The sequence below is a fragment of the Gallinula chloropus genome, assembly GCF_964237585.1.
Source record: "Gallinula chloropus genome assembly, chromosome: 16".
NCBI lineage: Eukaryota > Metazoa > Chordata > Aves > Gruiformes > Rallidae > Gallinula > Gallinula chloropus.
This window is the reverse complement of record NC_140101.1, coordinates 15149199-15219673: the sequence shown is the minus strand read 5'-3', so window position 1 is coordinate 15219673 and position 70475 is coordinate 15149199. Positions and strand designations below refer to the sequence as shown.

General features: G+C 47.9%; 2 protein-coding genes across 2 annotated transcripts in view; one reads left to right on the top strand and one right to left on the bottom strand.

Annotated features, from left to right (window-relative positions):
* The window catches only part of ACTR5 (actin related protein 5), a gene marked incomplete at its 5' end in the record, with an annotated part of 10202 nt that extends 1628 nt beyond the window's left edge, over positions 1–8574 (bottom strand). The window contains 8 exons of the mRNA XM_084271785.1: positions 400–532; positions 1423–1562; positions 1995–2117; positions 4595–4777; positions 5108–5325; positions 6167–6336; positions 7172–7401; positions 8191–8574. Coding sequence (XP_084127911.1) covers positions 400–532; positions 1423–1562; positions 1995–2117; positions 4595–4777; positions 5108–5325; positions 6167–6336; positions 7172–7401; positions 8191–8574 — 1581 coding nt within the window. The remainder of the gene's footprint in view (positions 1–399; positions 533–1422; positions 1563–1994; positions 2118–4594; positions 4778–5107; positions 5326–6166; positions 6337–7171; positions 7402–8190) is intronic.
* A 21900-nt stretch (positions 8575–30474) lies between these two features.
* Positions 30475–55885, top strand: ARHGAP40 (Rho GTPase activating protein 40; the record flags this gene model as incomplete). Its single annotated transcript, XM_084271614.1, is given in 17 exon segments — positions 30475–30572; positions 30574–30602; positions 30605–30743; positions 39880–40082; positions 44540–44760; positions 45209–45284; positions 45891–46042; positions 47141–47306; positions 47585–47676; positions 47801–47878; positions 48142–48301; positions 49015–49097; positions 50438–50644; positions 51307–51447; positions 53320–53480; positions 54425–54480; positions 55779–55885. Coding segments are annotated over 17 exon segments (2169 nt in total).
* Positions 55886–70475: the final 14590 nt, after the last annotated feature.

Genomic DNA, 70475 nt, shown 5'->3' with positions numbered 1-70475 from the left:
GAGTCTCTTTTGCTGCTGTCACAGTCATTACAGGTAACAAATTGAACATGTAGCTTAGGAATGAAGTGAATACTATTTTTCCCAGCACCTTCTAACAAAGGTCACTTGTTTCAAACAGTCCTGATCCTGTGAGATCAATCTGCAAATTTCCAACCAAACATCCTTGTGTGTGCATGGTCCAAGGCATCTACACTATTATCCCTAATGTCTTCAGAAAGAACACCTGTATCTTTGCTTAACCTTTGTCTTCTCAGGTCAAAAAAGCTCTTTGCAGTCTCTTGCATAAAACACTCCATTCCCATGCTCAAAGTACACCCACCCTGTATCCCTCCCAACTCGAATTACTGCTGAACACAGCTGAACAGGCTGTTCACACAAACACCATGTCAATACGTGTACCTGAAAAGATGACTGGAATGGCCTCATCTCAAGGAGTTCCTTCTGGACCCTGGCTTTCAGCCCAGGGTACATTGTATTTCCACCAGTGAGAAAAACATTCTGGACAAGAACAGCTTGTTGCTCCTTTGAGTACCTACAAGGGGTAGAAAACAACCTCAGTCTTTCTCAAGGTCACCTCTCCCTGTGAGGTGAACAGCTACAGGGTGATACCTTGTCTTCAGAATTCCCTGTGAGAAGCTTCCTGCCCTTTCCTAGCACGAAAGCCTCTGGAAATTCAGAAGGCTGGCAGAAGAGAATCCTTAAAGCACTGTCCACTGTACCCCAGAAAGCAACAACTCAGTGGAGCTGGAATGCTTACATTTCAGAAAATGCAATCTTTTATGTTCATACAGTTCAGGGGTGGCATTTTGCTAATGCTAAGTTGTCTGGAAACAGCTGTCCAGCCTATATGGTAACTTCAAATGTCACCCCTGATTTTGGCCTCACAGAGACTGCCAGCTCAGTGTTTTGTGGGAGGGATATTGACAGGGGGTTGTGGTTTTCCTCTACAACAAACTGGACCAAGGGTGTCCAAAGCGAGGTGTGAGCAAGACAATCCATTGGGGTGCAGGAAGAAGGTACTTTTGTAATGTTAATATATAAAAATAGAAAAACAGTGTTTATTTCAGCTTTTTCTCATCCTTTTTAAATTTCTATTTTTTGTGTATGTTTTAAAATATACATATAATAGTTATTAGTTCAGGAGTACCTGTGCACACATATTGAAGGTGTGTGCTCAAAAGTGTTTTACTGATGGGATAGTAGATCAAAAATGTCTGGAGACCACTGACTTAAGACAAAGAGTTACAATATGGTCTTCAGAACAGGAAGACACATCCACCCTGTAATGTTCAACCCCACCAAAAAGAAATATTCAAAGATATTTTATCAAATGACTGTTAAGTAACCAGCATTGCAAAAGCTGATACTTCAGAAACAAGCCAGTCTTGTTTTGTCAAGTGCCAAGTAGCTTTGTAAACTCACCTCTCCAGGACATACTGCACAGTTTCTGCTATACCAGCTTGGTCTTCTCCTATCAGGGAGGGCTGGAAAACAATCTCTGGAGCTCTGATTCTTTCAGTCCCAAGGAAAAGCTGGTGGTATTCAGCCAGGTTAAACACAGGCTTCAGAAAAGGGAGATTAAGTAGTAGGAAATTATGTTAAAGAACAGTAATATTCTAGAACATGCAAAGCTTCCAAACAATTCAGCACCCAAAAAACCCCAACCCAGACTATAATGCTCTCGCAGAGAAAAGGCTGTGCTGTCAAAGGTTCCAAATGGGAACCAGCTATGGATCACAAAGAAACTTAAGCAGGACATTTTTCTCCCCTAACAACAAGGCACTGCCTGCAGAGTGAGCCAAGAGGGTACAATCATGTTCTAAACCACCCGCTCAGATTGCAAGGGCTTCTCCTCTCAATGTCCTGTTCAGATTGTTTAAGCATCTCTTCCAAGAGCAGGCAAACAATGTTTGCATTTGAGCAATGTTAGCAGACTACCTGGACAACTGGGAGGCAGCAACCTCTGGCATGAGGTGTAGATATAGAAATCAAACCTGAACTGCAGCAACGGGCTTCTCAACTTCAGGCTGTTCCTCAGCAAACAACGGTTCAAACTCATTTATACTTTCCACATCCTCCAGTGACTGTTCACTGCCTAATGGATCCAAATCAGGGGTCTGGAAAAAGAGGTGGTAGATTAAGGTAGATCAGCTCAGGTTCTGGTGATGTATTTGGAAAATGCAAGCCTGATTGCCTCAAATCTCAACTCTCACATGCCTGAAACTCAGTGGGGTGTTCTCCAGCACTTAGGATAAAAATCAAAATGGTGACAACCCAGGAAACAGGAGTTCAGGCAGACATCCACTCACAGCACAAAAGTCAAACACTTTCTATAAATGTGTCCTGATGCCACCCCAGAAACTAAAGTTAACCGGCTGACTGCCAGGATGCCCATCAGCCATGTCCTAAATATAACAACCCACTGAAACTTTCTAAAGTAGCTTTTTAAAATGGTTAAAACTCTGTGCACTCCCAGCACATCCAACTACTCTGTAATTACCATTAAATTCCCTGCCTGGCTTGTGTGGGACTGGAAAACAAACATTTGCTAGCTGCAAAGCTGCCAATTTCTGACAGGGCCAACCACCTAGCATTTGTACCCAGGATGTACCAAAAGCCCTTATACTGTACACAGATGTGAAGGTGCTCCCAAAGCTCCTTCCTAATGAAAAGGATTGCTCAAAATCCTACAGTACTGCACAGCTGGGAGCAGGAGCAGCTTTGTTATGATCACCTTTATATTTTGGTTACACTGTTACCTTTGGGATTTTGTTGCTAAAGATTTAGGTTTTATTATTTTAAACTTGAAACATTTGTTTTGATGCCTACCTGGATGAGATAAAGCTAAAGCTCAGAAGGACCTAGCTCCCATCCCCTGGAAACTCAAGCAATTGCTCAAACTGAAGTTGAGGCAGTATTCATTGTTACAGCAAACAAACAGTAGGGAGCAGAAGTTATCTCCAACACTACTATGTCGTTAAATGTGTTTCTTTTTATATTGAAAAAAAACCCCACTCCACAACCCAAACACACCAGTCACATAAAGAAACACAGAATTCAGCTAAAGATTTGGCACAGACCCTAAAACAACCTAAGGAGCTTTCAGAATCCTTTACAGGACCAAAGAGGGATGGCCTATCTTCACAAAAGGGTTTGGAGATAACTGGATGTGCTCTCACAAAGCACAAACCAAACACACACATCTGAGATTACACCTGGTAAAGAGGAGCATGGGATCCAAGCTAGCCAGGTTGGAACCTAGGCACAAGCACTGAGCAGAACTGCAAGTAGCTGACAGTCATTCAATTACCTTTTCCTAGAATAATTTCTTTTGACAGAAGGCAGAAAGATCCTTTCCTCCAATGGTAAGCCCACCACCTACCTCAGTTTGGCTCACACAAGCTTTACTGACAGGGATGGGCAAAATACAGTGCCCAAAAGGTATCAGATCACTGGCTAGTTTTGGCTACATCTCAAGTCAGACACAGGAACTCCTATATCTGACATCACTCTGTGCTTTCCACCTTTTCCTGAGCTCTATCTTCTGTAACCACCTTTCAAGTGACAAGTAAACACACAAACAGCCTTAGACCATCTCTGAGAAGCAGCTGCTAGGTACTGGGCCTGCCTGTGCCTGGCAAAGCAGGCAAATAAGATTCTCATCTTCAAGAATGCCCTGACAATCAAGTGTAGCAATTAATCTCTCATTGCTAAGTAAACAAAAGAGAACATGCTGCTTAATCACACCCCCAAAAAAATATAAAATAGCAAAAAGAATGTAAAAACTCTTAGTTGTTGTACCATAAAGTTCTCTGCACCAGAAAGGTGAAAGGGAGGAACAGAAAGGAAAACAAACACTAGTTTTAACAAAGAGCTTGATAGGGTCTTCTGTATCTTTAATACAAGGCTACAGACATATAAAGGATGGTTGTTTTAGGATTATAACCACTTGAGGTTTAAGTACTTAAAACTCCACATCATTTATTGTCAGGCACTGAAAAAAATAATTAAAAAACACACCAGGCCTGCTCATTTCACCAAAACCAATGGAAAAACAGAGTTAGAGGTTGGTTTAAAGCATGAACAAAATCAGTATGGTAGCTGCTGCATTTACAATCCTCTAAGCAAGATAACCTTAAGGCCAGTAGCTGGCATATGCTGCCAGAAGGAAGTACAAAGGGAGAAGGGGTACCTTCTTTTATTCCACGTCTTGAAGATGTGCAAGAATTTTTGATGGAAACTTAGTGTTTTCCATATGACTGCAGGCCTCAAACACTGTCAGGAAGCCTAAAGATTACACTTAAAGCTGTATGGAATCAAGCTATATGATTTGTCCCAGAGCACAGTGCAGAAGAACACAATAAGGGTTACTGATTTCAGGCTTAGTCTATAAAATCAAGACTTCCAGCTTTCCTGTGCAGCTACAGGAATTGACAAAGAGAGAAGCAGTGGCCAAATCCACAGTGAATTGGAGTGTGCTAAAGAGAAAAGCTTAGTGTGTCAACAAAAATCTGAAGTGGCACACTTTCAAACATAGAAACTTAATTCTCTTGGAGATAAGAACAGGATTATTAACTTGGTGAAAACATTATACCTCTGGCTTGCTGTCCACAACATCTACTTCAATGCTGACTTCTGCCTGTAGCATTTTCTGCTTTGTTTGTTCAATGGACAGACTCAATTTGTTGATGTAAGACTGAAGTTCTTCTGCAGAGTCCATGTTCAGCTCCACCAAAGCTTTGTGGAATTGATCCATTTGGCCATCTTCTAAAAGTTCCTACAGACAGACCCGAGTGAGCTGTGATGAACAACACAGGGCAAGCAACTATCTGTCAACTGTGCACGTACAGACACTTTGCCTCCATTGCTAGACAGTAGGATGTGCACCTTCAGCTGCACTCAAAGTACTTCACAAGAGAAGTACTTGGAAGCACGCTCTGCACAAACAATCACCCTCTTCTATCTTGCGAAGAAACTTCAAAAGCTCTTATCAGAAAACACAGGGGACACTCATAGCTTCTCTACAGTGATGCACCACTCTGATAAAGCTCTGGGAGCAGCCTGCCCCCCTCCCAAAAGAGGGCACAGAAGACTCTGCCTCGGTTACCTGCACATACAGCAGCCTGTCCAACCTCTCCTGGTCAAGCTGCAGCTTCTCCTCTCGACGACGCGCGTTGAGCTCTTGAAGTCGACGCAGCTGCTGCTGCCGCCTCTCCTGCTTCTCCTCTGATGTCAGAGTGCTCCCCAGCAGCTTGTTAGAGAAAGGCAGCTGCATCTTGTGCACGTTGCTCTCATAGTACTCTGGGGACCGCCACTTCTGCAGCTCTGAATGTTTTGAAAGCAAAACAACTGTTTTGTCAGGCAGGGAAGGATGATTTGTGCAGTGCCAGCACCCCACGCTGCGTTCAGGCTTCGAAGAGAGAAGGCAAGAGCACAGCCTGGGTTTCTGCCCACCTCTTGGCAGCTGCCCCTGGATTTAGCCACCCTCTCAGAGCACTGCCTGCCAGTCACATACTCCATGCATGTGGTTCTCTGTGTTCTGATCTCCATCACACACCTAGTACTAAGAAGTGGGAAGCACACAGTCACATCTCCCCTCTTCCCCAGGAAAGGGAGAGCTTCACACATCACTAAGGACTCCATCCAATAAAACACTACTCTCCATCCAATAAAACATTACTCTTCAGACACTACTTAAGATGACCTTTCCCATGGAAATTTTACAATGTCTTTAATTCACAAAGAATCACAAGAAATGTCCTCTGCTATTTTGGAAACCTTTAAAAAGCAGAGGAGAGTCAGATGCAGAAATGATGCTAACCTGTTTGATGTTTCACTGGCAGTATCAAGTCACTAATGAACTCTTTAAATTATTTTCCTCTGAAATAATTCCAACTTTTATTCACAGAGAAATCTAAACTAATACAGGATATATTTTTTGAATATAATAAAGTGTTTCTACCTTAATGTCAGAAAGGCAGCTAGAAAGAAAACAGACAGCATTAGAATCACAGAATCATAGGGGTTGGAAGGGACCTCAAGAGCTCATCGGGTCCAACCCAGAATATTTCTGCCAGAATCCCAGCCAGTTTGAGAACAAGGGATATAGAGGACAAAACTAATTTTGGGTGAATACTATGTAACTGTAAATTGCAGCTGGTTTTACCTTCTATATAGTCCTCTGCAATGTAGCTGTGCTCATGCAGTATTTCCTCCATGCGACTAAGAGTGATGGCAGCAAAATGCCCTGGGTATTTCAGCTGAAGGAGGCGCTGGAGATACACAGCTGCCTGACACCCTCCAAGATTAATACGCTTGCAGTTTTTAGCATCCAACCTGGAAACACAGAGAGACACAACTGAGATCAGAGAAACCCATGAGTCCAGCATAGAACAAAGCTCCTGCTTTCCCCAGGTGTGCAGGTGAATATTCACAGGTAAGTATTTCAAGACTCAGTCATCAGAGAATCTAACACATTTAATCTTTCTCAGGCAACAAGCAAAATCACTGCTTTGGTTTTTGCAGATACTTTCTGAAAGGCTCTGTTCTGCTTTTTTAAAAACATAAATCTGTGGCTACAGCAAGGAAACGTTCTATTTCAAGAAGGTAAGCAATGGTTAGCAGAGCTAAAAGCAGTTCCTTTAACCTTTGGACCATTTCACAGTTGGCCCAGTGTAACCCTTGAGAATTTGAAGCATCCACCAGACATATATAATAAAGCCTTTTCTTGCAGGCAGGATTAAAGCCAACCAACCAAACAGAAACAGAGTAGAGAAACATAGCAACAAAACCAGAATGACAAAAGCCTCAAGAACTGCAGAAATTTCACAGGGCACTTTCTTTTGTACCAAAGCTGTTTTAAAACCTAATACATGTTTTTTAATGCCTGTTCTTACTTGAGGCAGATACCCCCTCCTGCTTTTCAAAGCACAGAACTATGCATGAACAGTAATACATACGTACAAGGACAGCACAGCTGCTTCACATCAAAATTCAACAGAACTTAGCAACATCCATAGAGCTCCTTTTAACTCATCAGTATAAATCAAGAACTTGATAAGAGCTCAGGCTGCAGGAGCAGGGAATGCTAGAGGAATAGGTGTATGCATCACTGAAAAGTCAATGACTGACAAAGAGAGGCTGCACCCTCCTCAAGACACCAAGAACTCACCTGCCTTCTAAGACTGGCAAAATGTGTGTACACTGATAACCTGAAGATATCACCAAGCCACTGCAGGGCCAATTCTGCTTTCTGTTGTGGTAAAAACTGTACAGGCTGTCTACCCCATAGGACACTTTGGGCACTTGGTAACATTCGAAGAGGAGCTCTGACATCATTTGTCTCGAATACAGAGGGTTGCACACGGGTTCTGTGAAAACGATTGGATGATCAACACAACCCTGTGAGAAGCAAGAGAAAAGTAATAGAGGCATGACTGGCAAATCCAGGGATACTTATCCTTGTTTCTGCTTTTGAACACCAGCAAGAACACTTCCAAAGCAACGATGAGAAAACACTTTAGGCACAGGCTATTAATCACATTAAATCACATGCAGTGCTTAAAGGGGTAAAAAAAGGCTTGGCCAGAGCAGGGCTTCTATTGTTAAATCAATCAATAAACACCTGAGGGTGGAGGAAAACGGAAAGCATGTATGATTTATTAAAAATCTAAGCAACTAAACTCGGCAGTGAAGCCCAAGTGAAAACTGGTGGAGTTTCAGCTCAGCTCTAGGTGAAGCTTCAAAGTGGTGTTGTCACACGGGCTGAAGGCTTCAGCTCCACCGGGTGTGTAAAACAAGCAGGCAACAGGCACTGGCAGTACGGGGCAGGATACAAAGCTGCTGGTGGTTCATGTCCTGCAAACCAGGCGCTGGTTCTCAGCCACAGCCTGTGCGGCCCAAGCCTCGAACGCTGCCCTTGCACCCTCCCGCTTTCACCGCACCACAAAACTGCGAGGAATTCAGAGCACAGCGGGGTTCAAACGACACCCCTGGGGAGCAGAGGGGGTGGCCAGGGCCACCCAGCAGGGCCTGCTCCCCCGGGCCGCGAGTGCCGGCGAGAGAGGGGCAACACAGCGGCTCCGGAGAGCCAGCGCGATGCTGGACACCCCCCACACCTCCCCTTTCCCCCCCCAGGCACAGCCCGGGCCCGGCCTGGCTCCACCGCTCCCTTCCCCCGCCCGGCGGTACCTGCGAGGAGACGCCCAGGCGCTGGAAGACGTGGTCGAGGAGCAGCTCCTGCAGCTCCAGCTGGACGGGCACGTTGCGGTCGAAAGGCGAGCGGAGCAGCCAGCGCAGCGGCTCGGGGCTCCCCAGGTCGTTGCCCACCTGAGTCTCGGCGCCGGCTCCCCCGCGGGCCCCGCGGCTACGCGCGGCCAGCGACCGGAACCGCAGCAGGGGCTCGGCAGGGACAGCCGGGTCAGCGGAGGCCCAGCCCGCCCGCGTCTGGAAGGACCCGTTGTCGATCACCAGCGGAACCGGCTGCGGCGTCCGCACGGCCGCGCTCGGCTCCAGCACCGGGTCGGGAGCCCAGCGCACATCGCGGAAGGCGAACACCCGCGCCGCGGCCGCCATTTTGCGCCGCCCCCGGCTCCCTCCGGCCGGGAACGCGGGCACCGACGCTCGTTCCGGGCGCCGGCTGGGTGTCCGCGGCCCTCGGCTGCGCGCAGGGGGCGCGGGTCTGCGCGCTCCGCCCGCCCCGCCCCGCCCCACCCCAGATCCCCTGGCGCGCAGGGACCTCCGCGGCCTCTGCCAAAGCCAGGGGACCTTGAAACTCGCCCCGGTGCCTGGTCCTGCCGCTGACGTCCCGCTGTAGTCTTGTTGTGCAGGACAACTCAAGTCTGAGCTATCTGCCCAGTGCCCATGGGCTGTCTCTGTCGAGATGGGGCCTCAAGGCAACCCAAGGCTGAGTGGCTTTACAACCTCCCACCAGTCGCCTGATGGCCGAGACATTGCTGCTTGATGGGCTAGGCATTGCAGAAACCTGCTTGTGGAGCTTTGAGCCAGCTGATCCTTACAGGGACCAACCCCTCTTGGTACAGGAGCTGCCCCTTGGGAGCACAAGTGAACAGGACAGGCAAACGGGGCCTGGCATGGCGGTTGGCTCAGCGGTGTGCTTGGGCACAGGGAGAGCGTGGTCTCTCTCATGGTTCAGAAGGTCAGTGGAGTTGATGAGCTTCTACCTACAGAACTGTTCCACTTGGGTTTCGGACATGTAATATATCCTTTTACGGGATCCCTTTTCTCCACACTTGACAGTAGTCGCCTCCAGAGGCTGAGGGTTTCCAGCCTTCTCCCCATTGCCTTGTCAATGCCTCCTTCCCTAGCTAGGGATCCCAACAGCTTGGCCTCCGTGCCGGCCCCGTGATCCCAGCATCGGAGCAACCAAGTGATGATGTGCTCACTTGGGTGGCGGCTGAAATCTTTTCGCACCTCTTGCAGCTCACTCAGGGTCAGGGATCAGGTGGTGACATCCTGACATCCTTGAGATGGCCCCGGTTCATCATCATCATCCCTCATTGTGCAAACTGATTTGTGTATTTCCTCTTTTGTATGGGAGCAACAGCTACTAGTGTGGGTTGGTTTTTGGATCATCAGCAGTGCCAGTTGTGGGGGTTGCAGCAGCTGCGGTCTCTGCCAGCCTCTTTTCCTTCCCTTCCCCTGGCAGTACTGCCTGCTCTCAAGCAGTGTTTGGTAAATAGTGGCCAGGGCCCAGCACAGTGCAGTAAGGTGTGCATCTCTGGGAAACCTGCAGCAATGTATTTTCAGATATGCAGTCACTTTATCAAGGTCCTGTAGCTGTTCAGGAGTGAAGTACCAAACCATTGGGTGTGAGAAAGTGCCTAGGTACTTGCCCATACTCCGCCACATACCCTGCCACTCGTGATTATCCAGCCTCTGGAAAAACTCTTCAGTGGTATTCTTAAACCTTGGCTTAATATATAACAAAACCTGAACCATCTGCAACAAACCTAATGACAGCACAATGCTAGTTTGAGTATCTCAGGGATATTGAAAAATTTCAAAAGCTGTTATAAGGGCTGTTGTATTTAGCCCAAAGGAAAAGAAAGCAGTTTAGTTATTCCCCTCTGTGCCCCCAACATACTAGCTGCCATTACTAATCCCTCTCTGTCCAAGGAATGGACAGGACAGCAAACCTCATACAAGTACTAGTTTAAGCTCATGGTCATGGATATTACTGGATCATAGACTGATACAATAAAGTACACTAAAGCGAAGTACGGGAGCCCCAGCCCTGAGATGGCAAAGAACCCTGCCAGGAGTGCCCACAGCATGCAGTGGTTTGAGTACCACAGTCATGTGAATAAATACCACAGCATTGTGAGCAGATACTGCTTAAAAAACAATGCTTATAACAGCTGTCCAGCCCAAAGAATCTGTTTTCTTGTTGAACCTTTTTTGTTTGGTCTAAAGGGGCTCAGGGCTTTCTTGTCCAGGGAACCATCCTAGCAGTTCCCTATGGACTTTAATAGGCTCAACCAGCATTCACATTCAAACATGCTAAACATCCAGCAGTGGCTCCCAAGCCCAAGGAGCCAGGACTCAAAGACATACCTGGCCTGAAAGCTCCCCATGGAGCCCACAAGGAGCCCCTCTCACCCTGGAGCTCAGGGCTTTCCCAGCACAGTGTATGTTTCTGATCCTATTCCATTTCTTGGTTCTACCTGAATTCACATTTAGACATGCTAAAGGTGGCTATAGGAAAGCTGGGGAAGAATGGTTCACGAGACCATGTAGCAATAGGATGAGGGGTGATGGTTTTTAACTGGAAAAGGGGATATTTAGGTTGGAAATTAGGGAAAATGTTTCACTATGATGGACTTGGAGGAGGCCCCATCCCTGGTGATACCCAGAGTCAGGCTTGATGGGGCTCTGAACAACCTGATCTAGTGAAGATGTCCCTGCTCACTGCAGAGGGTTGGACTACATGGCCTTTAAAGTTCCCTTACAACCCAACACATTCTGTTAGTCTATGACTTTTTCACCAGTCACCCGCTGCATATCTCTGCAGAGTAACTCTGTTTTACTCATTTCCCAGAAGTAACCTTGGCCACCCAGGTTCACGTGTCTGCAGCCTTGGTTACCTCCTCCGAACCTGCAGTCATAAACATTCAGTATGTTTATGTTATTTAACTGTCATTTTAACACAAGTCTTAAAACTTCCTAATCTGTATTTCTCCTGTGAACACCATTTCAAGGAATGACAATCAAATCAACAGCTTTCAGAGTTTTTATCCTGTGTTTAATCCTCCTTTCTCCCTCCCTGCACAGGACAAGGCTGTCCCTTTGCTGGCTGTGCTGAGGATAACAGCAGCTTTGAGCTTAACTCAGTGGTGCAGTGGGAGTGATTAAAAGGTAGGAAGCAAAGGGGAGCAGGCAGGCTCTTGGTGTAACCTGAAGCAAGCAATGCAGTACCCACTGGCTCCTTCAGTGAACGAGCTGGCCTTTCCTCTTCTTTTCCTCTGGTTCTCCTTGCCATTTGGAATGCTGTTGATTGTAATTGTCATCTGGTTACAGCTTCTCCTTAATGAAGGTAAGTTCTGCAGTAGATCAGATACAGTGCTCCTGCATCAAGGCTTTATCTGTTAGCTCCTCCTTTAAAGCGCTCTGCTAGCTATTTTTAGGCTAATGCCACTTGTCACAGAGGGAAACTAAATGGCTTTTAGGTCTGTTGGCAGTGCATGGAAAACCAAAATCAAATTATTATGCTTTTCTGTTAAAAATACTTGTAGGAGGCTGAGCTGCCATCAGCTGTTTCCCTTGCCCTCTCCCTTTTTCTTAGGGAATTTAGTTTAAGAAAGGTAAAGGACAAGTAATTTTTGTAAATTTATGTTAAAAAAATCCCTCAGAAAGCAAACCTAACCCTTCCACTTTGTACTTCCAAACTTAGGCTCTATAGGTCTCATACACTTTGTTTTGGGGTTGGTCCCAGGGCAATTCTTTTATAAACACTGAGGCTGGTATAAAATATTTGGAGGCAGCAGGGCATGCATTTTCATTTATCTCTGTATTTTGCATCTATTTCCTATCCACCAGTGACTCTTGCTTTTAACACGTCAGTAGCTAACAACATAAGCTTTGGTTTAGGCTGGCAATGGGCTTGTTGATGAACTCATGAAGACTAAGCCTTGCTAGCTTGCTCTAACCCCAGAGCACAAGCAATCCCAGCTGAGGAATTTATCCTAAACTCAAACATAGCAATTCCACCTTCGCAGAACAGCTATAGGAAGGAAAATGAGAACAAAATTATACTTCAGGGAGTTTTTACTTCTCCTTGGTGCCCTCTGCTGTTAGTAAATAACAGGGGACGCAGCCCTATAGGGGATCCCACAGGAGCAGCGGTATCCAGCCGATTCCTTCGCACCGACAGACAGCAGAGGAAAAGGAGATGTTCCCCACAGCACCCCTCTCTCCTTTCCCACCCTGCGTGTGTGCACGCTGCCTTTTCCCCTCCCAGCTCCCACAGCTGATGCTGGTAACGGCAGTGAAGCTCCCTGTCTCCACACAAACCCACTCTCAGAGGCTGTGAGAGGTTGGGCTGCCCAAGCAGCACGGGCATGGCCTACTACCAGTGCCTGAAGAGCAGGCTACCCCAATCCGCTCTGTGTAGGTAAAGAGTAGCTGTGCCATGTACTTACCTTTAGTTTGAATAGCAGCTTTTGGAGTGGGCAGAATAACTCTGGAATATCTCAATGCCTTGAATAAGCTTTTTCAGGTTACACTGTACTTACCCACGCAGCTTCTGGCTCTGAGGTGACTGCTGTTAGCACCAGGCCGCCAAGGCCTCACACAATCTCTCTGGATTCTGTTTTAACAAATACTACTAAACTTCCCTAGATTAGTACTCATAAAGTACTAAAGCAGTAAAGTATTTCTTAATCCTCCTATAATGAATAAAGGTGTTTATTTTAATATTTTCCTGACTAATTCAGCCATGCCCCCTTGTTTTAAGCTACTTCACAGCAGGCACAAACAGAAAGCAATGTATCTTTCCCCTCCTCCTTTAATACAGTTCCTGATTAAGAGCTAATTGGTTAAAATCAAGCACCTGTAGGGCCCCCTTATTGCCTCTGCAATAAATTTGGCTCAATTTACTTCAGCTGAAAAAGATTCAGAAGAATTTTGCCTAGTTCCTAAACAGAATAGGCAAGGCTCATTGTTTGTGAGACATTGGTGTTTTATGTAATTTTTCTGAATCTGTTTCTAGTACAGGTGCCCAGCATAGAAGAATTAATGAAACAATTCTCTGAGGAGCCTGATTCTGACTCTAAATTTGAGGATGAGCTGACAGAAGAAGAAAACCTGATTGATACATCTAGTACAGAAGTACAAGAGGAGGTGCAATCCAGGGGATCTCTGGAAGAGCTGAGGCCCAAACCTGCTTATCTGAGTTTGCAGCCAGTAAGTCAAAGGCAAAGTCTTACTGCAACCTCAGATAGCTGGTCTGAGAGCCAGAAGATAAGGCCTTCCAATGTTGAGAAGAGTAATTTCTGTAGCATTGTGATGGTGAGTGGCATGACCGGGCTGATTCTCTGCATATCTCCTGTTCTGTTGCTTCAGCTCTGATTTACTTGTTTTTCTTTCACCTCTGCCTGACTCCTAGGCAGAAGAAAGCTGCAAGTTGGGTTTCTCCTTAGTTAATGACTAATAAGAGATGATTTTTTTTTTGTCTTCCCTGTTTGGAACAACCCTTGTAGACAAGGTAAAGGTAACACAGAATTGAACAGAATATCTATCATACATGAGTACTCTATAAGAATGTTGTGTGTATACATATTTGAAGGCATGTACATGTATTTAAAGTGTCATTAAGAATTTAATGTGAAACAGCAAAAAGTGCTACCTATTCCTCTAAGGTAAGAGGTTTAGCTCAGCATTCTATAGAAACTCTCCTGGTATGTATAGCTGATATTATGCATTTTTAAAAGCTGCTTCAGGTTTCTTAACAGCTGAGCATGTGTCTAAAAATTAAGTGTGTTTCAGCAACCCTGTAAGAGCTGAAGCCAGGTGTCTCTTTGCCAATACAGTAGTCCCAATCCTCTTAAGCTTTACACAAATCCAAAAGATGTATTGGAAGCAGCGGAAAGGCTTAGTGCCATGTGTCTTCTTTCCCTTGACCACATGTTCATTTGCAGAAGAGTCTTGGGAGGGAAAGCTGCTCTGTGTCTGCACTGTCACTGCTCAGTCCTGTCTGTTCACTCACATTGCTGGGACTTTGCAGCAACTGAGGTATTCACCCACACTTCATTCCACCAGCTTTGCTGGAGCAGTGACCTTTACTGGGCTGGAACAGCTACGGACTGGTATCATCTTAAATTGCTGCATGGGTCTGACTAGCACACCCAGAAGCTGAGCCTTAGCCCAGCATCCCTAATACCTCAAGTCAAAATGGCTTTGACCTTGTTCACACCACCAAAGCAGTACCTGGTCAGTGTAGGAAGCTTTCATTGCTGCTCAAAGGCTACAGATGGTTAGGGTCATGCTTGATTCTCCTAAAGCTCTTAACATGTGAATACTGATGTTAACAGAGCGGTTTGAAGGATTGGGTTTTAGAGAACAGCACTCACATCACTTTTCCAGCTGAAAACCTCCCTGAAAACATCATTGCTGTGACAATTATCTTTCCTCCTTCTCTTCCCCAGCTGTTGTGCACCATGCTTTCTTCTCTCACCTGGAACTTTGTCTGCCAGTTGCTCCAGATGTCTAGTGTCCTGAGGATTCGACCGCTGCCATCCTCCCTGAGTACCTACATGGCTCAGCTGTCTGTGTGGCTGAGTGAAAAAGTTGGGAATGTTCTGGGCTCCCTGGGGCTGGGAAGCAGAGGGCTGTTGGCTTCAGCCTTGGGGAGGAGATACAAGCAAACTGGAACAGAGGACTGAAGCTCCTAGCTGCTTCAGGGAGAAAGTAAAGCACAACTACTAGCAGCAGTCCTGCTCAGCATCAGGGAGAGCTACTGCAGCCTGGCAGAGAGGTCAAACCATGAAAAGAAAATTTAATCAACACTAAATTGACACACACAGGTCACAACAGCCACTTTCTAAGTGAATAGTGTTGCCTGGCTAGCTGATAGACAGCAGCAGCCTCTTGTCCAATGCTTGGGTGTGTACCCTGCTCCCATCCCACCTTAGGGGGCGAGTTCCTTTCTGGCAAGGACCAAACCCTACTCCTCACTGGGGCTGCTCTCCATTTACCACTACTAATCCTCAAGGCAGTGGTGCTCAGTGACTGTTCTTACTGGAACTTAAATACAGTACAGCCCAGGGGCTATTGCCATACTGCAATCTGTGCTCTTCTGATCTCCAGCTTGGGAGCTCCCCAAAAAATGAAAGGAGGCTACTTCAAATTACCAGGAACTAATTAAGCCCTTAGCAGATACTGAGCGTGCATTCCCCTACAGCTGTCTGGGTTGTGCTGACAGGCAGGGTCACAGCCCAAAGAGGCACATGCTAACAATGGGAATTAACCAGTTGGTGGGATTTTTGTGGCTGAAGGGTCTCTCCAGGTGTTTTTATGGGCAGAAGGGCTGTATATTTGCTCCTGGTGTTGATGTACGCTCTCAACAGAGTGTTTTTTTTGAAGAGGACATAAATTAGGAAGTCTCATCCCAAAGAGCCCGTGAGGGTGTGTGTCGGTGTTTGCCTGGGCTCCTCGGGGGGAGAGGCTGTGTGTCCCCAGGGTCTCGCCTGGGCAGTGCTTCCCCTGGCCCGTGCTAATTAGGGAGCACGCTGTGTTGATTTGCCTTCCCCACACGTCCAAATACTTGCCCGCAGCAGCGTGCTCTGAAATAAAGCTTATTTATCCGCCCCTTCCTTTCTGTAGGGCCGTTGTAGGGGGGATACGCTGCCGTTTGCCGAGGAAATCTCCGCCTCGGCCCGGCGGGGGGTCGGACCGGGTCTCGGGTGCTTCCCCTGGGGGGGATGCCCCACGCCGTCCCCGCGGGGGCGGTGAGGGAGCGGTCACGGCCGCCGTTGTTACGGGGTCGCGGCCCTGTGTGGGATCCGCCCCGGCCCCGCCCCCCCCCTCCGCGCAGCCCCCTCCCCTCGCTCCCGCGGGTTGCCGCTTCCCGCCGCTGAGCTCCGCACCCGGCCCGGGGTGGCTCCTGCCCGGTGATCCCGGGGTCGGGTTTGGGCGCCGGGGCTGCTGGGGAGGGGCTCGGAGCAGCGGCGGGCGGGGCCGGCCGTACCGCGGGCGCGCAGCGAGACTCTTCGGCTGCCGGGTGCGGAGAGAAGAGCTCCCGGCTGCGCTTCTCCTCTCCTCCGACGGCCTGCAGCGCTGACCCGAGCAGGTAGGCTGCTGCCGGGGGTGGTGGGGGAGCGGCGGGGCCCCGGGGTTCCTCTTCCCGGAGGTGCTGTAACGTTCAGAGCCAAATTACTGCTGTTCCCGCAAAAGCGCGGCTTCCCCTGACCCCACCGGGGCGTGCGGCTATTGTTTCAGCCCCAGCCCCATCCCGGCACCCCAAAACTGCCCCCCTAAACCCAGGAGGTGAGCGCTTGTTGGGAGTATCAAGGGTTTTCTTTCTCCGTTCACTTTAAAGGAGGATGCAGTCCTGCAGCCGGAGCGCCCGGGGATGCCTCTGTGAGTGAGACTCGCTCCTTCAGGCTATTGAATATGTTGGATTCTGTTAATCTCGGCTCAATTATAAACCTTATTATCTTGAGGCGGTGGCCAGAACGCCACCACTCAAGTTAAAAACGTTCTAACCGAGGTGTAAAGTAAAGGTCTAGTAGAAAATCCCTGTTGCGTGTGCTTGGTGATGTTTAAAGCCTGGTGACACCTAAGTACAGGCTTGGGGTAGTTTTTAGGCTGTGTAAATACACCCGGAATAGCTTTAGTGTGGCAGGGCTGGCTGTCGCTTGTGGTGTCGCTGTAATAGCAGGGAGATGGGTGCCAGCGCCAAAACCTGCTTGAGAAGCCTCCTTTGAAGATGAGGGGTTGCTGTGGAGTTCCCCAATGCCAGGGGCTGTAGTGGTTCCCACTGGGTTTTCCGCTCCCTGAGCAATGGGAAACGCTAAATACCTGGATGTTGAGAAGAAGCCTTGTGTGTGTGTCTGGCTAAAGATGGAATGGAAGGGCCACGCTGGCTCTGCTGTGGGGCTGAGCTTCTTGCAGGCGGGTGACGATGTGCGAGCCTGACCTGGAGAACGCCTGCAGATGTGGGGTCTGGCTCTGAACCCTGTAGGTGTTGTGTTGTGTTCCACCTTTGTTAACATCTTTCTTACCTGATTCTGGCTGCAATACCTGCCCACTCACCACACCCCTATGCCTGTTTTTGCTGGGCTTTTGGGGCTCATGGTATGGATATAGCATGACCTCTCTGCTGCTCTGTAGCCTGCAAGCACCTGAATATCCTCAGTGCATTTGGGCTTTAATTTTCTTTTTGCTGGTGCCAAAGCTGTTTTCTGGGCATCAGCAGGAACATTTACAGCGCTTGTAGTCAAGCAGAGCAGGCTTGTATGTTGCTGTAGAGTTCCTTTCAGTGTGATTGTTTGCAGCTATCCAAAATAGATGCCTTTTTAAAGAATAAAGGTTTTCCTGTAGCTTTGGTTTTAATGCACCTATAAAGTCTCTTGTTCTCCTGGGACAAAGCACCATTTCTTGTATGCACCCAGCAGCCTCCATCCCAGGGTCCTTCTATATTGTAACAAGCATGTGGTTTGCTGCTGCTCAAGTTTGATACCAGAACCTGGACTGAACGCCCCAGGGCACAGCATTAGTGGGGAGGGGGTGGGGGGGGGGAGTGGGTGTCTTGTAGTTTCTTTTGACTGTATTTTCTTTTCTACTCCCTCCTGGGAGACAGGAGCCTGCACACCAAGCTATAATGTGGATTTTTTAGGGCCTTCAGCACATCACTGAATCTCTCTGCCCTTCCCACCCCCTCCCTGTTTTACTTATAAAGCGTTTACTTTCCAGGCGGGGTGGGGTTTGTTAAACCCCAAGGCCCCACTGGGAAGCATTGTATGTAGACAGACGTAGATAGCAGTTTCTTTCTCCCCTGAGCTCAAAACTCTGGAACAAGTTGATAAAAGACCTAAACTCTAGTGTAAACTCAAGTGACCTAATGCATTTTGATGCATTTAAGCGATCGACACATGTGAAAGCAGCATGGGTGAGGCCTTGCAGCACGCTGGGATCCCTGGTCTCTCTTGGTGATGACAGGGTGAGCTGTGGCTGTTTACATCCTTCTCCTGGAGGAGTCATGGGATGATTTCACTTGGCCGACATCTGGTTTTAGTAAAGAGGAACCAGGGTTCTTGGGTCCAGCTGCACGTAGTAAACTCACGCTGAGGATTTGGCTCGTGGTCCCAGGTGTCCCAAGAGGGTGCAGCCGCAGCCCCATAGCTCAGCTTCCATCAGGACGTGGGGTGTTGAGATGGTGTTTGTGATGCTGACAGGAAAAACCCACAAAAGTTGTTTTCCAGTTCAGAGCATCTTTGATTAGTTGGATGGAGAACTGTGTCATTTGGCAAAGGTTTGTAAGCTAAAATGGGCAAGGGGACAGCTTGTCTTAAGGAAATACATCACTGCTACAGGGGAGGGTTGAAATCGGGGCCTATGGAGATGCTCACACCTCAGTCCTTTAGAAGACCCAACTGGCCAGAGCCCTCAGCATCCTGATCTGGCAGCTGGTTTCTCTTTGGACCCTGGAGGCTGGATGAGGAGGTGACCTGAGGAGCTTCACATGAGACTGTGACAGCACGTGTAATCTGCTCCAGGGAACCGGTGCCTTCTCTGCCTGCATGGAGCAAAGGACCCCGCTCCTCTAGTCCTCCTTAGGAATCACTGTGGGACTTCCACCAGGTTCATCTGCTTTGGCTGGGTGGGGGGGAGCGGGAGGTTTCGGGCTGCATGTTCTTAGGGTTTTTATCCCTAAAAATTAGAGGCTACAGTACGTGACCAGAACACAGTATATTCTGGCTTTGTATGTCTTTCAGGCTCTTGGTTCAGCAAAATGTCTGCTTAATTGGGGATGTTACAGCCCATATGCTTCAATTCCAAGCAGTTTAAATGCTTTCAGTTGGAGACATAAAAATGTCTTAGCTGTGACATGGTGTTTGAGCCTTCCTGCTGCAGATGTGAAATCCATATGGCACCGAGTCTTAATTGAAACCTGCTGGAGTTATTCTCCTCCTGCAACATAGTATATGAAATATTCTTTATGCAGCTGGTTTGGAAGGATTCCCCTTAAACAGATATTCCCAATCAGTGAGTGCTATTCCTTTCTGCAGTGATGTTCCTTTCTAAGGATTTTGAGGTAGGTAAGGCACTTGGATTTTATATTCTGCCTATCAAATGTAGCCTGTATGATTTATTAATTACATTATGGCATGGGCTTTGGGTCAGAGTCATTCATGGCAGCACTGCTCACTGTGTAGGCAAATCCCTCCAGGTGTGTCCAGTAGTGAAAAGCTTCTCTGAAGTCAGAACCTGCTGCTTTGAAAGGCTTGGTCTCTAAAAGCTCTAAAAGGGTTTAGATTCTGATGCTTACAGGGCTTTCTGGTATTTGTTGGTGTTTGGTAAGGCCGTTAGGTCATTTTGCAGGGGAGCCTGTTGTGTGATTGAGAAGTCTGGAGAAAGAAATACAAAAGCTGATGTAGCCTAAAGTGTATTCCCCAAAGTAGATTACTCCAAGAGTCTGGAATGTGTTGGTGGGAGGCATCAGTTTTAGCAAGATGTTGCTCCATGAGTGCAGGAGTCCTTCCCCTCCTAAATAATTGTTTCCATCTGCATAGCCTGTTCCACCGGCCCCGGGGCCGCCAGTGTCTGAGCTGTCTGCAGAATTTGGGTCCCTTGTAGAAACTGAGCCCTTTCTCCCAAAATCCTCTGTGTTAGCTGAGTATGGAGGGAACTTTGCTGTTGTCACATAGAAAAACCAGCACAGTGAGCCCTGCTGTGGAACCTTTTAAAATAAGCAACGTTCTGGTCTTTCCTTCATGTCCTTTTAAGCTTTTAGAGGGAGAAGCTTTGGGACCCTTAAATCTTGTTAATGAATAACCACAAGCCTCTTGTTACTTCAAGAGTTGTCTGAGAGTTGATTAGTCTTCACACAATATGATATTTTTTCCCCATCTACGATAACTTGCAGTGTTTGGGACTAGAGTTAAGTCCTGTGGCTTACAGTGTGTGAGAGATGTCCACGTGAACATACACATTCTCATCATGTGGTGGAGCCTGAGTGTAGGAAATGATACCAACTGCACCATGTAGTTGAGGCCTCAGGGTTTCAGTGAACAGCCTGGCTGAGGCCCAAGCACACTTCTGGTGCCTGAATCCCTGTTTGTTGATTTTGTAGCACCAACATCCTCACCTCTCTGTCCTCTTTTGCCCTTTCATAGAAGGTTCCTTCTAAGATGGTGGACTTGGATAGCAGTGGAACTGCCACATGTCTGTATCTGGAGGGGACTGCCAGGAGGGTAGTGAGGGCAGTGGCAAGAGCCTGCTTGACCAGTGATAGGCTAATGGGTTGGCAGTAGCACAGCAGGCAGCCTGTGCATTGATGCAGCAGTGACAGCAGGCTCCTGAGCAAGAGCTGCCGTGTTATACTTCTTGGTTATCCTTGCCCAGGTCACGTAACGCAGCCTGGGAGCAGCATCACTTTGTGTAATGACACAAACACCTAGTACTCTTCACTCAACCCTGTGCCCTTCTCCCTGAAGGGTCTCATTTCGGTGTCAGTTGGGGTCCCTTAGGTGCTGGTTTCCTGGTGGAAGGGGAAAGACAGATGTCTTTTTCTGTAATCTTCAGTTTTTGGTGAACCTTCCCTGGGTTTAGCCTGTGGTGGACATGGAATGCACACACAGAAGGAAGGTCTGTGTGGTGGGGGCTCATTTGTAGCACTGCTAGTTCAGGGCAGGAAGAGGACTTCATGGGGATGCTCTGACGTGTGTGTGCGAGGTGATGGTTACCATTCAGGTACTGCCATCTTAAACCTCTGTCACTACTGCCACCAAATGAACTGTTGTGCTGGACCCTGAGCTCTGATTTCTCACTGTCTCTGTATGTTCTCAATCAGCACGCTGCTAGTGCTTGAACCTCTTCTTCTCCTGCTCGATCATACTTCTGACAACCCTAACCAAGTGATCTGGGCTGGAAATGGAGGTGATGACTCTTGTCTTGAGGGTGCTCTTTGAGTTCTAGAGGAAACCCAAGAGCCTGGAGCTCCTGCAGAATCCATAGCAGGTGGCCAATATATAATGGAACTGGAAGGATATCCTCTCTAGGCAGCAAATAAATACAGCTTTGCTGATGAAAGTTGTTTTTGTCGGTCAAGGTAAAGCTCAGACAATGTCAGCGTTTGAAAACAGCGGGGCTGACACAGTGGAAGGAAATCCTTGCATGTCTCACAGCGGAAGGTGGACATGAGGCTGCAGTATATACATCCCTGCAGCTGATCCGAGATACAGTTGTTTTGGTCAAATACTCCACAATCCTGGATTCGCTCCAGCTTGTGCAGAAGAAGGGTAAAAGTCGATAAAGGTAGCGGCTGTGTCTGGATGCGGGGTTTCCTCTGACAAACAGGAGAGGAAGGATACCTCCTGGGAGCAGTCCCCCTAACCACAGCCTGAATCCAAGAGTTTCAGAGTTCATTCACTCCGTGCTTCCTACACTCTCTTGGCCAGCATAAAGCAGGCGTGAAGCTGCCGGATGTTTGCAGACCAGGAAGAGTTTGGAGTGAGCATGGAGCTGCCAGGTCAGTTGGGAGAATTCAAGGCCTTATTAAATACCAGCACACATCCTGGAAAAAGCTTCTTGGAGAATGGCTTTTGGCAAAGTTTATTGTAGCTGGGACACTGTGTTAGTGGGAAGAAAACCAAACGGGGGTGGAAGAGTGGTAGATCTGTACATAGGGCCAAGGAGTTGCTTCTTTAAGGCTTTTCTGGGAACTCTGCTATTGAGGCCTGGGCAGTTTTGTAATGGATTTGCATTACCTCATATTCAGTGTCAACAACGCAGATGGCAAAGCAAAGGTGGTCTTGGTAAAGGTCAAGAAGTTGTGCCTTGATTGCTCACTAGGGATCTGAGGATGTCACTTAACCCTGTCCAGGGATGTTTTCGGACAGGAGTACTGAGTCAGTTGTCATGGATTGTTTGGAGCTCTCAGCTAGAGGTGAATGTACCCCATGCTCCCAACTTTTATTACATGAGCTAATTAGATAAAAATCAAACAACAGCTTAGTCCCCTTTCAGTGTGACTTGTTAATTCTCTAATTCATTACATCATTAATTCACTGACTCACATGCTTCTGAGGAAGCCAGTTTCCTAGCTGGTGGTGAGGGCACTCCTCTTTCCTCCTCAGTCTTGGTGCAGGTGTCCCAGTACCACAGTGGGAAGCTGGGAACCTGGGCAATGCCGATGTGGATGGGTCAGCTTGAAAGCTTTTAGGGTAAGGTGATGTTCTTGCACCTCCCATTGTGATGGTTTGGTTGTACTGTTCCTGTGGGTTGTTCTAGTTACTTCTGAAGAGTTTTGGTCTTAGAGGAAACTGCCCAAGAGTTGCTTTTGCACAGCTGTGAGGACAGAGGGTCTTATCTCCTCCTCTTCTTTGTACCTATTGCATGCGTAGCTCTTGCTGTAGCCTGGCCATGCTGCTCCCAGTGTAGGTCAGGCTGAGCTGTGTTGGTGTGAGCTGTGTGTTGGGCCAAAACCTGAGCAGAAGTTGAGTAAGCAGGCACAGTCAAGTGATCCCTGTGTTGGGAGGTGTCCATCGTCCACGTCTGCTTGCTTAGAGCAGTCTGGTTAAAGTGTGCAGTGCTGACTGTCAGTCTGGTTGGAAGAGTTCATCAGGATGACCAGAGCTGTGAGGTCACAGCTGCTGTAGTTCATCTGCTTCTGTATGTGTCTTTAGATTTGCTTGTGTGAAATCTCCATAGTTTTCAACTCACCTGTGAGTGTGAATTGAATTCCTGCTGCTTTAATTGGATTTGACAGTGCTTATTCAGTGGATGATGTATGTGGTGTTGTCTCTTTGCCTTGGTGGTAGCACCATGTTACTCTGAACTTGCCCAGCGTGTGTAAACTGAAGAATAAAAGTCTGTCTTGCAACACGGCAGTGACACCCCAGACTTGGTGTGTCTGATCTTCGCTTTGGCCCCGTGGTTACAGCCAGTGGGGGTTTACACAAAAGCAACTGGTGTAAAGGGATTTATAGGCCCTGCTCTGCTCCCTGACCAACCTTTGAGATGATCTTGCACCACCTACCCCATGTTCATAGAGTCATAGAATCCCAGACTGGTCTGGGTTGGAAGGGACCCCAAGGATCACAGAGCCCCAAACCCCCTGCCACAGTCAGGGACACCAACCTCCAGGCCTGGAGCTACACAAGGTTGCCCAGAGCCCCATCCAACCTGGCCTTGAACACCCCCAGGGATGGGTCCATCCCTTCCTTGTCCCCTCAATCCTAGATCATGCCTACAGTCTTCCAGTCCTGGTTTTCATGAAGACACATGTAATTTAACTTTTCCATGAATAATTTGGAAAAAACAAGCCCTCTCCTAATGAGTTAACAAACTCCTGGCTGCTGTGAGCTCCGTGAGAGCTGTCGGCTGCATTGTGCAATCGGGCTCAGCATCTCAAGCAGTTTTGCTCCAGCTGTTGCATCGTTTATAGATGAAACTAGTACAAACAAGCTCTGTGTGGTGACTTCAGAGCAGGGTGCCAGCACAGCAAAAATAGTGACAGCTGACTTTTCCTTTTTTTTTCTAAGCTTCTAAGCCTTTAAAGCAGCAGTCTGGTTCTGTCTCTGTACTGACTGTCTTCTGGAGGACAATGCCCATAAGTGTAAATTATGGGCCACTTGTAATCTCTCCACACAGGGAAGTTTGGGTTCCTCCTGATGGATCTGTGAGTGCTGAGGAGATGACAAAGTGGAACAGAAGCCTGTTAAGATAAATGATGGCACTTTGGAGTACAAGCACAACAGTTGCTTATGAGCAGGATAATTGGCACTTAATTCCTGACTGCTAAATGAGAACTTCTGCTACTGGGCTGTGTGGAATTGTCTTTTGGAAGTAAATGGTTGAGCAACAGGGATCTGTGAAAATGATACTCCCTTGGAAAGGAGGGTACTATTGTGTGTCCTTGCTCTGGGGCTGATGGATGAGCACAGCAGCATTTCATCCCCATGGAAATGCCCTGTGTCCACCTGTGTAGGGACAATGTGTGCAAGTATTTTCTCTGGATCATGGATTTGGAGAATTTAGGTAAGTGGATTTAGGTTTTGTTGTCATGATTCAACAAAACAAACTTCAGTAACACAGAGGGGGCTCCAGCCTAACCTCTGATGTGGTTTCAGTTAGTTTGACCCAGTATAAAAACTTCTGGAGAGATTTTTAAAACTATTAGATTCTAAAATAGGCCCTGGGACAGGCTGCCCAGGGGGTGTGGAGTCTCCTTCTCTGGAGATTCCAGCCCGATCTGGATGCCTCCCTGTGTGACCTAGGGAACCTGCTTTGGCAGGGGGTTGGACCTGATGAGCTCTGGAGGTCCCTTCCCACCCCAATGAACCTGTGAGTCTCTGACAATCTGTCAGGAAATCCCTACAGAAGATGCTGTGTTGAAAACTGTGTTTGTACTCGGTGGCCACTCTGGTTTCAAGATGTTTCACTGTTAATAAGTAGTGCAGTTGTGTAGCTGTGTTCGGGTCCCTCTACTCTTCTCCTCCTCTTGTCTTGTCATCCCTGCTAAAACTCAGTCTTATCTGAGGCCAGGTATCAGTACCTATTGTTCCACTGTCTCATAACCTTGGTAGCTCTGAACCATTTGCTTCTGCCCTGCTCGTGGGGCCGTGCCACGTGCGTGACTTCTGCTCTTTCGAGAGTGGATGCCTGGCATTCTTCAGGCAGCAACTCCTATGGGATGCCTGCAAACACACTGACTCATGGTGAGTTCAGCCCATGGAGCCCATCCCGCTGCTTGTGATTATGATGCAGGAAATAAACAAGATGTCAACCTAATCTATCATATCTTTGGGCTGGGAACTGGGGCAGCAGAGTAAGATAATCCATTCCTGACACTCTATTTGTAGCTCTGTTGCCCCATCCGCTTCCCAGAAGGGAACAGAAAGTTCAACAAATCAAAATGAAGTTTGGGAAACAGGCTGGGATGTGAACTGGGGAATTTATGCTCTTATATATTCCTTTTCTGTGAAAATTAAGGAGGTTCAAAGCACTCCATGAAGGTGGCGATGGGGGCAAGCTCAGTGCTGTGGCCCCAGGTAAGCTGGACTGGCAGGACTGGGCTGAGCTGGGATGGAGTGGTGGTTACTCATGGCATCTGGAGAGGGAGCTCTGCAGATCAGAACTCATCGGCCTGTCTCCTATCACACCTTGGAAATGATGTGCAGCACATTGTCAGCTGGCTGCAGTCATAATGGGTCCCTGTGTTTAAAGGAAGTGAACAAGCAGCTTGATGGGTGTTAATCTGATGCCTGTCACTTCTCTCTGCCCCAAGTGACCAGCAAGAAAGGTCCAGTGTTTGCAGGGCACGGTGCTCTGTGGACGTCAGGCATGTGTTTGAATAGGGAGGTAAACAAGGTCATCCCCAGAAATCTGCTAAGGCTTCCAATTTTATAAGGTCTAAGAATGCCCAGGGGGCAGAAACAGACTCAGTTTAAATTAGTAGGTCTTGGTTTTTCATCAGAATAAGGGTTTTGTGCATTAAGAATAGCTGCTGTGTCTTAGCGCTTCCTTCCATTGTTACAGCTCTTCCTTGAGCAGTGGAAATGTTTTGGGGGATTTAAATTACATTTTCAGTAGCAATTAGGCTTAAGCAACTTTGCAGTTGCTTATCTACTTATACATCTGTGTCTAAAGAGTGTATGGTACCACCACCACCTTTTACTCTCCCAGTAGTGAATGGGGTGGGTGGCTAGAGGCAGTCATATACCCAGCCACCAGCCCGTGTCTGATGGAGATCTCTGCTCAGAGCTGCTCTCCTGCTCTACTACAGCATCACACCCAGCCAGATGTGAGGGGTTCCTCCTTTGCCCTTGTTTTCTTTTTCTTCACTGTGAGATTAATAGGCATCTGTGTGCAGTCTCAGCTTAGGAAGCATCTGTTCTCACTGTTTGTCCACCGCCTGAAGGTCCTAATCCTCTGTTTGTTACAACTCCTGGGTGCAGTAAAGCAGATTATGTGCTCTGATATGCAGCTTGTTGGGTTTTATACAGTAAGCAAGGTCACACTGTTCATCATTGGGTCTGAGCCACCCGAAGTGTCGGTAGAGCACTGAGGGTCAAGGGGATGATGCTGGGCTCTTGGCGGGGGGGCCAAGGGGATGATGCTGGGCCCTGGGAGGGGGGTCAAGGGGATGATGCTGGGCTCTTGGGGAAGGCGATGCTTTACCTCTCCACTTTGCTGGGTTGATACCCCAGCTCCAGTGGGCATGCCTGAGTCTCTCCTAGTAGGATGACAAATTAGGTCTTGTCTCATGAGGTAGAGTCATGAGCAGAAGCACTTTGCAGGGTTCGAGTGCTGCTGTGGCGGCTGCTTGGCAGTTCTTGGGCTGAGATGCTGGTGTGATCTCAGGGCAGAGCCAGAGCAGATGCTGGTGTGATCTCAGGGCAGAGCCAGAGCAGATGCTGGTGTGATCTCAGGGCAGAGCCAGCCTGCGTTGTGGGGCGGCTGCCGGGAGCTGGTGCTTGTTACCCACACCTGATTGCAGCTTGGTGCTTTGCTCCAGGCCATGGCCGGGGTGCTGCCTCCCTGCCAGGCTGGGAACAAGCCGAGACTTGGATAATCTCACCGCCTGGGTGACTCCAGAAACTGTAATAATCTCTTAATCTTAATGGCTCCACGTGATGGATAGGTAACACAAATTGAGGATTTTCTTGATAGCTGATGGGGTGGAGGAGGGGATAAACTGTTTTCAGGCTTCTCTCATGTTATGGGCTCTGTAAAAATAAACCTGCTGGAGGAAAAGAGGATTGCCTGTTGGGGTTTCAGCTGCAGGTTTTCCCCCTCTACTATGCCTTGCAGCGTCTTTTGCTTGTGTTGGATTCTCAAGGTAACAAATTACTTTAGAGATACTTGAAAAATGTAATGCTGCCCTAAGATCGTGGGGAGGCAGTTTATGACCACTGTGCTCAATTCAGCCCGAGGATGCTGGTGCTAAGCTCTCTCAGGCAGCCTTCAGAGGCAGGTCTCCCAGGCCAGCGAGGTCCCTGTGATCTTTAGGTCTCCATCCTGCACGTGCTTTGCCCAGCTGAAGTTTCTGAACATCCAAACACATATTGGATGTTCTGGCCCCCCCCCTCCTCCTTTTTGGTCCTGAAAAAAAACAGTTTACTGAGCGAGCCAAGTCATGTCAGCTTGGCAGGGTGCACAGATACCTTCAGAAGTAACTCATGCACTAAAGCTGTGACGATAACAGCACAGGGTCCGTACCAGTGAGTCATTTGAACTAATTGGCTGCTGAGAGCATTGGTATGTCTCTTTGTCTCCATATTTGAGTAAGATTCAGCTCCTGTGATCCAGATGATCTCGTCCTAGTGAGCTTGGCTCATCTCTAATGACGCCAGGAAGATTGTCCTGGAGCGTGAAACATACTGGAGAGCTCGAAACTGGAGTTGGAGTATTTATCCTAATTCACTCTGTCCAAAAATGCGGGCTCAGCTGGCCCTGTGTCCCAGTCCTCCGCCTCTTTTATCACAAGCTAGGGAAGAAACCTGCTGATTATCCCTCTCAAAAGCCCTGTATCTGAAACCCTGTAGATAGTCTTGGTATGACCTCGATATCCACAGAGATCTTAAACTTGCAGCAATGCCTGTGTCCTGCTTAGAGGAGTAATCAAAGCTGAAGGTACTATAAAAAAATCTGGTTTTGTTCTGGATACTTTAAATTGGCCTCAGTTGTGCACCAAACCTGGGTGAATCACTGCTGCTGTGTGGAAACCTGCACCAGTGGAGCTTGTAGGAGCCACTGGCAGCCTGGTTGAAAGTCTGATGGTCAGAAAGGACGAGCAGCTGGCTGGTAACGAGGAGGAAGGTAGCAGAGGGCTGAAAGAAGTGTAGTTCCAGGCTGCTGTGCCCGGCTCCTTGCAGTACTGGCAGCTTCCATGTGCTCTGTGCACGGCAGAAGGAATGGCCTGAAACCCAGGCACTTCTCTCCAGGCAGGGCACTGGGTGTGAAGCTGTTCGAAAGGCTCGGTGCTCCCTGGGGAGGGGAACACTTGCCCAGGGCTGTACAAGCAGCATCACCTGCTGCAGAGATTTGTGCTGCCACCTCTCCTTGCTCTCCCCTTCCATGTTCCAAACCCTGGCCAGTTTGTGCAGTCGTGTAGGTCAGCACAGGCCTGTGTCTGGTGTAGCTTTGTAAGAAGCCTTGCCTGTACCTGAATAAAGCCATCAGAACTGGTTTGAGTTACATTTTGTGCATTGGTAAGCTCATTAGTATTGCATGCATGTTGAGGTTTTTTGTAATATGTTGCCTTCTGTCTAAGCACAGCATCACGGAGTGATCAGCGTTGGCAGGGCCCTCTGGAGATCACCCAGTCCCACCCCCCAGAGCAGGGTCCCCTTGAGCAGGCTGCACAGGACAGCACCCAGGATCACAGGGTTGGGATGTCTCCAGAGATGGAGACTCCCCGACCTCTCTGGGCAGCCTGGCCCAGGGCTCTGCCACCCTCCCAGCAAAGAAGCTCCTCCTCATGGTTAGATGGGAGTTTGTATATTCAAGTTTATGCCCATTGTCTGTCTCTGGGCACCACTGAAAAAAGACAGAAGCCTGACACCCACCCCTCAGGTGTTTATACGTATTGACACTGGTATATATTGTTTCAGCAGTGCTGGAAGAGCTGTGGCTCATGGGTGGGCTTTTGTCGTGTCTGGATTTCTCAAGCTGAGGTTCTTCCAGAATTCGGTTTATCCCGGTTCACAGCTGATGGGGGAGAAGCTGTCTGGATAACCTGGGTTTTAATTTGATCCCTTATGAGGACCACTTGTAGTGAATAAGCCAGCTAAGAAACGCCACCCAGCGTGCATGTGAAAGAGATCTGCACCGTGCCTATGGAGGGTCTGTGGGGAGCAGGGTGAAGCTCCAACGCCCACTATATACAGAAGCTTTCTGCAGGCACCTTCAGCTCCCTGGAGAAGGACCCACCTTCATCATGGTGGTTCCTTCTCACTGGAAAGCTGTCCTCAGTGTCTGAAATTTGGGGGAGGAATAAAAATTTGCAAGAACTTGGGGTAAGTAGGAAAGGGTAAAATGTGTACGTGAAAAATCCCATGAATATCTTTGCATGCTGAGTGTGGGGGGCTGTCCCAAACCAAATCACCCTCCCTCTGTCTCCCCAGGGGCTGAAGCAGTGCTGAGGCAGAGCCAAAGGCTGTGGCCTGGGGATGTGCTATCCTGGACAACTGATGTCCTTTGGCCTAGCGCAGAGGGTGTTAATTGGGGATCCCTCTTGGATGCAGGCAAGGCTCTGCCTGGCTTGGGACAGTGTCTGGGCTAATCCTGCCTGATGAGGGGTGCAAAACGGGATCGTGGTGGGAGGTCCAGCAGCTTTTCTTCTGCAAGGAACCATCTGTGTGCTTGCAAGGTGGGGTGAAGGTGGCTGGACTAAAGCAGAGCCTGGAAAAGCAGCTGTATTCCTGGGTACAGAGCAAAACTGAGACACCTCGTGCTTTTATGAGGGCTCATCTCTGAAACAGCTGCTGCTGCGCTTAAAGCTGCTGCAGGCAAAGCAGGCTGAGCCATAGACCCGCCTTACTGGGAATATTGGAAACAAGGAGTGGGGTGGTTACCTGTGCTGGAGAAGTTTTGCATGTCTTCATCAGGAAAACTTTAAAGAAGTGGCTTGTTTGCCCCTATAACTTCAGGATTATGAATAGTAAGTGTTGGAGGAAAGGGAAGTTACTGAAGCGCTGTGAGAGGAGAGAACAGCAAGGGAAAACAGCACCTGTGAGGATGGAGATGGAAATTTGGTTGCTTTAACCCTTTGATTGCTCGTGGGTTGCTGGTAGATGAGATTTTTAAGAAGGATCTGGAGCTTGCAAAATACTCTCAGTGGGTGTTATGGTTTGTGCTGCTCTTTCCACACCGATGCCTGACACATGGCTGGGATTCACTCACTGCTCAGCTATGGCAGGAAATGCTGAATTTGCTTTTTTAACAGCTGCTCAGGTTTTTTTTGCTGCCCCCACCCCATGTCCCCAGGCAGATGCTTGGTGCTGGTGTTCTTGAAGCTCTCTGACTTCAGAGCAGTGCGACTTCTCTGAGGAGCAAATACACCGTGTGACTCCTCCTTCCCAGTGCTGCTCGTGGGAGTTACTTTTCCAGGCTCAAGTTAATGTTTAGCTCCAGCCTGGGCTTGGAAATAACTCCCTGCTGCTTTCTGGTTACTCCGAGGGCTGGACGCTGGCTGTGGGCTGTGTCCTTCAGCCCGCATCCCAGGCGTGGGTGGCTCGGCCTCGGGCACTGCTGCCTTGAAGGTTGGATTTACTGTGACTTGTGCTGTGGATGCAGAGAGGGAGGAGAGGATGCTCCCGGACACCCAGTCAGCGCCCCGTGCATGACAAGGATCAGCTCTTCCTTATCAGCCACGAGACTTGGCAGCTGCTCCGCAGCAGAGGGACTTGGATGGACTGACTGACGCTCTTCTTCCGTATGAACATGGACAAGCGTGGCACTTGTGGCTCTGCAGCCATCAAGGCCGGGACCCCCAAGCCCTGGGGGGGGCTGGTGCCTGCCCGGGCAGCCAGCTGTGCCCGGCTCAGCAGCCCCAGCAGGTACGGAGCGCGGTCGCGGGGTACGGATGGACGGGGTGATGACTGCCCTTCCTCGGAAGGCAGGGTGTAGGCATAGGCGATACCTGGGGCAGCATAGCAGGAAACAAGGTACACTTCCAGGGCTGAGAGGGCTGTAATACTCTCTTTACAACTCTGCTTTGACTTCCTTGACCATGAAACTAAACCTATTGAAGCTCCCCCCCTGCTTCTCTGTGTGGTTTGGTTTTTTTGGTGGGGGTATTTTTGTATTAACCCTACAGTTGGAGTGAGTGTGGAGAGCTGTGGGAGTGGGACCCGGGGGACACATGGGTAGCTCGGGGGGGTGGCTAAAATTTAGAGTGTGTGTTTCCTTGTGATTCAGGGGTAATGCTGCCCTGGCAGCTCGGGCATGAGGGCTCTTCAGTGATTTATAGAACCGCAGGAGGGTGAGAGCTGGATATTTATAAATATTGCACAGAACACTGGCCCCAAACTGAAAGTTACACTCCCTTGCTTGGCAAACACCATACTGTTTGCGTGCTTAGACACTAACTGACTTAAAACTTCATCTAACATGTTTACACCAGTGCCAAGTTCCAGAGCATCTCCCTACTGCAAGAACTGAAACCGGTTTGCTTTGTGTCAGTATACTGGCAGGGATTTTCATTTTATTCCTAGCTTGTGCTTTCATGCTTCTGACTGTCATTTTTCCCAGCCTGCTTTGACCTTGTGTGTAGAAGTAAGGAAGGGAATCTTTAAAAGTTCCAGGGCAAAATTTGAGGTGTAAAAGCCAATAATAGGGGAAATGACACAGGAATAACATGGTAAATTACTTTAAAATTACCCATGTGTAAGAGAACTCACAGCTTGGGTATGGCAGGGTTGGTTTGATAAAAATCAAAATATTCAGTAGCAACTTACGGGCTTTGCCAAACAAGTTAGTCAAGTTCCAGTGTTTGTACCGGTGCCAGAACACCGCTGTGCTCAGGTCTGAAGAGGTGCTGCAGCAGGAACCCCAAATTTGCTCGCTAACTTTGACCAAAACACTTGAAGCAAGTGGCAATTCGCCTCTGTTCCTTGGGGACTCGCTGGCAGGAGAAACGTGACCGGTATGTGTAAGGGTAACCAAGCCTCTCTGCTCAGACTGACCTGAAACACGCCTATTATCATATATATATATGCCAAGCATCCTGGGTTTCTAACAAATTGACATTAACTTTTGGTGCAGTAACTCTGGCATGCTCATCAGTTCCCAGTGAGACACACACTGGTTTAGCTGGTGGCAGTGGATGTGCCTCCCAAGAGCCACTGAGAAATGGCAACTGTAAAACCCGCTCTCCCTGCCCCGTGCTCCTCATAACGCTGGTTGTACACAAAGTGTTTGTGGACAGGGTCAGTGGCAGCACTCCAGATACTGGCTATAGAATAACTACAAGTTTCAGTCGAGGGGGAGGCTTGTCATGGCAAAGCCCATTCTGTAGTAACTCACTCTTAGCTGTAGTAACTCACTCTTAGCTGTAGTAACTCACTCTTAGCTGTAGTAACTCACTCTTAGCTGTAGTAACTCACTCTTAGCTGTGTGTGACTCTCTGTTTTGGTATAAAGCCTTTGCCTTAATGAACAGTCACACAAATAAATTCGCAGCCTGTTTATAAAGGGTTCAAACACACTGGCAGCCTTTCCCCTGACAGCCCTACGGTCCTTCATCACTTCAGAGCAGTGCTGGAAATAAGGTAAAGATGTCTCATCTGACATAATGGTAGTGTGTTTTGAGGATGCATTTAGTAACTGGAAGGTATTGACTCATTCTGGCCTTGGCAAAATCCCTGGCAGTGTGTTCAGCAGTGTGTGACAGCAAGTCACAAAAGGGCAGTGAGCCCGTGCCAGCGCTTCCTGGGAATCTCGTGCACAGGCTGAGCCTCAGGGCAGCTGAGGGGAGCCCAGGGCAGCCTCCGTGCTGAGGACATGGGTACGAACAAGTACATGGGAGCTCCTGTCTGTACTGGTTGGTGGGTTTTGGCATCCCCGTGAGAATGGGTGGGTGGGTTTTTGCATCCCCAGGAGAAAGGGTCGGTGGGTTTTGGCATCCCCATGCAAGCTGATTGGTGGGTTTTGGCATCCTGGTGGTGTGCTGATAGGTGGAACTTGAGTGACAGACCATGGATCTTTGTGGCTGCTGGACAGACAAAGCTGCTTGTGTGTTTAGATGAACGTGGGCTCAGTGTGAAGATGCCACCTTTTAATTAACGATTCTCTCATGATCATCCAGTAGATCAGGCTTTCCAATTCACAGTCACATTAAAGATCTCAGGGTTCCTAATGCTTTATTTGGGACAGGTCCCCCCCCCTCACAGCCGGATTTCCATGTGGATGAGAGGCCTTTCCTGTTTGGCTTACCGTGCTGGCGCAGGGAAAGTGAACAACGGGCTCATCTGCAGTGACCTTACAGCGGTAAGGCCATCCCGGCCTACGTCTGCTGAGGCCAAAACAAGCTCCAGCGTGATGGCACAGACACCCAGCTAACAGACTAAACTAAGCTTGGCTTTGAATATTTTTGATTTGGTTGGATCTGCATGGGCTTATCAATCCTTTGTTTGCTCTGAGTTTCGCTCTGAGACAGCTCCAGGCAGAGCTGTAATTACAGGCAACGTCGGCTACTCCTTAGCTCGCTTGTTTAGGCCCTTACTAGACAGAGTGGAGACAAGTCTGCTCCCGATCAAGGCCTGAGACACAGGTGTCAAGATGGACCTTCTTTGCCCTTAAATACTTTGATAGAAGAGCTTGTTGTTACCTAAGTTAGACCTGTGATTTATTTACCTCCCAGTGCTGTATGGAGGTAACCTCTGGAATTTGGGTCCATCACTGGAAGTGATGGAGGTGCTGAGCTAAATCAGCATGTTACACACAAGCATCAGGATATAAGTCTTTATAAGGACATCTCCTGTGAAGCCAGGCTGAGAGAGTTGGGCTTGTTCAGCCTGGAGAAGAGAAGGCTCTGGGGGACCTTACATCGTCCTTCCAGTCCCTGAGGGTGCCTATAGGAAAGCTGGGGAAGAACTGTTCCTGAGGGCACGGAGCAACAGGACAAGGCGTGATGGTTTTAAACTAGAAAAGGGGAGATTTAGGTTAGGTATTAGGAAGCAGTTCGTGACTCTGAGGGTGGTGAGACACTGGCCCAGGGTGCCCAGAGAGGTGGTGGAGGCCCCATCCCTGGAGACATTCAAGGTCAGGCTTGATGGGGCTGTGAGTAACCTGATCTAGTGAAGATGTCCCTGCTCACTGCAGGGGGATTGGACTAGATGGGCTTATACTTTCCTTCCAACCCAACACATTCTATGGTTTTAAGTCTTTCATGCATGTAGCACTGGGCAAACCATCTCTGCCTTGTCTTTCTGGTGTCACTAGGGATGCCAGGACAGGAGCAGGGGGAGTGCCTTGTGGTGAGGGAAAGCTGGGTCTGGTATGAAACGCTCCACACATGCAGAGTGTCCTCTTTATCGCTTGCAGAACAGGCTTCATCAAAACAACCTGAAATGACGCTGCTCCCCGAGCTGCTTGCATAATGGAAGATCTTGATGAACTGATTGCTGTGTTACTGAAAACAAGCTGTAATCTTATTAGCAAACTGTAGTAGTGACATCTGAGCTATTCTCGCTGGTGCTATAGAGACAGACCTCCAAGTGTGTCATCCCACGGGTGCAAAGTCCTTGATCCAGTGCCTTACTGCGAACGTAAGCTGTGGTTAGCAGCAGCGCTGCATGGGATACCTTGGGCTAGAGGCATTGTGGCTTCTTGCAGGGGATGTGCTTAGTGAAACGCCTGGGTACATGAGCACATCCCCTGTGGCTGTGCGTATGCAGAGGCCGACGTCAGCAGTGGCAGCCAGCTCCTAAGGTTGCTTTAATCTGGTTGCTTTGGGTTAGTTAAACCCGAGAAAGTAAAGCATGGTGAGAGTATGTCAGGTAAGTCACTGTTCATCGTTGCTGCAGCACTTGGGTAATTGGCCTTTCTTTACTTTTACAGTGTGGCCCAAGGAACTTGAGCCAACTATGTGTTTTTCACTTGCTAGTAAGAGCAGCCCTCATTATTGTTCTTTTGCTGCTTGCTGCAGAGAGAAGGAGAAAGCTGATGGTCTGTGGTGGTTGTGCTTTTTGTACAAAATCTGGGGGATTGTAGGAGTAGCAAATTGAGGCTGTAAAGATTTGCAATAAAGCTTGCTTTTGATTTAGTGGCTACAAGGCATCTCCTGGATCAGTTTGCTGCCTGTGCTGGGAACAGAGTTCTGTGCAATTCTGCCTGACTGAATAAAATAGCTAATTATGGATATTTCATCTGGAAATCCAGTAAGTAATTGACTCCTTTCATACACGGTGTTGTGCTTATATGAACATTGATATCCTTGGAAAGACTGAGGCTTAAACTTCCAACAGCTTAAGTGAAGTTATCTTTTATATCAATACAGCTATAGATCTGTGACTTGCTCCTTTAGCATTTCCTCTGACCTTTCAAACACCCTGTGTGTTGCTTCTGAATACCTGTACCCTGCTATGTGATTTCAAACAAGAGAACCTGTCATGCTACAAACTGATGTGGGCTGATCTCCAGGTGATTCTTTCTCCTTGGAATTACCTTGGCAGTTCTTCACTTGGGGTTAAGCTGTTTGCTCAGGGTGGGAGCTGGGAAGGAAAATGAAGAGGAGTTTTATTCTGCATGGACTTTGTTTCTTTGAACGTGGTGCTTCTGGGTGCTTTTTGGAACCAAATGGGTTCCTTGAACCATTGAGTTTGACCTTGAACCAGATGGAAAGCTGGTAAGATGTCTGCCTGTTGCGGTGCTAACTTGGCACTTTGTGTCTTTGTCTGTCAAAATATTGTGAGCAGTCGAGAGAATGATTTTTCTTCTATTTCTTCTTTTCAGAGCATGCTAGTGCTCTGAGTTGCTTGGGTGTTGAGACTTGGAGTGCTGCTCCGAACCTGCTCTTGAGGTTAATTCAAACTCCTTCCATCTGTTTCTCTGTTTCATGTGTGCCTTTGTGGATGATATTTGGAAATGCCTTGAAAAACTGGGCGCTTGTGTGAAAAAGGACTGCCTTGTATAGCTTAATTCTTCTGTTCTCCTTGCCTTTTTCTCATCTTAGTTTTTCTGGAAACATTATTAAAGGAATTCCAGTTTCCTGGCTTACTCTTGTCACCTCCTGTTCTGCTTGAAATGCTCGAGAAGAAAGTTCTTTGTTTATTCATGTGCTAGAGAGGTATTTCGGTGAGGGAGGCCTGTTGAGCAAGCAGTGAGTAGTCTAGGCAGCTACAGATCCTTTGAGAATGATTCAAGCTGGGAATGAGCAAATGCATAGCAACAGGGTTTGTTTTATTTTGATACTCAAAAGGACCAAGACCTGCATGAGTGCTTGCGAATCATTTGCTGTGTGTTGACAGTATCTAGGAATGGATCAAAAACTACTCATGGATTTCATACTCCAGCCCAGGGCCGGTGAGCCACTGACATTGGAGCTGTACAGGCATGGGAGCCTCGCTCAGGCTGCCAGTGCTGCATGCAGAGAGGGTTTATGGAAGAAATAATAGGAAAATGGACCATAAAGGGCCACACTAGCCTCATAAGTCTGCTGTTAATGTTGTTGAGCTTGGGTTAGACTGAAAGTGTTAGGGGACTCTGCTGAATGAAGCTTGAGTCCTGTTAAAAAGCTCTGCTCTTATACAAGAGGCAAACAGTTGTGTTGGGGTGGTCGGTGTTTTGACAGAGTCATTCCTTTCTGGATGCCCTTAACGAGATCCTTCTGCCAGTTTGCTTTTTATTGAGTTAATTTTTAAAACTTTATAATCGTAAACCTTTCCTTATGTTGACAGTGCAACTGGGCAAACTGGATTATTCCACCTACTTTGTCCAGTTGCAACTGAGTGATTAATGTTTTAAGCCAACAATCTACACTTCCAATCTGAACTGTTGCTATTTTTAGACCTCACAGGTTGCCCTCCGTTGGCTTGGGCAATGCAGTGAGGGAGAACAGTCTCTTAGGAGTACTGGATCTAAAATTAACCTTCTACCTGGGTAGTTGGATTTGTAAAACACTGTGCAAGAAAAATAGTATTTAGATGAGAAAATAAAACATGTTCTAAATCCAAAAGCCTGACCTTGCTTTGGTATTGTCCCATGAGAAAGGAGCTTCAGACTTGTAGAGCTGGACTTTGGATCCCTCTGTGTAGCGCTGCTGTGGGACACCATCATCCTGTGCCTTGGTGATAACAGGGTCTGGTGCATCTGTCTCTGTGAGGTTCTTGAAGAAAAAGGTTAGGATGGCTTTTGGGCTGCTTGTGGGAGTAGTTCAAATGTGGTTCTCCTAGCACAGGCATATAGTGTGGCTGGTGGTGGAGCTTTTTGGTGCACGCTGGGGAAGGAAGCAGTATAACCAAGTGGGAGAGGGGTGCAGTGGTTTGCTGTTGTCTGGCAGAACCAAATCTGTGCCCCAGCACTGTGGTGTCATGATATGGACAGGGTATGAAACCTGGACTGAAAGGATGTTGTGGTCCTTCTGAGGTGTGCATCAGGAATATGTCCTGATCCTTTAGGAAATTACTGTTCTACTTGGTCATAGCATTTTGTGGGCTAACAATTCCATTCAAGATCTGGTACTAGGTAGGTCGTGCAGGACATCTTAGTCAAGAGTCACCTCTTTGAAAGAGCTGGAGACTCTGTTCATATTGGCTTAAATTTTTGTGGGGTTTTTTCCAGGCTGGCCTATGGTAGGTGTGGTGAAGGTGTTGTACCCACCTGAGACACACCACCTTGCTGCAGAGCTTGTGTGCTGGCAGCTAGCTGCTGCTTGGGTCTGGGGTGGGTTCTGCTGGATCCAAAAACCTGGATATAAGCCCTGTTTTGGTTTGAATTCACGGGGATTTCTGAAATGTGGCCCACCATGAAGGAAAGGTACGTTTCAGAGCTGCTTCAATCTGTGTAACCTGGATCCCACTGAGCATCGTGCAGTAACTCAGGGCAGGAAGCGTAGCTGTGTGCCTGCTGAGCACCTTTCATGGAGCCATGAGGAGAGCTTGGAAGCAGTAAGCAGGCTCCTCAGCCTGTGCAGTGTTGTGCTTGGGGATACTGCTCTTTACTGCAAGCTTGGCTGCCAGCGTTTCTGGCATGGGTATGGCCAAAACCAAGCGCCTTGAGATAATCTAAAATCCTCCTTCTAGTTTCATGTTGCAAGTGATAATTTCTGTTGAGTGGTGTGTAATAGACTTCTTGTGAGCCATCACAGCCAGGTATTAAGCAGTCATCTGCTTAATCAAGGTGGCTTTGTTTAATCCTCTTATGAGAAGGCTGTCAGCAAGTGTGAGAACAGAGAGGAGTACTAGAGATGAAGAGTTAACGTGAGGGATGCCATCTACATTTTTAATTTAGTTTTAAATAAAGTTTTCACTTAATTTTTAAGTCTTAGTGGCTAAAGATGTAAGTAAAAACTTGAAAGGGGAAATCTTGATTTGGGGTGGTAGCTGTAGTAGAACTGAGAGTGAACTATGAAAAGTGAAAAGTATCATTAAAAAAACCTTAGATTGACTATTTAAGTGTTTTTCCAGGCTATAAAGTGGCATCTCAGCTGGAGGTCTGTTATTTGGATATCCAGGACTGGGGGTGGTGGGGTGGGGGTACTAAAAAAGCAGACCACCTATTCCCTGGTCAGGGGTGGGCTGGGTGGTGGAATAGCTCCTTTCAGTCTTTCACTTTTGTGTTCCAGTAAAACAAGCAAACCTCTCCTTATGCTCGTTCTCAGTGCTGTTGCTGGCTCCAGATATTCCTGGAATGATGGTGATTGCTTTAGTTCTGGCCTTTGGAAGAGAAGGGCTGTCTGTGCATGTTAGAAAAAGGCACGAGCATAATATGCCTGCAGATTTGTAACTGTAAGTGCAAAATATCCCACAACATAGGCCTCCTGGCTGGTTGATCTTCAAATTTCATCTTTTACGACTTGAAATGCTTCCTATAACAGAACCAAGTTGATGCCAGAACTGCTAATAATGGCTTTCCGGAGTGAAAAGAACTAAAACTTTCCAGATATTTTGCCATCTATAACTTTAAGTCCTTCCAGAGTTGGGAGGTTAAATTGCTTTTGATGGGTGTTTTGTTGTCATGGTTTTCAAGGCAAAGGAATTGATTGGGGGATGGGGTTGGGATGGGGTTGGATTTTTTTGTGTGTGTGCTTTGACTAGAAAGCAATTCCAATCTGTGTCTGGCACTGGTGGCTGTGGACAGGTGTTCTTCAGACCAAAGTCAGCATGGTGTTCGGTCTCTGTAATTTTGTATTCATAAGTTGGAACCATTGAGGTGTTTTCACAGGTAGGTTCCACTTATCCCTTCATTTTAGGCTTTGAAAAAGATCCACTGCAGGGTTTGAATGGCTTGCAGCTCTTTGAAATGAATTGAAATCCGTTTTAGGAGAGGCTTTATTTAATGAACTGAGGAGAACCTCCCATCTCTCTGCAGCAGGTTTGAAAGCTGGATGAGGCCAGCCAGTTTATTGGCCTCCTGTGAATTAATCAACAGGGTGGTAAGAAAATTCTGTATGTTTGGGATTCCCAGGACGCTTGTGGAGTTTCACAGCTGAGAAGTCTGGTCTGGGCAGGAAAAAAAGGGCCTCACACATCCCAGTTGTTTATTGCACGAGCCAAAGAGCGGGAAGCGGAGCTCAGGAGGTTTTTGCATACAGAGGACAGGCCTCCTGGGTTCAGTCTCCAGTGGCTGGGAGATGTCAAGCTCAGAGTGTGTGCAGGATGCTCCCAACACATGCTCACCATGTTTGAAATGACTTGGTTGTCTGTGAACGTAGAGGGCATCTGTGTGCGTTTGCTGGGAGTCTTGGAAGCAAATGTGGGAGCGGTTGGGGGTGTCTCCAAGGTCGCTGGAAGGACAGCACTGGAAAAGCTGGGCTGATACTGGGTCCTCTTGTGTGTTTGGACGGCAGTTTTTCCCGTATTCCATGGGATTTAATCCCAACCTTGTCTGTTATTGCTAAACACTAAAGGAAGTCCAGCACTTACCTCTGTTTGGCTTTGATTGTAGTCATTAATCAATGAAGTCCGCTGCATTGTGAGTGCCTGTCTGAATGCCCACAGCTTAATCTCTCTCTCCTTATCTCTTCCTTTCTCAGTACCAGAAATTGCCCTTGCAAAATGAGCCAGCTTCCTCCGAAGAATCCCTTGGCATCCCCAGTGTCAGAGGGCCCAAATTCCAGGGTAGAGTCTGTGGACAACTTGTCAATGGACAGTTTTTGGCTGGAAGTAGAGAACATTAAACAGAGCGCTGAAGCTGAGCAAGAGGAATGCAGCATTGCAGATGTCAAAACACAAGAGGGTAGGTTGCCAAAAAATGTTGGGAGTGAGGGGAGGAAAATAAACAACTTAGAAAATTTGCTTATGCACCTGAATGATTTAGAAACATGATTGAATATGGCTGGAATTCAGCAGTCAAACCTTCATTTTTTAAATTTTTTTTGAATAATTGTGGTTTTGGGGAGTGCTGGATAATGCCCCACAGAAGGGGAGCGGTGGCCTGGCCAGGTTTTGGTCTCTGACACCAAGTTGAATCCAAAGGCCAGCATCCCTGGCTCAGTCAGGAGTACGTTCAAGGCTCATGATTTTTCCAGAAAGCCCCAGATGAGTGTGGGGCTCTTGCTCCCCACAGGTGGCTGCACACTAAGTGTGTTGTAGTGGATGGTGTTTGGGAAGGTTTTGTTGTGTACGTGGTCCTGAGGCTTCACCATGGAGACTTTTGAGAGCTTACATGGGAGGCTTTCCCCTCTGATCTGCTGCTCAAAAAAATCATAGCAAAGATCCAGAATGACTTGAGTCCATCCAAACAAGGTGTTTCTTATATGCTTCCTTTATTTCCCCCTCTTTATTTTGAAGACCACTTCATGCATAAGGAGCGTTTCTAGTGGGCTTGGGCATAACTGGAACCTGGACTGATTGCCTTTTGACATAGTAGATACAACTTCCTGGGGTGCTGGAGGGATGGGAAACCTCGGTAAGCACCCAGAGATCCTGCAGATCAGGGTCACACATTTTCCAGGTTCATCTTGAAGAATGGGATTTAGTTGGCTGTACATCCTCTTGAGAGGTTGGGTTTGCAGCCTCCAACTGATCTTGAACAGGATCTGGGTATGCAGTGGGGAAATGCTGGAGAGAAAGTCCCGGTGTGCTGCCGTGCTGGGGAAGGGTAAAGAGCTATCCTGGGTGCACAGAGGAGCCCTGGAGAGTGGGGTGGGGAGATCATCATCTGAGCCTGCCATAGTAGGCAAGACACGGTAAACGTTCAGGTCTGCTGTTAGCATCACTGCATAAAGGATGTAAGTCTGCTTTTTAGAACTGGAGGAGATGCAAAAGTGACTCAGGTAATGAGTGTGCCAGGAAGGAGACGCTGGGAAAGAGGCTGTGCCATGAGATGAAAGGCTGTCTGGGGTATCCCAAACACTGATACGCTAGAGGCAATTCGATTGCTGTGTGTAAGCAGGGACACAAGAAAAGGTGTCTTTTAATGCTGTATATTAATTAGCATTAATATAAGCAGGCAAGAGCTCACTGCTTAATTGGCCACTGAAACCAGACAGACTTGAAATAACGCTCCGAGTAGCGAAGCCTCCCCAGCAGGCTGGGGAAGGAGGTGCAGCACGCTCACATCCCAGTGCCTTCTGCAAAGGAGCTCAGCCAAAGAAGTGTTGGGCTGGAAGCATGAGGAGCAAGGGGAAACCTCAGATGACGTGGGTGTAGGAAGCTTGGCTGATGCCTTTGGGCTTTGGTGCCAGTGAGGTTGGAGCATTGCAGGGTGGCAGTGCTGCACGGGGGATTCGGGGCTCCCCAGAGCCCAAGGCACCACAGTGCTTTGCATAAAGCCCGAGACAGCGTGCTCAACCTGACAGATAGCTGATGGTAATCACAGTCCAGGTTGGGGTTAATCGCAGCGGATGGTAATAGCGTGTGGAGGCTGCGTGTCGATAAGGCGGTGCAAAAGCGCTGACCCAGTTGGAGAGCACTGGTCTCCTGTGCCAGCCCCATGTAAGGGCTGCTGTAATGGGAAGTGGCCTGTGACCTGGTGTTGGTGGGAGGCCAGCGTGTAGCTGTGCAGAACTGGGTCAGCAGAAAGGCACTAGTGATGATAGTCGTGGCCTTGCTAACACTTGACGGGGGCAGAAAGCAGTGTGAGCAGCAGTGTCCTTTCCTTGCTATCTGCTGTTCCAGTTCTCTCCAAGGTCTGACTGTACAAAAGACTGATAACATATGCACTCCGTGCAGTTTAGATGCCACTAAAATACCTCCTGGCATCCTTACAGCATGTAATCGTGTCTGAGAAGTGTCTGCAAAGAGTGGTGGTTCTCCACCTTCAAAACCTCTATAGGAATATGTAGTTTATATATTAAACTTAATGTGCTTAATGTTTAGTCTGAAATGGTAGGCCACTTAGCTGTCCTTAAAGCATTTAGTTTCAAAAAAAGCTAATTAAGAGTGCTCTTCTGGCTAACTCATGGTTCAAGTGAGTTTTTGGAGCTTTCTTTAGTTTTGCAAGTTTAATCCTCATTGTGCCCCCCCGAAATGCTGCGTGCCTGGAACATGCAAGACACACTTCAGGAGCTCTCTGGGCTTAATCCTGCAGCTCGGCTTCGGTGCATCTCTGAGTGCTGACCTGGCTCTCTCTGTTTTCCCCCTTTTCCCCATAAATAACTTATTTTGCTTGTTTCCTTTTGCGTTACTGGCAAACATAGCTGGGCCAAAAATACTAAATAGAGGAATGAAAACCTGGTGCTTTGGCAGGAGATGGGGCAGTAGGCTCACGCGGATGTCCGACTCAGGGCCTGCCACTCGGTATTGTGTATTAGATTAGTTTCCTGTTATGACTAGAACTGGGTATTTTCAAAATTTGCAAGCAATACACTTAATTTCCTTTAGTTCCCAAAGACAAAATAAGCCAGAAGTCTCTTGCATGCTGTGCTGCTGTGAAACAGTGGGTGTGGGACAGACGTGTGCAGTGAGGAATTGTGAACGGGACCATGAGTAACCAAGCAAGTAGTACTGGGAGAATGTGATTACCTGTTAGCTTCTGTACAGTCAGATGTGGGAACCACCAAAATTTATGGCCCTATAGGAGAGCTAGCCCCTCTCCTCAAGGGAAATGTTCAACTTTGGACCCAGCTCGATTTACCGTGGTGTGATGCTGAAAAAGGTTTTGCTCCATTACAGCAGTTGAGAACGCAAAGAGCTCGCTGATGGCTGGGAAGGGGTTTAATGGAGTCACAAGATGTTTTTCCAAGTTGCATGAACACAGACGTTTCCCCAGAGAACTGAAACTGTTGAGTCTCTCAAGAAGAGCTGCCTGGCTGTTTTATTACTGATGTGGTAGTAGTAAAACTTTGAGCAGCTCTGACAACCAAGGCGATAGCAGCCTGCATGGGAAAGGAAGAGTGGGATTCAGGGTCAGATCAGATGTTAGGGAGAAGTTCTTCACTGAATGAGTTGTCAGGGCCTGGAACAGGCTGCCCAGGGAGGGGATTGTGTCATCGCCCCTGGATGTGTTTAAAAAAGGGGTAGATCAGGTACTTAGGGATATGGTTTAGCACAGGACAGGAATGTTTGGACTCGATCTTAAAGGTCTTTTCCAACTGCATGATTCTGTGAACGAACTGTTCTGTGTCAGTTCAGTTGTGATTTTCCTTTTTCCCAGTACAACCTTTGGCAGAGCTGTGCTGGAGCTGCCTGCAGTGAATGGTACATAGAACTGGACAGATAAAGGCTTTGTGGTGTTCACTGTATTAAATTTGAAGCCACCTGCAAAAATTGCTTCTTTTATCCTTGGATTTCGAGGAGCTGCCTTGCTCAGGGCACTTTCTCATTCACACAAAGGGTGCGTCCCATACAGGAAAAATGGTCTCCTGTGTTTGAAGTGCAGCTTCAGATGTGTGGGAGAATGAAGTGGAATTGAGCTTTATTGAGTAGTGCTGCTGTACTGTCTCCAGGCTTCTCACACTCCCTTCAGGACCTGGAGTGGTCTTTAATTTTAGTGATGTTTGGTATTGGCACAGCAATGCAGTGACTCCACAGAGTCAGGATAACGTTTGGGCTTTTACTGAATGGCTGTAGGGATACAGATCCACTTCAGAAGGTGAAGAATAGGGATGGTACATACAAATAATCCTGCAAGTGTGTTAAAATGTGCTTGAATCTACCAGGCCAGTAGCTGAGTGTGCAAGGGAAAAAGAAAGATGTTGATACATAAGCATGCATAAAGATAAATAAAAATTAAAATAAATGGGCAAATACCAGAGTACAGAAGCCAGATGTGTGGTGTTGAATGCTCTGGCTTCCCACAGACCTGCTGTCCCTTCTCAGAGGTGCTGGAGGATGGGGTGTGCTGCGGAGGGAGGCAGTGCCAGGCATCCCGAGCTGGCTGCGCAGCTGCCCGCTGCCAGACCTCCCCTGGGCACAGGCTGCCTGTGCCAAGGTGGATTTCAGCCAGTGTGTCTGACTTCCCTCCCATGTCCTGTGAAACCCCATGCTGGGTCTGGTTCCCGTTGTGTCAAAGACCATGCCGAGTCCTGCTCGTGCCCACTTTCTGCCCAGCAGGGAGCCTGGGTTCCTGGCAGTACCCATGCCTCTGTAGTTTCTTCCTAGGGTGAGAAGGGTGTTTGTTTGCAGTCGTAGCTGCCTAAAGCGTTGTCTCCTCCAATTTCACCCCAACACCCAGCGGGGTACTTGGGAATAGTGTTCCAAGCACTGATGTCTTCCTTTCTCTTCTCACTCCTCTCATCCCTTGCCTTGCAGAGGGAGAAGCTGAAGCTGAGTGGCTCCAGGACGCAGGTCTGTCTGACCTCCTTGGGGACCGTGCCTCAGAAAACGACAACATCGTGCTGCTCTCCACCCTGACCAAGACCCAGGCTGCCGCCGTGCAGCGGCGCTTGGACACCTACTCCCGCTCTCGGAGGAGGAAGAACAAGCATCCTGTGCGGGACGTGCGAGACATTTTTGGGGTGGTCAGCTCTGAGGTACGTTGATTCAGTGGGGTCTCCTTCTACCTTGGCTGTCTGGGTCTAGGGCTGCTTTCATTTCCAGATAGATGACTTCATCTTTTGAGCTGAAGGGAAGCTGAGATTGCAGAAATTTTGCGTCCAGGTTGCAGCATTAAGAAGCTGCTGTGAAACCTGCAGATCCATAAGACTGCTGGAAGACTTCTGTGCAGTGCCTACAGCTCTGCAGCCTCATGGAGCACTGATGTCCTTTGGAGCCCTCTTGTGTTTCCTTTGTTGCAGTGATACATTATTAAATCATTAGTAACAAAAACCCCCCAGGCTTTCTAAGTTCAGTTCTGATGAGCTGATCCTGTGTGGGTTTGGGCTCTGTGGGGTTTTAGTTGCTATTTCCCTGGATAAACCAAGGTTGCCTTATAATACCTTCTGTTCTGTGTAGGTAAACACGTTTTGGTTTCTTTTTCAGGAGACAGCAACAGAGAAAAAAGACTCTGGCCCAGATCAGTTGTGGCACAATCTACGGACCTCAAACGTACAAAGAAGTAAGAAGGAATCTTTAAGAAGTAGAGTAGGATTGGAAGGGGAGTAGGTTCTGAAGTAAGGCTGGAACTGAAAGGGGACTTACACTAATTTGGGCTCTGAGGTGTTTGCCTCATTTGTGGTGGGTTGAGGGTGTTTTGTTTGTTTGCTTTTGGTTGTGGTGGTGGGTTTTTTTGATACATGATTCTCCATAATTGTGGGTTTAGTAAATTTTTTCCAGGCTGTAGTGTTGTTAGGAGCTGCTACTCAAGCTGATAACTGGAAGTCTGCAAGGAAGCAGTTGGAAAATGCAGAGTTCATCCTGTGAAAGCTTATAAATGCCATGTGTGGTTGTGTAAAGAGAAGTCAGCCGTTGGTGTGTTGTTTAATTTAAGGCCATGCTTGTGACTTCCCAGTGATGTGGGGATTGTAGCTGTGATGTTGCAGCTCTAAGCTACTGATCCATCTCAGGGCTGTGCTATGGCAATACTCCTTTCCAAATATTAACATCATTTTCATTAAAAAGTGCCAGTCCCCAAATCTGCTTCAAACACCCCCTTTAACACACTTGTTTTCTAAGCTTCATCCTTTTGGCTTGCTGAAATTCAAGACCTTTTTCCCCGCTGCAGCAGAACCCCAGGATTACTCCTGCACAGTTCGAAACCCTGGGAAAGAGGAGGTGTTCAACATGGATATTGCCTACTCAGAGCAAGCAGCTGTCCTGCTCAAGGGATCCTTCCGCTCTGAACCTAGGAGGTTAAAGGATGGAAACGCCCTAACTGTAAGTACAGCAGGAATTTTCCCTGTTGGAATGTATTGGCTCCTTTCTTGTGTAGAGGGGTGCAGGACATTGGGTTCAGCTGTATGATCAGTCTTTGGAAATGCCCTCTGTGGGTAGTGGTGGAGCAGTAGAATTCCATCAGGTGAGTATATGGCAGTGTGGGGCAGGATAACTTGTCTAGTGGGGAACCAAAAGAAGCAGTGCTTGTGTGAAACTACCTGGCTTGGTTGTAATCTGTGTCATTTCCACTGAAAAAGAGAGAAGAATTACTGGACTTTCTTGTAACACTAACAGTTCTCTTCCTCACAAATGTACTGGACTGCATTCCAAGTTTTAGTAGGTTAGGGTGTGTATCGGGCTGCCTTTAATTTAGATAATTTGGGATCTCAAATACAGTTAAAGAGCAATGCTGAAAAGGCAAAATATTTACTCAGCTGTGTGTTGAGTAGAAGGAAGTGCTCACCTTGCAGTGAGAAGTATCTGTGGTGTTATTTGCCTATGGCTCTATAGCTGCCTCATTTACCTGGTGAAAAGCATGAACACCTTCACCATCATGTGCTGTGTCTGACTGAAAGGTCATTTTAAAGGCAGAATGAACTGGGGCCTGGAGAAAAGAAGCCTGAGAGGGGATCTGATCAATGGTTATCAATAGCTGAAGGGTGGGATGCAGGGGGCCATGGGCAGCCTCTTCTCAGTGTCTGTGGGGACAGGACAAGGGACGATGGCCTCAAGTTGGAGCACAGGGAGTTCCCCACCAATCTGGGGAAGAACTTCTTCCTGGTGAGGGTGAGGGAGCCCTGGGACAGGCTGCCCAGGGGGTGTGGAGTCTCCTTCTCTGGAGAGATTCCAGCCCCATCTGGACACCGACCTGTGTGACCTGTCCTAGGGACCCTGCTTTGGCAGGGGGTTTGGATCTTTTGAGGTCACTTCCATCCCCTATGAATCTGTGAATCTCTGTGAAGAATAGTTTGGGGCATTTGCCTGGTGAGAACAGTTAGATGTCTGGTTGTGGCAAGGAATGGAAAAATGCTGCAGAACTCGCTACCAGTGGGCTGGGTAATGACACTGAACCTTGTGTATGTCTGTGTTTTCCCTCAGAAATTTAAGATCCCCAAGGGCAGACTTGGGGTGACTAGGATTGGAGATCTGTCTGCTCAGGACATGAAGAAGATCCCCACACTGGCCCTTATTGAGCTCACGGCGCTTTGTGATGTCCTGGGCTTTGAGCTGAAGAGAAACAAGGCGGCCAAGCTGAAAACAACAGGTTGGCTTATTTCACCTTGATTTTATTGGGGTTTTGGGTGTTTAAATTGATTTTATTGTGTATATGTATTGATTTAGGTTTGAACAGAGAGGGTCTTTTTCCTGGATCATAACATCAAGACCCCATGGTGCATTTACAACCTGTCAAGGGCCCTTTTCCTGCCACTGTTCCTCTCATTTCCCAGTACCTGCAATCTGTGCTCTCTTAATCTGCAGTGGTGGATGTATTCCTGACACCTGTGTTAGTGGAGATACAGACTTCTGTTGTTTCTGTTGTAGAGAAAAGGCTGTTTGGAGTGCCACTCAACACCCTGCTGGAAAACGATCAAAAGCTGCTCCCCAACACCAAGGTCCCTCTGTTGCTCCAGGCAGTAAGTTTTTCTGGTTTCATTTGTCCTCTGATCCTCAGAGTCAGGAAACCTGTGATAATGAAGGGCTGACTTCTCCTCTTCTCTGCCTAAGACCTTTCTTTTTTTTTTCCCCCCTTTTTAATAGCTGTTGTCCTGCTTGGAAAAGAGAGGACTTGACACAGAGGGCATTTTGAGAGTTTCTGGATCCCAGACCAGAATCAAGGTATGAGATCTTCAGCAGTGTTTGCAAGTACAGGTGGTGATCAGGGATCATTTTGCTGAAGCAAGTACCTAAATAACTGGAATTGTCTCCTCTCCCTTCCCAGTACAACTAGAAGCATCCATAGCTGGGAAGTCTGGGATTGTCTGCTGCAGGGGTGTCTCCTCTCTTTCGCCTTGATGGGTTGCCCTCCTAGTGCTCAGCTATGGAACTTCCCTTGTATTTGCATATTACAGCACGTGATGCATTCCATCTTTCTTCTGTAGAGCCTGGAGCAGAAGCTGGAAAGGGATTTCTATACTGGGCTCTTCCGCTGGGATGAAGTGCACCAGAACGACGTGTCTGGGCTGCTGAAGCGATTCATAAGAGAGCTGCCGGCCCCGCTGCTGACAGCAGAGTACCTCCCTGCCTTTGCTGCTGTACAAAGTGAGTCCCTGCTTTGGCTCTCTTGTTTGTGCTTCTCTTGCCAAGCTCTGCTGGCCTCAGGGTCTCCTGTCAGGGTTCTGGGAGCCCGTGGGTTGGATGGGGATGCAGAGCGCGGTACGAACTGCAGCCCGGCTCTGTGTGCTGGGTGCTGGGTGTGCTGTCATGTGTCAGCCCGAGTTACAGTCCCTGGTGCTTGGTTGCATACAGCTTTGTGTAGGAACACTCTCCTGGGTTCTTAAATTCTGTTGTGATGTTTGAGGTTGTAAGGTGGCTGCTGTGAATTGGGGCAACTTGGTCCATGATGCCATGCAGGGTGAGCTGTGGCAGCTGGCTGGGATGCCAGTCTTGGCTTGTCTTCAGGTCATGCAGTGTTCTGCAGGTGCTGGATCTTGAGATTTGTGCCTCAGTAGATGGCTTGAATTCTGTAAGCTGTTCAAGTGCACGCCTTTTTTTAATGCAAGAAATGAGGAATAACGGGGTCTTCTGATGCCCTTCAGAGGCATCAGACCTGCTGGTACACTGTGTACTCTGAAACAAGTCAGCCAGTCTTCTAAAACACAGGTAGTTTGTTTTGTGAGCTTGATTTACTTCTGTAGAATGAGGTCTCAAATCCTCAATGACAAACACTGGCTCATTCCTTTGGGAGTTCCCACGCTCGGAAAGAACTGTCGGGAGCCTGAACCCATTGTCCTGTTGGTGCTCTCCCTCTCCAGATATTCCAGACCTGAAGCAAAGATTGCAAGCTCTAAATCTCCTCATCCTGATTCTGCCAGAGCCCAACAGAAACACTTTGAAGGTAACTACCTGTTCCAGATTTAATGGGAAAAGCATTACCACATTGCAGGGTTTATTCAAGGAACACTATCAGCTCTTGTTAATGACTCATATCATGGCATTTGGTTTTGTTTTGTTGACTTGGGAATGGAAATCCATGATGGAAGGAGCAGGCAAAGCTCAAGGCTGTCTGTGAACATAAGCTGTAAGCACAGCCTGCCTTTTGGGAGCAAACCTAAGGGCAAGAGGAATCCCTGTGCTCTTGGAGCATCCAGTTTAGAAATGTGCTCTTCCCTCTGCGGTGTGTTAAAGCACATCACTGGGGAATGAAAGATGTTGTAGGTCTTACGTGGTCTGTGGGTGTGCTGAGATACAGGGAAAGGGATTCAATCCTTTGATTCACCAGAAGGACAGTTTAAACTGAAACCCAAACCAAACATTTAAAATCACAGAATTGTAGGGGTGGGAAGGGACCTCCAGAGCCCATCAGGTCCAACCCCCTGCCAAAGCAGGGTCCCTAGGACAGGTCACACAGGTCGGTGTCCAGACGGGGCTGGAATCTCCAGAGAAGGAGACTCCACACCCCCTGGGCAGCCTGTCCCAGGGCTCCCTCACCAGGAAGAAGGTCTTCCCCAGATTGGTGTGGAACTCCCCGTGCTCCAACTTGAGCCCATTGCCCCTTGTCCTGTCCCCACAGACACCGAGAAGAGGCTGCCCATGTCCTCCTGTGTCCCACCCTTCAGATACTGATAACTATTGATCAGATTCCCTCTCAGGCTTCCTCTCTCCAGGCTGAACAGCCCCAGCTCCCTCAGCCTTTGAAAAGCACTAAGGGTGTAACTTCCTGTCCGTTTCCAATCAGAAGGCATTTCAAACCTTCCACCTGCTGTTGCAGGATCGGCTTTGCAGGCACTGCACAGCCTCTGCGTTTGGGCTGCAGAAGAGCTGCAGTGGTGGTTGTTGCTGCTGTGGAGGTGTGAGGCAGATCATCCAAAAGGGTTTATTTTTCCAGATCTGGGAATAGATTTGAGTGGATACTGGGGAGACAGGGGGGGAAGAGCATGTCATCTTCGGATTCTGTAACTTTTACAACTGGACTTTGTAAATTTTCACCTCCAAGGACTAAGAGCTCATCTACTTCCCACATGAATGCTGGATGGATTATGTCTCTGCTTGGTATGGTTATTTGTTGCTATCCCAGTGTTAGAAATTGCTCACTCAGCTTCCTGACTGGTTTTGCTCGTGGATGTTAAGGAAATTTAAAAAAAGGCAGCTAATTAAATGATCTCACCAGCAATTGCCACAGTGATTTCTTGAGGACTCTGAGTAACAGGAGCCTTAAGTATCTTCCCCTCTCTTCAGGCTCTACTTGAGTTTCTCAGCAAAGTGGTTGCCAGGGAGAACAACAACAAAATGAACCTCTGGAACGTGTCCACGGTCATGGCCCCAAACCTCTTCATGCACAAGGGGCTGCCCAGCAAGATCCCCGAGGGGAAGGAGAAGCAGCTGGCGGAGGGGGCGGCGGATGTCGTGCGGCTGATGATCCATTACCAGGATTTGCTCTGGACAGTAAGTTGTGAAGGGATAGTCTTGGGAATTTTGCAGTTAAAAGGCAAAAGATCCTCTGGCTGAGTTCCACAACTCCTGTTTCCAAGGTATATGGATATTTTGTCTGTTCAAGGGGCTTCCTAAAGTGATGTTGAGGTTCTTAAATGACATCCAGGGCCACAATGATGATTAGAGGGCTGGAGCACCTCCCCTATGAAGAGAGGGTGAGGGAGCTGAGCTTGTTCAGCCTGGAGAAGAGAAGGCTGTGTGGGGACCTCATTGCAGCCTTCCAGTCCCTAAAGGGAGCAGAGGAACAGGAGGGGAATCAGCTTGTTAAAGGGCAGAGACTGGCAGGACAAGGGGGATGGAGTGAAGCTGAAGGAGGGAAGGGTGAGATGAGATGTTAGAGGAAAGTTTTTTTACAGAGAGGGCAGTGAGGGGCTGGAAGGGACTACCCAGAGAGGGGGTGGGTGCCCCATCCCTGGGGGTGTTCAAGGCCAGGTTGGATGGGGCCCTGGGCAACCTTGTGTAGCTCCAGGCCTGGAGGTTGGTGTCCCTGCCTGTGGCAGGGGGTTGGAACCCTGTGATCCTTGCGGTCCCTTCCAACCCAGACCAGTCTGTGATTCCATGATCCTAATCTCTGTTTGATTTAATTCCTCTCTTCTTCCTCCTTCCCTTCCCAGGTCTCTTCTTTTCTGGTAGCTCAAGTGAGGAAGCTGAACGAGAGCAACAGCAAAAGGTACCAGTTTTGTGACAAGCGGATTAAAAACTTGTTGCGGAAGATTCATGCTGATAAAGACAAAGTGGAGAAGAACCAGGCAGAGGTGAGCTGGGGCTTGGAAAAACTGGGACCTTTTACAACAGCATCAAACACTTACTCCTTGTGAGTGCTTCTTGAGAACTTGGAGAACTGTGAGAAGTGATGCTCTTTACAGAGCAAGAGGGAGAAGAATCTGCAGAACCATGAGAAGCAGCTTCCCAGACCCTTTTTGGCCAGGTTATAGCAAATACTGATCCCAACAGCAAGTGTACTAAATAAATGTCAGGCTACAGAATGCTTGGCTAAGATCCTACGTTGTTGCAGGAGAAGGGGAAAGATATCAGAGGCAGAAATACTGGTCTCTACCTTGCATGAAGAGCAGAATTCATGTGGATTGAGATGTTAGAATCCTAGAATCAAGACAGAGTGTGTTTAGAGATAGGGCTGACAAGATAAAGGCAGCCTAAACTATTGCTTTAAATTCATGTAAATAAGTTTATTCCAGTAGTGTGAAAGGACATTTTTCATTCTATAATACTGCTGGTTTTGCTCTGTAGTACTGCTAGCCTGTATGGGAGGGTTTGAGGATGAGGTTATCACTTAAAAGGAGATAATTAATTCCCTGATAAATGAGAACTCCACTCCTTGTCTTGGGGCAAGTGGAGATCATTTTTTTAAAACACATGTTAGTATCAGATCTGTTTGTGTATTAAAGTTGTCAGGGCCTGGAACAGGCTGCCCAGGGAGGGGATTGAGTCACCTTCCCTGGATGTGTTTAAAAAAGGGTAGATGAGGTACTTGGGGATCTGGTTTAGCACAGGATGGGAATGGTTGGACTTGATGATCTTCAAGGTCTTTTCCAACCTTGTAATTCTGTGAAAAGATCTTTGTCATTCTGGCTTGCTTTGGTTGCCACTGTTAGTTGAGTCAGGGTGGGTCTGTGGCAGCTAAGCTACATCAAGCAGTGCTGGATTTTTGGTATGTGATGCTGATGCTGATGCAACTGGGATGCTCTGAGGACACAGGCTAGATGGATGCTGCAGGTTTGTGTTCTCACAAGCCACTGCATCTGTGCAAGTTGGGATGCTGAGGTGATGGCAGCCTAAAATGTAGCTTATTAAGGCTGGATGTCATTGTTGAAGGTGCTTTCATTTTGGAGAGGGACAATTTGGAGAGGGTAACTGCTGTTCGGGTAGTCAGAGGACCTCATGCTTAGGACTGGGCTAATACCACTTCGTAATGGTCCTGGTGTTCAGTGCTGTTTTTGCAAAAGATTTGAGTTTGTAAAATTAAACTGCTGCAGGTCAGACCCTGTTAGGACAGTTGAACGTTCTGCACGGAAGTTCTGAGAAGTTACTTCATGAGGGAGTTGATGAAAACCAGCTTGAGAAAATAGCACCTGAGCTCTGCTCCGTGATGTCTCAGCACCAGTTTTTGTGTGTTTTCAAACCTACCTGTCTGAAAATTCAGCAGTCTGCAATTCAGCTGTCAGTGGTCCTTCTCCAGTAGTTAATTCCAGAGAAGTCTATCAGACTTGGACAAAACAATTTGCCAATATTTACTTGGACAGATCCGACTTTCATCCAGCCTCGTGTCATTTCTGGTGCTGGTGCTGCATTCCAACAGCAGAGAGCAGCAGTGCACGCTGATGGAGAGCGGTGCTTTTCCTCCCAGCCACAGCACCCAGGCACAGATGACTGGTTTATAACGCTCACCTTGATGCTTCTCTAAGTTTCCAGCCTGTACCATGTGTGGGATATGAGACAAACCTCAGGTCTCTGAACAGCTAGCTGGATAGGCGTCCAGATGGGTCATGAATATCTCCAGAGGACAGGTTCATGTCTTCATGCTCTCTGCTCTGTTTTGAAGCTCCACACTTGAGACAATAACAACATCTTTCTTTAAGCAGTTTCTTCTTTTTCTCTGCCTTGTTCAGCCTTCCAAGACTGTGAAGGTCCACGCTTCGCTGCTGCTGAAGGACTCGTTGGAGGTGCATTTGAACAACGCAACCAGAGTTGCTGATGTCTTGAGGCAGTTTCAGAAGAACCTGTGCCAGAATGGCTGGAGTATTGTCAACACTGTCAATCTCCTCAAATGGTAAATGGCTTTTTCTCTCCTTTAAAAAAATAAAAGACTACCAGGTGGTCTAGTGGCTGTTTTCTGTCTTCTGGCAGAGCTGATGTGCACAGTGAGCTGTCAAGAGGCTGTTCTCTGCCTCTCAGTTCTGAGTTTTGGAAATAGTGGGTTGGGTGTTAGTTCAACTGAGCAGCTCCATCACCCTGCTGAGGAGGTCAGGTTGTTCCCTCTGGCTTGTTGGATGGTATGTGAACTGTAGCAGCCTTACTGGAGGGAAGGTGGAGTAATGTTGGCCCTGCAAAACAAACTCTCTCTAGCTGTCTTGGTGAAGAAACATCCCCTGTGCAAATTACCAGCCTGAATTAGTATTTCAGATGCATATGTTAATGTAGGGGCTTCCTGAAGCAAGCTCTGTGATTCCCTCCTACAGTCCAGTGGTGAATTGCTGCTATAACCCAAAGGACGAACACAGGAATTCCCACCTCTCTCTGTCACCATGCCTGCAGACCGTGTTTAGTAGGTAAAGCCTTAGAGCATCTCCTGGCCATGTTCCTGGACAGGAGATGTCTAGACAAGGAAGGAGGATGGGAAGCTGGCTGAATATGGACCATCTGGGAACCAGTATCTAACTAACAAGCTACTACAGCTGCCAATGCTTCCTCAGATGAGCTTTTCTTGGGCAGGCCATCAGTCTTTGGTATTTATGCTGATTGCCTTCCTCTTGAAAAGTGTCTGCACATAGAGAGCCTCCTGCTACTAGTGAGGAGTATCTGCCTTGTTTTCTTCAGTTTTGGGTGTCCTTTTCAACAGCTGTTTTGTTCAGGAGGATCAGCAAGGTCTCTGTACTTTTCCTGACAATTGCTGGTCTCTGAACCATAAGCAGTTTTTGGGAAGAAACATTACTGAACTATGTAACTTACCTTTCATGGAGCTGTCTTAACTCCAGTGTGTTTTTCTTTCTGCAGTAACAACTCAGTGGAGTGCCCAAACTTGCTCCTGTATGAAGTGGGAGGCAATATTGGTGAGTCTGGGTGGTAACTGAAAATAAGGACTCTGATACCCAGGTTTTTATGCTTAACTTATCCTAGGAGGGAGATAAATAAAGGATGAGTCTCCAGACGTTAAAAAACAAATGGACAAGCGTGGGTTAACCTCACCCTGGCAAGAAAGGTAGAAACTCAGGAGTCCAAACTCTATAGGTCAATCCTAAAGTCCTTGTCGATCCTAAAAACAAACCAACCTCCCATCCTGTTAAATGTACCAAGTTAAACTCCCTCTTCCCTCAATTAAACAGGTTGATGTTTGGAATTAAGTGTAGAACTTACAGGAGATGGGACAAGGGGCAGTGGCCTCAAGCTGTGCCAGGGCAGGGTCAGCTCAGATGTGAGGGAAAAGTTCTTCCCTGAGAGTTGTGGGGCTGTGGCACAGGCTGCCCAGGGAGGGGCTGAGTCCCCAGCCCTGGGTGTGTTTAACAGAGGGGAGATGAGGTGCTCAGGGATCTGGGTCAGCACAGGACAGGGACAGTTGGACTCAATGAGCTTAAAGGGCTTTTCCAACCTTGTGATTCTGTGTGAAACTTCAAACCACAAACTAAGGGCAACTTGATCCAATGCCAGTATAGGCTTTTAATTGTGTGCTGCTTATCTGGACTTAATTAAGTGTGGTATGCTGACACACAACGTCTTCAGTAACGATGGCCAGCTCCAGGTCTGGATCCTGGCTGCCTCCAGCACCTTTCTGACAAAGAACCCACACTAACTTGGGTGGCAGTTTCTCAACTGATGCAGTTAACTAAGTTGGGGATGTTCAGTAGTCATGAACCGATTCCCACTCATCAATAGGGTAGTGTCATCAGATGAAGAAGGCAATAATAGGATACCAGCAGCAGAATAAGGGTGTCTGAAAATAGTGAGGGGTTCTTATACCCCGTTAAAGCTGCTTCTGGACACTACCAGTACTGGAGCCCTTTGGCTGCCTCTCAGTTGTGTCTGTAGAAGAACAGCTCTGTTCTTGGGAACAACTCAGGGGCTGGATTTGATCACTGACACGTTTCATGGTGGTTTTCAAGTGTGTTGCACAACAACACATTTTTGTGTGTTAAAGTTAGAGTCCCTCTCCACAAAGGTCTCAGCTTGGGCTTAGCAGAGTTTTAAGAAACACAAATTAATTTTAACATAACTAACTAAAGCTGCTGAGTGGTTGTAATATATGAATTAATGTAAACAAATCCCAGTTTGGAGGGGGGAACAAGCCTAGACTGGGACTCATGAGACAAGAAATGCATTATTTTTTTTTTTCCTGACCCTCTTGTTTTGGTAGGTGAACATTGTCTGGACCCAGACACTTACCTCTTAGACCTGTACCACGTCAATCCCCACGCTGAGTGGATAATAAAGCAAAACCCATCTTACCCTCGCGTGCTCTAATGAGAGCATGAGCCAAGCAAAGCATTTGATGGGAGGTTTTGGAAGGCATGGGAGTGAAATGTCCCCAGTGTAGCCACAGACTGGACAGTGCTTGTGTCTCTGAAGGACAGATGGTTTTATTTACTACTTCCATGACAACTGGCTGTGAGAGCTCACGAGCCTACGTGCCAACTGGGATGTTGATAACAAACAGCAATTATTATGCAGCAGAATTTGCAGGGGTTGTGATTTATGCTCAAACAAAATAACACCCGCCCCACCCCAGCAAACCCTGCAGTGAAAGCTTACAGCAGCAAAGATGGAACACAAGAGGAGAAACATCCTCTTGAAGGTGGCAGGAGACACCTGGTTCTTCTGGAGTTGCTCTTTCTTTTGATCACATCCACATGTTGGAGGAGAGACAGCCAAGCGCTGCAGCGGTACCAATGGCATCTCCCTTGGGTAAGCTCCACTACTGACTGTTGGACATCACCAGGAGAAGTTGTGATCCTGGGTTTCTCTAAGAAGATACTGTTATTTTGTCTGAAGAATGAAGAAGGATGTTTCCAGAATGTCCAGATGGGATGTGAAGCCACAATCCTGTAGCCAATGGCTGCGGTGAAATACGTACGTGCAGCACGAGAAAACAGCTTTCCTTAAAACAAAGCATGGGATGGAGCCCAGCCTTTCAGAGGGTGGTGTGACAGAAGAGATGCCTCTCCCAGACAGCTCTGCTGGAAATGCAGAGGCAAATGCACAGGTTGCCACTGACAATGGTGAAACATGCATTTGTCTTGCTGGACAACATATATATTGATGGATAACCAAGAAAATAATCAGAAGGTGATTTGAGGTCAGTAATCTGACCTGGCCACACGAACTAAATCCCTTTTTGGAAGACTGTGTGTGAATGTGTCTGTCCTAAAACCCAAATGAACCCAAGATGCACAGCAGCTGAAATGAGAGGTCTGGACCTGGTACCCAACTGAGCTGCACAACCATCACACCGCCTCAGCTCAACTTCAGCTGCGCTTGCAGAACAGGAGGACAGAAAGATCCTTTCCCTCTGTGGCAATGCTGAAATACCTCAGGTGAGGGAACCTGCTGTGCAGTTACAAGGGATGGAACACTCACTGTTTCTGAAAATCCTCTGTCTTTTTTTATATACTGTTTTTAAAGACTGTTGGATATTTATTCCTGGGGCAGAAGCAGGGCTGCCCTGCAAGTCCATACTCAAAAGTATTTCATTTGCCAAGTCTTTGCTGCACTGTAGTCACAATCTCCAGTATTATTTCCTTTGTTTAACTGAACCTGTTCCCATTGCAGGCTGAAGTTTCCATCCTCTGATGGGATTTTTTTCCCTCCAGGCTGATGTGTAGCTGTCCCTGTTCATTATCCCAAAGTCCTAGTTTCTGTTGTAAGGACACTTCATCTGGTTTGTCTGAGTGGTCCAGTTCTCTTGCTGGTTAAATCCTTGAGGAACAAGTGAGCCATAGTCAATATTCTTTCTAACCTGCATGAGTGGTGATGATGCCTTGAAATGATGCATGTGTTAAAGAGTTTGTCTACTTTTTCTTGTTGGGATGCTGCAGGTGCACTGACTGGTGGGATCCTCTCCATTAACTGTCCTTTTGAGAACCCATAACAGAAACTTGCAAAGAATCCCACTCCCAGAACCCCAGTGTTGTGACTTATTGAGGTACCTCTGTTTTGCAGGGCTTAAACTGTGCCTGAAAGGGACAGACTGATCCCTGAGGAGAGGTGCACTGTGTCCCTTGAAAGATCAAGCTGCTTTAAAATTGGGCATTAAAAATTGAAGGTACCTATCCACTTGTTGTTTCTGGAAATCCCTATTGCAGTGATGGAGCTTAGCAAAGAGCAGAGATGTGATGCTCTAAGAAACATGTAACTCACAAAGGTCTCAGTGGGAGAGGCAGAAGAACCTGTTCCTGCCCTGAGATACTTTGCAACCTGAATTGCATCCCTGCAAACTGCATCATTTCCCCTCCAAACCCATACTGGATGTTTCAAACAAACTGGCTTCCATACATATGGAGGGGGAAATGTTCCCTCACTGCTTCTGTAAGGACAACAGAGTGGGTTTGTCTGAACACCGAATTATGTGAACCAGTGCTATGAAAAACAGGCTTGGTGGGAGATTCTTGTGAGACAAATATCAGTTGTCAAATATGAAAAGAAATGTAAAACCAACCAAAGCCAACAAAAAACCCCAAACCAAAGCAACAAGCATCTCCTTCCAGATGATGGATATGGTTTTATATTCTTCTTTCCTATCTTTATACCAAAAAGTAAGTATGAATTTTTCAGTCACAGAACTTACTTCTGAATGCTGGCTTTTAATAACTTTTTTTATGAATTTTTAATTCTGTATTTAAAATCCATTTATTCAGTGAAACAATAAAAATACAGTGAAATCTCTTGGCTCTGGTTTCATCAATGGCTGAGGATGAGTTAACGTGGTAAATGGCACCAGATCTGTGAGCACCAGCAGGATTTGTCTCGTGCCTGAAGAGGAAGAGTGAGCTGGACAAGGGTTTCTTCTTCAGCTGATCCCGTGGAGCTGCTGCAAAAGAATGATCCAGGAGGAGGAAGAGGATGTTGGTGTTGGGTATAGAAAGCCCAGAGGATGGTTGGTAGGGGGCTGAAGGTCTGTTTGGGAGCACCAAGGATTAGTGATTTTGGAAGGAAGAACAACTGCTGTTAGAGATTTAAGGGTGAGGAAGGATGGCCCATGAGACGTCCCCTTCTCACCTTCTCAGGCTCTTCTCTGCTGAGCTCTGCTTAGTGGCCTTATCCTGGCAGGACTGGCCAGGTTAGCCAAGGATAATAGGAATCCAGTCTGAATCTTGTTAAATTATGGCTAATACTGTAGTGTTCTATAGTCAGTGATGGAATGTGGTGTAACTTCAGTGCTGTTTAAAACCAGTAAAAGCAGCAGCCTGTCCAGTGTCACTGACAGAGAAGCAAGACTTGCCATCCTGCCCAGAAACAGAGGAGGATCCAAGGGCCTTTAGAAAGCTTTCAGAGTAATTATCTGAGGAAAACACCAGCTTATCAAACTCATTTCACCCAGTCATCTTCAGCAGTATCAAAGTGCTAATCTCTCCAGTCCCCAAGGGCATTCTTTGACTGATCATTACACAGGCTCTCCCCTGCTCCCAACAAAAGCCCAGCATTCATTCCCTATGCCACTTCAAGTCGGGTGTGCTGAGATAACAGCACACAGCATGAAAGGATCTTGCAGATGCTGGTTAAACATGTTTGTGGATGTGAAATGCCTCATTTAAAAAAAAAAAAATAGCTTCAGAGAGAGAAAAATATTTGCAGAAATATGGGGTCTTCCCAGGAGCAAAGGAAGCTTCAACCCTTGGAGGGAAATGCTGCTGGAAAAGAACAAAATACACTTCTTGGAGCAAAGTAAGTAAATGATAGCAAAGACTGCTGTAAACAAGGTACAGTTGCACTTGATGAAATCTCTTTCTTTTCCCTAGCATGCTCCCAGCATGGAAAAGAAGGCAACCAACACCTGTGTTTTGTGTGCTGGAGACTGGAACATTAACATTCTCCCCAAATCCTGTCTGGTCTTGATTGCACACCAGGGCTGCAGATGTCTTCACCTGGCAGGGGGAAACAGAAGAGGCAGTGGTTCAATTCAGGTCAGATGTGAGGGAAAAGCTCTTCCCTGGCAGAGATGTGGGGCTGTGGCACAGGCTGCCCAGGGAGGGGGATGAGTCCCCACCCCTGGGTGTGTTTAACAGAGGGGAGATGAGGTGCTCAGGGATCTGGGTCAGCACAGGACAGGGATGGTTGGACTCGATGGGCTTAAAGGGCTTTTCCAACCCTGGGATTCTGTGATTCAGTATTTTAAGTTATTAGAAAAGAAAGGGTGCAGCAGGAAGGAACTAGCTGTCGCAGGATCAGCGCCTGTAGCCTTCCCCAGCCATCTCCATCCCCTACAAACTTCTATGATTTTTTTGCTTTTTGGATGTGTGTGGTGACAAACACTGTCTGGTCTGAAGCAGCGTTGCCTTGGCTGTCCCTTCCCAGTTCCCCAGTGTCCAGGGGAAGGCAGGTGACCTCCCCTGCCAAGATGCTTCTCCCCAGCACACGGAGCTGGCAGGATCCACTGAGCTTGAGGGGTTGAAATGTTCTTCCTCACACTGTGGTCTGTTACCTAGCTCTGTCTGAGGGCTGACCCAAGGAATGGGAGTGGGAAGAAAATCCTTTCAAGTCCTTAGAACTTGGAAGGGAAACTGAAGTAGTGATGTCCTCACCTTTCTGACTCCCTTGGCTGTCCCTCCTTGCCTGGCTGTTGAACTTGGAGGAGTGAATAACTAATGGATAAAGGAGGTAAAGATGAAGAAAATCACCAGAAGTGGAGGGTGTAGGTGTACTGTGGGGGTTGTTTCAGGGAGGTGGTGGTAATGTTTGGTTTGCAGCTTTTGGAAGAGATGCCAATGGACACAAGCTCTGCTGTCCTCTCCTAGCTTATCCCAAACCTTGTTCTTGGCAGGCTGCAGTAGAAACCTGCTTCAGTGGTTCCCCATCCTGTGCTGGCTGAAAGGCCCAGGCTGGTTCCCCTTGCCTTCAGCTTTCACTTGCCCTTTCTGGGAAGAGAGGGTGACGTGGGCCTTTGACACTGAGTGCGCTTCATGCCGGTCCGTGCAGGTGGATGGGTGCTGGATGCTCCGAGCTGTGTGTGGATGAAACTGAATCCTTGGAGCCTTACCCAGAGTTGTAGAAGTCCTGAGGAGGATGGTTGTATGTAACCCACCTGTGTTACCTCTTCTCAGCTCTCTGCATGTGCCTAGTCAGTGCAGGTGGAGAAGGCTGCTCTCCTCCGCGCTGATGGCTCTGTGGTAAGCCGGTCCTGGACACGAGAGGCAGGCAGAAAGTGGAGTAATTGCCTTTCACTTATAACAAACCAGCAGAGCTGGCTCAGGGCTTCAAGAGAGACAATTAAAGATATTGCATTGTTTTCTTCTAAAGGAGAAATAGACCTGGGGGTTCCCTAATAGCCTTCCTGACTCTGCGCTGCGCTCTCGGAGCGCGTTGTTGTGGGTTGCATTTATTATGAGCCACTTATTATCCCTAATTATTTAGCAGGGGGGAGGTCTCTCAGTAACAGGCGAATTTGTGACTTGATGAACACTCAGCTGTCTGTATTTAAGATAAAATTACTGTAATTAACAAATCGATCAATCCTACTCTTCCCTTTGCCTGGCTGGGACAGAACAAATGGGCTAAATGAGACCTCTTTGTACCAAGGCAGAGAAGGGGGTTTGCAGACCCCAGGATATGCAGGCTTAAAGCTCTTTTTTCCCTCTTTTTGTTGCTTTTTTTCTTCCACACATTGCTTTTCATGGTAATGTCACATAATTGTCTCTTGTTAGATAATTTTGTCTCCAACAAAAAGCACTCACACTGCGCTTTCTCCAGCCCAGCCAGGCAGGGTCATGGTGGGTGAATAGCTGGGTGGCTGTTACAACCCAAACCTTGAGCAGGGCTGGGTTGGGTTGGATTTCCTGGGTGCTGTGCTCTCTTGTGACTCTTACCTGATTGTTTGCAGAACATGTGTCTTTGGGAGCATGGTCAATCCCTCAGGTTGTCTTGCAGCTGGTGGATGTTGCCTGCTCCATCTCGTCCAGCTGCTACTCTTTGTGCTGTGGTGCTATGTACATGTTCTTCTGGCCCTGGCCAATCCTCCTGGCTCTCTGGGGTGTCTCCAGCTCTTCCTCCAGGTAACTGGTGTCTTCTAGCAGTTGTTCATGTAGGAAAGAATTTAAATAACTTTAGCAGCTGCAGGTTTCCCTGGATTCCTGGAGGCACCCATCATACATTGGCATCTCTCAGGCTGCACCGAGTGCAGAAGTGTCACTTGGGTTTGAATTTGTGCCCTGACTTAATTCATGGTACTTTCCTAAGGAAAACACTTGGAGCCACGAGCTGTCTGGAAAGCATTTGGCTGCCAGGATTTGTCCCTTTTGGAGCTTTTCAGGTATGTCTGTGCACTCCAGTGGTGTCACACTGCATGTGCTGTCAGCCCATCCTCACTGCCCATCCTCACTGCCTCCTCACTCCAGGACTGCACAGCATCTGGACGTGTATTTGCGCTAGAGTAGGCAAGACACTGGAGGGCCAAGGAGGGGCTCTTCATCTCACTGTTTTGCTCTCCTGTGAAATGAACTGGTAAAGGATAGACCTGCTGTAGGAGAGGAAACCAGCTCTGTCTGGCAGCACAAAAATGGGGAGGGTAACCAAGTACATCCTCTCAGAAATAACACCGTCCCTGTGACTGACCCCAGAAGGGCAGGTCTGGCAGTCATGGAGGGAGAGACTGTCCCAGATACAAACTGGGACTGCTTCAGCATCAGCTGGCTGCTCTTACAGCAGGAAGAGGTGTCTGTAGGGGAAGAAGCTGGCACTCCTTGCCAATGGTGGCAGTTCATGCTACGCCTACTTGTCTGGCAGAGGAGGGGTTTGCTTGCACATGCTGAGAGAGTCTCAGGCAGATTTATTTCAAAATAAATTTGTAAGTGCTTCGAGGGCCTGGGGCTGCTTAACCTGGAGAGCCACTGAAGTCCTGTCCCTTTCTGTGCGTGCTGGTGGGGAGGTTTATCCTTGCTGTGCCCATACCCACAGGCAGCAGCTGCCGTGTGACAAAGGTACCATGTCTGATGGGTGCTGGAGGACGTCTGCCTTGGTTTATAATGCCAGTGGCACAACGTTTCAGAGGGCTCAAGCTCACTGCCTTGTTTCATGGCGTGTGAGGGCTGCCCTCCGTTTTGGAGGCTGGGTGCATCTTTTGGGCATTTTACTGCTCTTCTCCAACCCTGCCCACTGCTTCCCACCAGGCTTTGCCTCTGTCCAGCTGGGGAGACATCCCTGGCCGGAGGGGACATCGAGTCGCTGCTGTAACTGTCACATACACGCAAGGAAAACCCGTGTTGAACCATCAAAGGCAGAGCCAAGAGCGTTTGAAAGCTTCATTAGCTGGGCTTTGTTCTGACGGCGCAGTCAGGCGGGGAAATAATGCCCAGAGTGTTATCAGCCATGTGCAGGAGGCGGTTGCGTAGCAACCCCGATGGGGGAACCGCGCGGCTCTTCTGAGAGGAAAAAGAAATACTCATTTTCTTCAATTTAGCAGCCTTGCAAGCAGGAATTCATTCCTGACAAAGGATTCGCTCAGGTTCTGCATCTGGTGAGGGGATGGCAGGCGGCATCAGCCCCCTTTTACCATCGTGGAGATGCAAACTCACAAGTCAAATGAACCTGGGACAATCTGGGCTTAGTTTGTGTTTTCAGCTGCTGGTTTTCATCCCTTTGTCTGGCTAGGGCTCAAAATGGGATGAGGACTGGAAATTTCATTGCTCCTTTCAGATCTGATGTAAAGGCATCTCCAGGGAGCTCTCCTTGGGGTCATGTTGATTATTACAGGTTAGAAGGGTGACTGTGTTCCCTCTTCTGTCCAAGTCCTGTCTGGAGATGAAACTGCAGAAGGGGGGTGATCTGCTACTGCTTCTCCATGTCAGCTCCAGTGAGGCTTCAGAGCACCTTCAAATCTGTGATACTTGTGGGTCTGTTGAGGAGCTGTGGATGTACGGAGAGAGATTCACCAGCCCACTTCTTGTCTGGAATCCTAGATGGTGAGGTTCAGGTAGATGGGGACTGTCCAGGGTTGTTTGCAGTGTAGCATGACCACAGTGGCACAAAGAAGAGATGAGTCCCAGCACTGAGGAGGGAGATTGCTAAAAGTTACGGGTAGGACGGGGTATCCCACCAGCTCCTCATCCTTCTGCAGCTCTAGTTGTTTCATACAGGAGAAGCACAAAGAGCTTTTTCAAACTTCAGTTTTAGTATATATGGTGTAATAACTACGGTGGGGTGGAGGCAGCTCCATCCTGAAAGAGGAACCCGACTGCTTAAGACATCACGGGGGCATCCATAGTGCATCAGTCCAGATCTGGCATCTTCTGCCTGACTCAGTACAGATCAGCACACTATCCATGTGCTGCTACCTGGAATATGTGTCTGGCTTTCCAAACAAGCTTGTGTGGACTGGAGCAGCACCCTTGCCAAGGGAGGGCTAGCACCAACAGGGTATGCTGGAGTGCTACAGAGGGACATTGCAGAGTTAGCAGCTACAAATCCTTAGCATTCTTCTGTGGCTCTGTGCAGTAATGTGGAAATCAGTGCCTTATTCTTTGCTCAGCTGTTAACATCTGTATTGCCAGGGTGTGCAGGTAACAGCAGGCAGGTGCTGATATAGGCAGCAGGATTTGGGATCCACAACACAGGAGACCTGCAGTGAGCATCCTCTGTGGTTTCCCCTACTGAGAAGATGAGGCATTTTCTTTCCCTGATGAAGTAGCCCATCAAGTGACAGCAAGTCGGAGGAATATTATTTGTATATCATGAAACTCCTTTCTTTGCCCTCTCCTCTAACTTCAGTCAGCAATATTGAATGATAACACATCTTCCCTTCTCATTAACAATTCACTCTGCCACTAGCTCAGATTAACTTGGGCTCTTGCTGTATTGAACACTTTAGGAAAGAGCCATCGAAGCTCAGGATGTTTATGAAAAGCAATTTCCTCAGTGCCAGGCAGTGTAATAACTCCACAGCCATGGCACCCAGGCTCATTTATTTTAAGCTATGTTTCCAAACTGTGACGGGTCAATAATCAGTAAGGCAGCGTGGCAGATTTTGCATGGAAAAAGAGCTCAGCTCAAAGGAAGGGCCGTGGGCAACTTCAGGCAGGAGCATGGAGAATAATGTGGCTTTTAGGTTTGCCAAATCTTCTTCTAATCAATACTTTCCTGCTGGACTATTGGCAGCAAGTGAACATTGGGAGTGGCGTGTGGCAAAGGGGAGAGAATTCTGCACCCATCTCACCCGGATTTGTTTCTTGTATTGGTGGAATTGACCTTCTGCCAGGGCTCTGCTGCCTGCCTTTAATCAGGGTGGTGGTGGTGGAGAAGCCTGTAGCCCCAGGCAGCCTTGTGCACCTGAGACCTCAGACCTATTCAAGCAATAAATACACCACAGCGTGGTTCAGAGGGCTTGTAAAAACACTGGAAATCAGTATCTTGTAGGGAACAAAGTGAGTTAATGCTATTTGTTGAAAACACCTTTTACAAACCATCGGGGACACTAAGCAGGTCAGCTGGAATGTGTAACAACCCTCACCCGGCTCCTGCTTCCCTCTGTGGATACTCAGACAGGGATGTCAGTGGGTTTAAGTTTCAGCATCTCCCCTCGAAGCATGGAGCCTGCTGAAGAACCACACTGAACTGATTTGCTTTGTGTCCTGGGAATTTTGGGCTCTCCAGCTCAGGAAGGTTTTTCTTCTGCACCTACAGAAGAAAAACCTTCAGAGCAGCAGGTAAAAATGGAAATAAGCTTCAGAAAACTGTAGCAGCCAGGTTGTCGTTAATATGCAAGGACTGGGAAGCCCAAGCTTCTGTTGGTGATGTCTCCTTTCAGGTTACTCTCTGGTGGAAGGATCAAGCTCTCTGGGGAGTGAGCAGTGCTGTGGGTTGGTCCTTGGTAATCAAAATATTAACCTTGGTTAAAACCTTCTCTCTCTGGACTGACAGAAGAGTGAGCAAGAGAAACTGTGCACGGATGGCAATGCTGGCACTTTGGCCAGCATCTTCCGGGGAGGAAGCATTGTCATTGGACCTTGGCCCTAAAATCTGTGCCACCTTCTCCTATTAAAACCAAGTGGTCACTATGTTAATGCCCCTGGGAGTTGGTTAAAGTGGTGGTATGCCATCATCCACAGGGGAAATGGGCAGCCTCTTCTCAGTGTCTGTGGGGACAGGACAAAGGACGATGGCCTCAAATTGGAGCACAGGGAGTTCCACACCAATCTGGGGAAGAACTTCTTCCCAGTGAGGGTGAGGGAGCCCTGGGACAGGCTGCCCAGGGGGTGTGGAGTCTCCTTCTCTGGAGAGATTCCAGCCCTGTCTGGACACCAACCTGTGTGCCCTGTTCTAGGGATCCTGCTTTGGCAGGGTGTTGGACCCAATGAGCTCTGGAGGTCCCTTCCAACCCCTCTGAGTCTGTGATCCTGTAATATTTAAGGTGTATCTGTTGGATAACTTCTGGGAATAACTGAGCAGGTAGGTTGTTCCTGCCAGTGCTTGCAAACCAGCGGGGAGTTTTTGTTGTGGCTGGGCAGGAGCGTGAGCTCAGCTCTGTTTTTATTTTGGTTGAACAGTGAATTTATAAATCAGGTGCCCAGCACGAATGTTTGTTTAAAAGCTCTAACTTTTCCTTAATGTTCCTGAGTGCTCGTTTATTAGAAGCTCACACTGTGAATCCCCAGGAATTCACAAGATGTTTTATGTATCTGTGTACTTTAAAGCTCACAAGTGCAGGCTGCAGGTCCTGGGTAGAGGTACTATTTCTGCACAGGCTTCCCACTCTTTCTCCTTCTCTTACTTGGAAGAAATAGCTGCATCAAAATCTTGGGGTCTTTTTGCCTGCTGATGGACTTACTTGTGGGGTTTCTTATTGGAAACAGGAGCTGCAGTGGTGGTCCAGGTGCCACTGAAGCTGAGCAGCACCATCTCCCCTGGTTGTGTGGATGGAGGCACAAGCAAATCCAAAAATACATCCCAAGAGCCAATGAGGTAAGTCCATCACTGCCCATCTGTGATTTCAATTGATGTTATCATGGATACTGATCCGTACACTGGGCAGGGACCTGCCTGTGATGCTGGGTGTGTCACTACCCTACAACTACTCAAAGGTCCGATCTCAGTGCCACAGCATTTCTGTAAGGCGACTTCTGAAGTCAGGACCTGGACCTTTCAAGAAACAACCCCTAACTCCTGACCTTCTGAGAAAGGTCAGGCACAAAAATATCTTCACCCCCACCTCCTTCCTCCCCTCTGTCCTGAAGCCCGTGACCTCCATGGCTGGATGAATCAGGACTCCTGGCAAGTCTCTCTGCCAGCAGCAAGCTACAGCTGGCAGGCTAATGAGACAGAAACATCATTTATCTCCAGCCCCATCCCCTCCACTGCTCAGTGCACATGGTTCCTCCTCCTGTGCCTGCACCGTCCTGGCGATGGCCATACGCACGCCGATGACCTTCGGCAGGAGGCAGATGCAATACATGGAGACAAATACCACTCTTTTGGTGAAGGGTTTTTATTGGCTTTTTTTTAAAAGCTACCATAATAACTAGAGCCTCACAGCCTGCTTACACTGACGAGGATTCAATGGAAAGGATGCACTGTGCCTCGTGCCCCCGCAGCCCCATCCGCAAGGATGTGTCTGCTCCCGAAGCCGTTTCCGAGTCATTGGGTTTGGCTGCAGGGGTGTTGACTAAGTCCCAGCCCAGTCCCAGGGCTGCAGTGCAGTATGCTGTGGAGGGATGCCCGCTGTTACATCAGGTGCCTGGGAGCGTGCGTTGCTGGCTGCTTCTTGCCTTCTTTTTGTTATTCCTCTGATTTAAGGCATCCTGACAACGTGCAGGGAAGCGTTTTCCTTAGATACACTACTCAGAGCTGTAGAGAGCGAGAATCGTTATCTAAATTGTTTGTAATACTTCCAGTCAGAGCTTCCTGTTGTGGGTGCTGATGTTTTTCCTCTCTGGTCATGTTTTGGCTAACACTTGCTTTGCTTTCTAACCAGATTCAGAATGATAAGGCTTCTTTTCCCTTTCCTTCCCAAGTATCATGCCTGCTGCATGCTGTAGGCTGAGGAAAGTGTCTGCCTGAAAAATTGTTCCTGGTTTAAGGTTTCCCTGCCCTTATCTCTGGCCAGGTGGCTGGCAGCGTGTGCAGAAATGATAGGGAAAGCAGAAAGTCTGCCAGTTTTGTCAGGGTTGGGCTCTGGTGGCAGCGCCTCAGCTGTTACCCATCTTCACCTTGCCTGAGAACCCATTTCCATGATGACAACCATCTGACAGCTTTTAATCTCTGGATGGGGATGTGACAAAACAAATTCCTAATCGGTTTCAGTGTGTTAGGCTGCTCACTCCTGTTCCTGGAGATCTGCAGCTGGCTAATGCAGGGCTCTGCATTAGCCCAAGGGCTGACACACTACACCGAATGCCTCCAGAAAGTGGTGTGTTGTAAATAGTGTTCTGGTTGTAGTATGAGTTGGAAACTTGGAGCAGAAAGACCCTGAAACTCGAATAGTACCCTGAGTAACTTTGGAATGAATTGGGGTAAAGAGAAGTCAACGAGTTTGTGTAGTAGTAGCTAGGGAAAGAGCAGAGGAGTGACGTTCCCCGTGCTAGCCATTGGCAATGTGACTGTTCTCAGTGGTTTTACAGGGATTTGTGGGCTTCAGGCGAAAAATAGGGAGCAGTGACTCATTCCTGCTCCAAAGGGTGCAGAGCAGCAGGGAATAGCATGCTCCCCCTCCCCCTTGCAAAGGATGCCAGTTACTCAAGAAATCCCCAGGGATGTTTCTGAGTCATCTGTGGGAGGCAGAAGTGGTGCAGGGATGATGGGGAACAATTTGAGCATCGTGTCTTCTGATTGCGTGATCCGCTAGGAAGCTTGCAGGGAGGGGGTAAAGCCTTAAAGCCTAATGGCTCTGCATGGAGGGGAGTGTGGGGAACATCTGATGGTACCTCTGAATGTGTCATTACAGCTTGCACACACAGTGATCTGACTCTGCACATAACAATTCACACCAACGGGACCGTAACCGCTCTGGTTAAAGCTGAATGAAAAGAACAGGCAGACTCTTATCCCCAGTGGTGTTGGTGTGTGTGCTTCTTCCTAGATGACCAAATGTGTTTAGTTAAAAGTAATTAAAATTTCAATAAGTCTCAATGTATAGACAGCTTAAAATGAAGATGAAATGCAGTTGGAATATAATAAATTCCATGATCGATCCTGGGATCTATTTTGGGGAAGTGTCAGTGAGCCCTGGGGGGGGGGAAGGGGGGGATGGCAAAGGGCCTTTTTGTCTTGAGACTAGATGGGGTTAAACAAGAAAGTTGGTCTAAAGCAAAAGCAATTTCCAATTGTGCCTGATAAATCTAGTAAAAAGCCTGTGTAAAAATAGAATCCCAGATCGGTCTGGGTTGGAAGGGACCCCAAGGATCATAGAGCTCCAACCCCCTGCCACAGGCAGGGCCACCAACCTCCAGGCCTGGAGCTACACAGGGTTGCCCAGGGCCCCATCCAACCCGGCCATGTGTGCATGGAAGGCTCTGACAGAGGACCTACCAGTTGTTTTACCAACAGCAATAATACTTAGATATTCAGTGGAGATGGAAACCAGTCCGAAACTGAGTCTAGGGGTAGATCCTACCATTTATCATCTGTGTTCTTTTAGAAACAAGAAACAACTGACACACGTGCTTAATTCAAACTAAATAGCCTATAAAACAAGTTCCCCAAGGCTAATAATAATAACATCATGAGAAATGAATATAAGGATGATTGAATGCGGGATACGCTGAGTGAATATGGAATACAGATACGTATCGCGCTGCCAAGGATGGGCTGGTGTTTATGGTATGCTGGGAAGCCCAATCCATCATCTGACCAGGGGGATGTAATACCATTCGAATCAAACCCACTGCCTCTCTTCACAGCAACGCTGGCACCTTATAAACCAGCAAATGCAAATAATCAATCAAAAGCCACGAGCGGGCAAAAGTGGAATATCATCGAGTGATAATTCAGATCGCAGCTGTGATTATGAGCAATAACCTTAAATCTGCTATTTAATTAATATTAAGCTGCTGACACCCGTTGGGATGGGATGCACAAACCTTCTCAGGCTGGTATGATGATTGTAAGAGAAAACGCTGTGTTCTGTAGATGTTTCAGAAGGGGAACTGGCTGTGCAGCTAAAGCTTTTGGATCCACGTGCAGAAACACCAGTGTCTCCACCCAAACCACTGCCCAGGCAGTGGCTGGTTTCCTGGGACCCAGCATCCCTTGCCAGAGACCCCAGGTCACACTGGGGCGATAAATAGACAGGCTCAGTACCCCGGTCACCTTGGGGGTCCCTCTTTTGTACTGATCCATGGCTGATGTGTAGCTTGGTCTTTTCTGCTCCCCAGGGAAGAAGAGAGATCTGCATGACCCTCCTGAGCAAGACAAGATGCTGGTGGTCCCTGTCCAAGGCTGGTGACTGAAGGTTGGTTGCCTTAGTGTAGGATGAAGGTGCCCAACTCAAGCACCCAGACTCAAGCACATGTAGAGATGCAGCTCATGTGTTTATAGGTGTGTGGATCAAAGGACAGAGCTTTTTCTAGGTGAGTTCACTGGCTGTGGACAGATCCATCCCTGTCGTGACATGGTAGGTTTGCATCATTAATGGAGCAACTGTGATGCCCAAGCCTGGGAATCCAGCAGCTCCCATCACCTCCCCCTGTCTTGTGAGTGTGTGTGGTAAATGACCTTTGGAATGAAAATATTAACAGAAAAGGAAAACATGATTGTAATTTAGGAAATGTTAGCCCAGATGCCTCAAGGGGGGAACAGACCTTTCCATCTTGCGAGCTGATACATCGCTGCGGCCTCTGCATTGATACAGGCGCATTTAAAGAGTCAATTAAGGGGAAACTGTGTATTTACCCAGCCTGGATTAATTTCATGTTTT